This window comes from Neolamprologus brichardi, chromosome 20, assembly GCF_056152115.1.
Source record: "Neolamprologus brichardi isolate AB-2024 chromosome 20, ASM5615211v1, whole genome shotgun sequence".
Lineage (NCBI taxonomy): Eukaryota > Metazoa > Chordata > Actinopteri > Cichliformes > Cichlidae > Neolamprologus > Neolamprologus brichardi.
Window position 1 is genome coordinate 11,447,970 of NC_142123.1, and position 71,062 is coordinate 11,519,031.

The window sequence follows — 71,062 nt, forward strand, 5'->3', positions numbered from 1 at the left end:
GGTCCGCTTTACATTGTTGTTTTTTTTCCTCTTGACTCTGTCTGACGTCAGTGAGAGTAGAAACGAGGCCCCCTCGCCCGCTGCTCAAACCTATTGCCAAACCTGCTTAAAGGGAGAGTGCAGTGAGCTGAAACGTCTTGTTTTAGACAGTGGACAGTGTTTTAGACAGGTGCTAACTAAAGGTAAATAGCTTAATAGTGAAGCATGCAAAACCACTTTAGCCCAAGAATAAAAATGCACAGCTAGAATTGCACATGATAGCTCACCTTTTCATGCAGCACTTTAAAATATAGCTATCATAACAGCACAGTGATCCTTATTCACAGTGAAATGTGTTGCCGGATACAGGCAATGAGCAATAATCTGTTGCAGCAACTCGTAGCCCTACACTTGGAAAAAATGTTTTTCCTTTTGTTTCCAGATTTTTACAAGACCCAAAAGACAATTTAGTGCACGACAGCATCCACATTTGATCACTTATTTCATTGTTCGGGTTTCCTCTTTTACACGAACCCACAAAATCCATATTGGCTCTAATGAAACAATGAGGTATAAAATCTAGATTTGCTACATAAAAACACCGCTCTAGTTGGGAAGCTCTTTGTTAGGGTTTAGTTTGGTTACTTTTGCGGATACTTAGAGGTTGAGTTGAGTTTTCCTGCTGTGCCAACTGTTTCACTGTCCTGTCACTTTGTCCAGCTTTTCCCATTTGTAATGTTGACAGCAGCCCAGCCTCTCTCTCCCTCACACACACACACACACACACACACACAGTAAACAGAACCTTTGCTGATCAAAAATCTTTAGTGTCAAGCAGGATTCATAAGCTTTATTTTTTTCTTCGAGGAACACCAAGATAAATATATGCATTTTTAAAAAGGGGCAACATTTCAATTTAAACCTAATGTTTTAGTTATTGTAGTGTGACAGATGAAAAAAAAAAACAAACTTTGCTTAACATTTCCCAAAAGTGGCCTTTTTTTTGGTTGCACTCGGGACTTAAACTGGCAACAAAAAGCCACAAAGCTCCCTCCCCACTTGTCTTCCCTGCTCATACGAACTGGAATCATCTCATTAAGAAATTCCCAGTATGTCGTGTTTATAAACAGCCTCTTGTTCGTGTCTGGTGATGGATGGATGCGCCCTATCACTGACTCTTCCTGCTAACTCCCCAACATGTTTAACAATCTCTCTGCCACTGTTTCACAATCACACACTATTCACCCCCCCAACCACACACACACACACTCACTTACTGAACCCTTGATATGTTTTGTTCTGACCTTACTTCCTCTGTGGGTGGGCCCTTAGTGTTTTCAGTGGATTATATATGTTTAATAGTAAGAGAAAATGTGTGGGTACGCGTGGGTGTGCAACTCAGGGGCCAGTGTGAATCTGCTAATGAAGAAAAACAACAAAGCTGTCGAGGCCTCCCAGAAGCAGGTCAAACGCGGTCGCACTGGGGGTTCAGGTCAGCAGAGGCAAAGGCCGAAAGGTCATAATTAAAGCCAAGTGCAGACCTTGCCCTCTACTGGGTGGAAAAAAAAGAAAGAAAAAAAATGTGCGTTGTGAAGGAAGTAAACTGTTAGAGACGGAGAACCCCAGAGAGTTTTTTTTCTCCTTTCTCATCCTAAATGACTCAATAAAAAAAAAAGAGACTTTCCTCAAAGTGAAAGCAGCAGAGAAAATATGGTCTGGATGAGTTTAATCTGTACAGTACTCTATCCCAAGGTGAACATTTACCAGACCCGCAGGTACATACTTTTGTGCAAAACACTGAAGATGAAAATGTAAAACATGAAGGTACTGAAAATCTGTGCTAAGCGATGTGACTTCATCAAGAGTCCAATAAAAACTGATCCAGACAAACAAATAAGCATGGCACTTGGTGCGACCATCAATTAAAACTGACCAAATACAAATGACTTTTTTGTTCAGTTAGACACATCACTAGTCATGTGTACCCTCCCCGGAGAACACCGGATTCAAGTTACAGGAGGTATCATTTACAGAGATCAGGGTTTCATGCAGTGGTTAGCTAGCTGACAAATGGTTTGGCAACTTAAAGCACCAGAATAAAAAGAAACCTCTCAGCGATATCATCACTCCAGGCAGCAAGTTTATAATATCACATGAGCGTTGGCATCATATTGAGAGCTCAGGGGCCATGTTCACCTAACTTCTTAGTAAACGAGTGGCTCCTGCTGACAAAAGACATCTGGGCTTGTTATAATCCTTAGATTTATCACGTTTTAAAAATTAAAAGTGACTGAAGTTCTTTCCACGGTATCGTTATGAAAGCACCGGGGCACACAAAGGCTCACAAAAGGCCATTAATGAGTAAAACAAGCGTCCCTGCTGTTGTTGGGAAGCCAATTACAGGAAGTTGAATAATGTCCCCCCCTGTTATAATAATACTGGTTAAACAGTAAAATTGTCATAATGGTAATCAAAGCAAATACAGGCTGATCACCTTTTCTTTTCTTTGCTACGGGTCCACCAAGCCTGCTTGATAGGAGATGGGTTTCAGTCCCTTGCTTGCTCACATGCAGCCGAGATGTTTTTTGAGATGTTTTTATTAGAAATTTCAAGTCTGAGCTTGGAGACTTCAGTCTCAGGATGACAGCGGGATATTTTCATCCACGTCTGACACCTGAAACCTTTAACTGTCCCTTTAACGCTAAAAGTAAAGAACTTCAATTGCTGCTGTACTAATCACATACAAAACTTGATTGTAAACATTAAAGAGGCTGACAGCATAATAAATACATCTATAACACCAAGTCTCCAGTTAAGATCCTGATGGCGTCAGAAAGATGATTGTAAGGATCCGACTGACAGCGAGCATTCGGTCGATCGCCACCGATGAGCTCTGGGTGTTCTGGTTTAGCTCCCGATAAGAGGTGCTGTCTCATCGTGGTTGACTTCCACCCGTGGCTGAGCGTTACGGTACATTAGGAACTGGACAGAGATCTGGATCACAGCGTTAAAGAACATAAAAATGTTTCGGTTTTGATTGTTTGTTTTTAAATGCAAAAGCAAACAGTACCAGAGGATTTCACTCACAAGAGTACAGACTCCAGCTGCTGCCTTAATTACTCATTTCAGTAAAATATTTGACCGCAAAGTAATGAAAGACAAACACCATAATTCATAGTACAAAAAATACAGTCTACCATTCAGCAAACACTGACTCCAAACTGGGCTGAAGCGATCAACCGGCGTTCACAAAAACACGTCCACTATATCTTCCCATGTCCCAGTGCTGATTACAGGCTAGCTTTAAATAAACTGCATAAGACAGTGACAGCAGAGATGTACCCAAAGATAAATATTTACACGCACTACCCACAATTAGGGAACCACACTGATCATGGTGTATGTTTGCTAAATGTCAGTCATCATCAGGCTGCTCCCTTCTGCACTGTCACTGTTAACTAAAAACAAAACCGCTTGTGGCTTCATTTCAATGCAGTGCATAGAAAGAAGTAGCCTACAGGCTTCACTGAGGCAGCTTTAACGGACTTGTTTCTTTCCTAACCATGAACCTGTTTCCCTGCAACTATTAATATGCCATATTGTGTTCAATACACAATCAACTAATCCCCACTAAAGAGATTAGGGATTGCTGCCCTTCCGTTCAGAATTTCATAAAAATGTGCCACATACATGCAGCAGAAGCCTGAGGCCCAGCCTCCCCGTCCATGTTTTCGCTTCTCTTAAAAGGATACAATGAGGTCTAAACTGAGGGTGCCGAGGCTGCCAATGAGCCAGGGCACGTGGTGGATCATGTAGCTGCTCTCATCCTGGCCCAGGTCAGGGTTCTTCAAAAGGACGCTTAGGCCATATGTAGTGTTTCCCAGGATGACCAGCGCGAACAGGAAGTAAGAAACTCCCTGTGTCGACTTCCTCTTGAACTGTGGGGGAAAACGAGACAACAGAAAAAGGAAGTGAGGAAAATGTTGTGTTTATTTATTCATTTTTATTTACAAAGGAATGGATGACATTGCAACAGTCAATAAGTACACGGTTAGATGGATAAAGTCGAAACACTTATAGATTTTCTTTTTAGTTTTTGAGCCATCTACCAAAACATGCAAGTTACAGTTTCAGTTTAAGTGGGTGAGCAAAACTATGTGGGTTTACCAACTAAAATGCAACTGAATCAGGCTGACATCAGGTAAGAGACTAAGCAATAGTAGTATAGCACTTTTTAGTTTCGTTTTTAGCAAGGGAAACGGGCCGTTTCACTTGCATTTTCTCTTGTTCAGGTACAGCAAATTTCTTCTTTCACTTTAGTGAACATTTGCGAGCATGCTTTAGCTTACATATTGAACTTAACTGGATAATATTCTTTATTTAAAAGATAATTTAAAACTTGGAGCAGTACGTGGTCATGGAAATACTACTCTTGCTTGCCACTAGGACTTAAATAACCTTGAGACAAATTAAGGTAATTTTTCCGTCTTTATAACATTGGATTACTGACTACTGCCTACACTTTGCAGGATGTCGGGCTGAATCCTTTACACATTTATACCAGACCGTACTTTGTCATACTCACATTAGTGTATATCTGTGGACCTCTGGAACAGAGGTAGAGGACTGATGACACTGACCCAATGCAGAAACCAATAATCTCTTTAGTGGTAAAAGGCTGAAGAAACAGAGGGGGAGATGCTACTTTACACACACATACAAAAAAAGAAAGCTTTCTTCAAATCAGTTTAGCAAATAAACAGGACTCACTGTGATAGAGCTAGCGCTAGAGGTTGAGAGCAAGGAGCGACTTCTGAACCCAGAAGAAATGATTTCCTTGTGGGGGCCTACATCTGGGAGTTGGGTGAAGCTTGTGGCAAAGCATAAGAAGCAGGATACGCCAACCATGAGCAAACGCGTCCTGCCTGGTGAAAGGACAACATGTAAGTTACTCAATCAATTGACCAGACGACACCTCATCACAGCTCATCAGATAAATACAGCGTACACAGATTAACCTCTCGTCATGTCGATAGCACACAGGTCTAAAGAGGCTACAACATTCTAGGAGAGGTATAGGTTCTTCTATTGAAAACTGCCGGCAACCCCCCCCCCAAAAAAAAAGCTCACCTTGAGAAGCTTTGTTCTTCAGCTTGTAGTACGTGTACATACCCAGCATGATCAAGTCAGCTGCAACGTAATAAATAGCTGTGTATTGCTGAATGAAAAGAAGAGAGACAAACAAAACGACACAGAGATCAATGGAAAAAAATGACTTTCTTAACACAGATTTAGCTGTTGTCATGGAATTTGCTTTAAAGAAACAAAACGACAACAACAACAACCAAAAAGCAGTCTACAAATGTTGTATGGATCAGTATTTCTATGCAGTCCATTGTGAAACTAAAACAACATGACACAAATTTTACTGATCAAGAAATAGTTAGCTGATATAAACTTGAAAAGATAAGATAACCTTTATTAGTCCCACATGTGGGAAATTTGTTTTGTCACAGCAGGAAGTGGACAGTGCAAAAGTTATATAGCAAAAATTAGAATACAATAAGAATAAAATACTGTACACAACTGTACAGAATAAAATACTATATACAGTAGAATAAAATACACAATAGGATAAAAATAGAATACAAATGCTTAATACAACTGAGTAAAAATACAACTTTGTCAGATAAAGAGTATCGCACTTAGTGTTATTGCACATGTGTGGATGTGTGTGTTTGATCAGTTGGAGTCTTTGTTGTGGAGTCTGACAGCAGTGGGGAGGAAAGACCTGCGAAATCTCTCTGTCAATGACACATTTTTGGCATTACACTGCAAACCACACAATTTTATTTATTTTTTTTAGGGGGGGGGGGGGGGGGGGGGCATTAAATAAAGGAAATGTTAACAATGACACATAATTTCTGATGTTTTACAAACACCACTGAGCATCCGCCACTGCTTGTGATATTTTCTACATTAAACTCCACTTAAGGATCACATCCCTACAACTTACCTGAAGCGGAAGCTGATCTGCCAAAAATGAGCCAATCAGATTACAAGAGTCACCTCCCAACCACAACAGCAAAAACCAAATGGAGAGCGCTTGATCCATATTCCCACTTTTCCACGAGTTGTAATACTGCCTGTAATCAGAGGCAGTATTACAATCAGCATTACTGATCTGACTAATCAGAGAGAGATGAGATGGAAATATACAGGTCACTTAGTTCAGTTACGGTTTGCTCTGAGAGTCACAGACACCAACATAAAAACTTACGGAAATGAAGACACCAGGAAGCAGAGGATGGACAGGAGGCCCAGGTAGACGCTGGCCATATCTCTGGCATCCTGGGCACATTCCCCAAGGCCCTCCCAAACCCATTTGGACCCATTAGGACACAGAGAAGTGAAGTTTTCTGAAGTTGTCCATCCAAGGGTGGTGCGTGTGAGGACTCCGTCTGTGGACATTGTTCTTCAAGCTGACCGACGCCTCTGTAAAAACAACACCTTCAGCTTATAAAAGCGGCACTCCAAATCTTTGGAACCAGCTCTTCACTACACAGTCACTATAATAGCACAAGCGCGGAGGACACCACCGACAACATCGACCTCAAACTACATGCCGTTCGAAACAAAAATGAAAACAGCTAGCATCGCCCTAAAACTATTTTCAGACGTAATACAAAAACAGATAACAAGAAACAGTCTGTTAGCTTAAGCTGCTAAGCGGCAGCTACCTGATAACCGTTTCCTGGATCACGTGCGTGGCTTTTACGTGGATAACGTCACCAAACGACCCCACTCATAGTAAACAAAGTGCTAAATTTATCTTGCCTGTGAGGTGTCGGCGGAGTCCTCAGAAGAGCAAGTCAGAAATGGCAGGTAAAAACGAAGCAAGCAAGAAACAAACAGGTTCAGTGTGAGCTGATTGGTGGAGCCTCAGAGCCGTGAGTCACGAGTCACGTGATTACATACTCGTCACATGACCTGCGGTGCAAATTTAATGAGCTGGTCCTCTAAAAAAAAAATTCAGTTTGACCGAGACGCGTTAACGCATTGATTTTAAACCAATATAATTTATCTGCATTTTGGTTATTTATAATGTCGGCAAATTATTATATAATAAATAAATAATTTTCTGATTCACACAATTTAATTGTGAAAAGTGTATTTAGACGGAGGGACATGCTTACAGTAGGTTTTCCCGTTATTGTCACATACCTGCAGAAGTGAGGCTCACACATTTCACATACTCTCATCACATATTGCCAAGTCCTGTTAAAGTGGTTCATTTGCCTCCATTAGTTATTCTAGCCTTTGTAGTAGACCACGTCACCAATAAATTTACTGCATTTCAGTAAGCAGCATACATACGATAATTACATCAATACAAGTTAATCCTGCTGTATGTTAGAAAATTAAATAAAAGGACAAATGTTCCGGTGAACTTTAAACTTCGACAGGACAACTAAGGCAATTTTATTAGAGGTGGCAAAATAACCTAATATTATAATAAAAATATTTCTGATCATTTGCATATTCCGCAACTAAATCCTACCTGAAAAGCACGATGAACTCCAACGTCAGATGTTGAACGGGACAGCAGATAGAGGACTCATTTCCTTTTCTTTAAACACTCCACGATAGCGTCAGCTGACTGTCAGATTGGCGACTCAGCATCTAAAGTCTCTGTTGTCAGCTCGCGTGGCTTTTATTAACAGGCTTCCTAAGTTTCCGATGTCACGTGGTCCTCGGAGACCAGTTTACGCCGTGAGCAGACGCTCAAGTTTTATGTGTCAGAGTCATTACAACACGAAGAAACGCTGAGGTCGGTGTCGGACTTCCTCTAAAGAAACAGTGCATCAGCTCAAAGGAATCTAAGGAAATCATTCCTTTTTACTGACTAAAAATCTGTTTAATGCCTTTCAGATACTTTAATGTAGACCTGGAATGATGAAGGTTGTAGGTTAATAGAATAGTTACTCACTCCTTAGTTAATGAGCCTGCAGCTTTAGTAAGCCTGATGATGTGCCAGAGTAAATTATTGACAGCTGATGTTACAAATGTATCAGATATTGTCTGTATAGTCGCTATTGATGCCGGTAAACATCAGGCTTTTTGTGCTTTCCTTGTGACAGGTGTATAACTGGACTGGAGGCTTTCTATAAAGAAATGTAGCCGCAACTGCTGTGAGCGGCACCATTCTGGACAAAGAAATATCCTGAAATCCAACCCGTAACAGGTCTAAACTAGAATTATCCGTCATCATAATGACAATACAGCAAACTCTGATAACCTCAAACCTATTCCACACAACACATTCTCTTTGTTATATTTCAAGAACAGGTTTTATTGATGACGCACCCAAACATTAATACGGCAGGAACACCTTCAGTGGGCTAGATTCTCTTATTTACACAACGTTTCCACAAAGTCATACAAATACTTGGTAGGCTTCTTGTCAAAGTATATATTTAATACATTAAACAGAACAGGGGATTTCTTTGTTTTTATAAAGCAATTGTCACAACAAATCTACATATGAAAAACGGATGATAGAAAAGAAACAACCTTTTCCTAACTACTGCAAAACAAGTTCTACTTCAAAATCTTTCCAAGCGAATCTGAATGTCCATGAAATAATAAGGGAATGCAGCTCTTCCATCTTTCAGTCCGTAAAGAGTTCTCAGAAAAGCAGATGTCTAGTGTAGTTGAGAGTAATTCTTTCAAAAGCCAAGGATGAAATAAACCAAGCTTCTTTTACAGAATCTCTCATCTGTTTTTTGTGTTTCCTTTCTCCAAAGAGAAGTGTGGGATATGAGGAAGGCAGTTTTTCACTTCTCTCATTTCCTTCGTGATGAGGGTCTCACTTGATGTGGACCACTTTCTCATCCGTTTTCAACCGTTTGCGTCGGGGCTGTATGAAGTCGTCCTCGGAGTCATCTGTATTGTCGTCCTCCTTTTCTTTTTCTTGCGGAGATTCGGGTTCAGCTGTTTCAGGAAAGCTTTGGCCTGGGAAGATCTCCTGCAACTTCTCCTCAAAGTACAGGCTCACTGCCTTGCCGGATATCGCCATCTCTGATCCCACCTGTCAGAGGAGGAAGAGGAGGAGGTGGGAAAAGGAGTGACATGAAGGAAGATTGCGTGAGAATGCCATTGGGCAGAAAGAATGAATAGGTTGAAGCGGGAAGAGGAAGAGGAGAATGAGGAGACAAATTAGATCTGGTTAAGACTCCTGATGGCGGGGTAACCCCGGCTCAACCTTGATGTACAGAGCAGGGATTTCCTGCCTCCCTGTCCCACTGTGGCTCCCTGAAGTATTTCCACAATAAATGGAAGTTGCAAAATTTTAGTGATCTAATCAGCCAGTAGGGTCAAATATAGTATCTGAATATTTAAAGGTTGTTGAAATCCTCAGATGCTCACTATATGCACAAAGCACACACGTGCATGTCAAATAGAAACAAAAAAGCCGAAATGTAACAACCTCCACCCTTTCCAAACAAACAAACAAATAAACAAAACAAACAATTAAAAAGTAGTAGATAGGCACTGGATGCTCTATGGCTTACACGATAAAAATAAACAGACTTGAAGCCATCAACACAATCAAACAGAAACACTTTTAAACAGATTTATTTTGATTCTCCAAACACCCTCTCATCTGACATACTTTTCTTAACAGTGAGCAGTCAAAATGACACTTTAATCTTCATACATCATCTAAGGAAATTCTCTTCTCTTTAATAAAGGGGTACAACTTTTCTTGGAGCCTCAGTGGGAGGGGGCAGGAGATCTGCACTCCATTTGAAACGGCTTACCTGTGTATTAATCTGTTTCTCCTCATCATAAACCTGGATTATTCGAGACATCTAAAAAGGGGCAATAACATTACAACAAAGACAGTGAAGCAGCAGGGGGAAAGAAAAGAGTTCACAGCATAGGCAGGTAAAATAATAACAGATCAGAAATCTGTTCGGGCCTTCTGTGCTCGAATACAAAGGTGCGTATCCTCATTACTGCAGAAATTAACAGCAGGTAAAGATCGCACAGGATACAGGAAGCCACACGCAGCTAGTGATAACTTTAGTAAATACAAGTTTAGCTCTCCGGCATATTTTTTTCCTGTATCAACAACAGTCACATTTCTTGTTTTAACGCCCCAATTTCAATGCAAGTTTACATTAAAATGTAAATCGTACAGAATGCAATGAGAGTTATTTGTAAATCTCATAAACACACACAGTGAAACACAGAAAACATCAAATGTTCAAACTGAGGCATTTTACTGTTCCACAAAACAATATTAGCTCAATTTGAATTTGATGGTAGCAACACATCTTTAAAAAAAAAAATAAAAGGAAAGAAAGAAAGTTGGGACAGGACCATGTTTACCACTGTCTAGCATCCCCTCGTGTTTCAACAATAATCTGCAAACATATGGGAACTGAGGAGAGCTGCTGCTGGATGTTGGGGAGAGGAATGGGAGAGGAATAAGCAGTCCCATTCTTATCTCATGGAGGACTGTAGCCTGCTCAACAGTTCTCGAATTTCATTGTCATTTTCATTTCCACTTTGTCTCAGTCCATTTTAAATGAGCGTTGGCCCTGAGGAGACAACAGAGCTTCTGGATCACGTTCATATGATTTCCATGTGTCAATTTCAATGTCATCACCATTTTTAGTACCACTTTCTCTTCCAGACCTTTATTGGCCCCATCCAAGCTGTTTTGAGACCTGTTGCTGACACCAAATTGAAAATGAGAAAATAAGTCTCAGTTTAAACATTTTATGTTTTCTATGTTCCATTGTGAATGAAACATGGGTTTATGCGATTTACAAATAAATGCATTTGGGGTTTTTTTTGTTTTGTTTTTTTTTGTTACACAGCATCCCATACATTTTTTAAACTGGTGTTCTTTCTCTAACTGAAGCGCATCTCTGATGTCTCAACCACTGGTTTGTAATAAAATGTATCTTTGGAAGTGACCACAGCATTTAACATGGGCACATATGCCATCAAGCAGCAGTGAATTCCCAGCTGGTCACACCTTTACCATTTTCCTCTTTCCTGACTCTCCCCGTTTCCCAGCTATACTCACTTCTATCCAAACGAAGACCAAAAAAAAATGCCAAAAACTATAAACATAACTATAAATGAATTACCTAACTTTATATTTTGAGACTATCATAATCACTGGAATGACTCACTGATATTTGGCAACTCTCACTGAAAACCAGAAAGTATTTCCAAAACCCTAATAGCATAATCCAAGGCTTCAAATAAAGGCTTCGAGGATTTTGCTTCAGCGACCCAGGTGGTACCCAAGATGCTGCTAGTTTACACTTTAGTACTGCCACTCTCCAAAGTTCTCCATCATAACCTCGTAGGGCCTTTGAAAACCTCTACTCCAGACTTATAGGAAGAGTATTTTCACCAGGCTCTGTGAGCATTTTCTGCGTTGGCTGTTCTGTATTCTGTGATAACCTCGGCTCTTGATTCTTATTAAAGGAATCCAATTTATTTGAGTAAGAATGATTTCTCAGGTTTTAATTAATAAAGGGATTAAATCTATCCAGAAAATCTAGGATTCGACATTTGTTCCCCTTATTACTGCCAAGACTGTCACATCAGTCATTACTCACTAATTAACAGCTCACTAATTACTTTCACTTGAGTCCTCTTATTACATTAGAGTGATGAGGTCCAGCTGAAATTTATTTCCTGTCATAATATTACATTCCAGCTAATCACATGATGTTTTGACCAACATCCTTCACAGATGAGAACCATACTTGCTGTTAATTTCAGTCACATTATACTACAATGCATCTATATAGTGAAGTCATGCTACAAGGCTCAGTGTTCACAGTCACTATTAGCCAGAACTGTAGGCCGAGTCCAGACTTCCTGATAAACCACCAGCATTTCAGTGCCACGAAACAACAAAAATAAAGACATCCATGTGTAACAATGCATTATTTCTCCTAAGGAGAATGTAGATGAACATTATGTGAACTGTATTAAAAATAAACAGGTAATCACAGCCATCCATTAAAAAGCAAAAATGTGGGGTTTCATTATAACGCAGACGGTGTTAACAGAGTCACACGGTGTTCTTGCAGCCAGTGTAAAAAGAGCACAGTGACACTCACTCCATCCTTCAACAGCCAGTGTTAGTGTACGAAACTGAACACACACTACCTAAACACCCAATTTCCCCTCGAAATACCAGGCAGTGTTCATAATCAGGTTAGACAGATATGACGGTTTGCCTTTTATTGTTTGACCATGAAAATGGTCAAATAATTCAATTTTTTGAATCGGCAGGCAATTCAAATATCAAACCATATCAGTCTAACCTACGTCTGCATGCACACACACAAGCAGATGCCATTCCCCGAAGCAGTGTCAAGACTCATGCTGCTCACCTCGTTGTATTTCGCACAGTTTTTGAAGACCAGGCGCATATTGGACACAAACTCCTGGACAGACTGGTAGTACTGGGAATTCCGCAGCTGCAGCTTCTTCTTCACCTTCTTTAGGTCCATAGGCTGCTTGATTATCTTGTAATAGTTGGGTACCTAAAAAAGCAGGTCAGATAACATCTCAAATGATTTCACATGACTCCAAATATTTTTCTTTTGGTGAGACGTAAACAACGTTTTTAGATTGTAAAGATTTTAGAATTTAGAGATTTCCCCAATCCCCAACAGCAGATCAGACGTTTAGAAACAAAGATGCATTTAAACACTGTCATAACCCACAACTGTGGTAGCAGTAAATTGCAGCCATGCTATAGTGCAGTCCAATATAAATGGGCATACAGCAAAATGAAACCCATTATTAGCACAGCATGTTTGAGTAACTTATACAGAATACATGCCAAAGAACATGTGAAATAATACGGTACAAGTACGTTACTTTACACAAACTTGTGTGGATTTTGATATCTGTCGCAGGAGATCCTACCCTTTGGACCTAGTGTCGTAACTTCTACATTTCTAAAATTCTAAGGACAAGAAAGAGCAATGAGAGGACCACCTCAGTTTTTAGATGGCATCTGGCCATGAAAATCAAAATACCATTTCACTTTTAAAATGTTAAACTTTTTCTTTCAGCATTTCTGCCTGTATTTGCAGCTTGACAGTAAGGACAGGTACGAAATGTGAGGCGAAAGCAAAGAGGAAGATGTGCAAAAGGCAGGTGGCTGGGACATATAAATGCTGTGGTCACATTGGCATGTGCTGCAAACCACCAGAACACAGGAAGATCCCTCCCGAAGAAGCAGTTAAAAATATAAAAGGTGGTTCTATATGTGGTAATAAGAGCCTGACAAGAACAGAAATTTTTCAATACATCAGAAAAAAATTTTAAGAAAAAAAATTTTTTAAGCAAAAAAGTGGGGTAAGTGTATCCACTGAGACCACAAGCTACTGTTAGTTCTACAGTAATCGGACATTTATTAATTTAGGAAGAAAAACAGAAAATACAGGAGTTAATGTCAAACAACACACGAAATGAGGAACAATTAAATTTTGCTAACAACACAAGGAAGTAGAATCTTCACAGCAGCAATGGTGGTGCAGCACAGCTGACAGTGCTACTTACAGAGCTAGGAACAGGTTCCCTAAAGCCCACGCTGAGCTCATGACAGAAGATGTACAGCAGGAGGCGTTCACATTTCTGAGGACATAAGAAGAGAGAATTAGTTGCCTTGTATCAGTCACGTCAATGTGGATTACTGTGGTTGTTTTACTGACCCTTTGGTCCTCAGCACTCAGGCTCTGCTCTCCTTTGCCCTTCCTGCTATCATCACAGTACTCTATTTCAGGGTTGGTTATACTCCGACAAAACGTGCAGAGAAAGTCGCCCCTGTGACACACAAATAACACACAGCACATTCAGAATCGTATGGAAGTGTGTTTGGGGGTTTAAAGAGATCAACTTGTCTGCTCGTATCACAGCCTGTGACTATTATTTGGGTATTATATTACTAATGTCTTTTTTTTTTCTGTTGCATCTGTGACTTCCTGAAATCCACCCAACTACTTTTTAGTTTATTGTCCTTTTGAAGATTTATTGCATCTATGTTTCACAGAGTGACCTTGTAAAAATAGGATTTTAATCCATAGCATTTGGGAGATCTGTAATCTTTTTTTAGGGGACGTCCAATCAATAAAATAAAATAAAACTCCATTGTAATCACTTACTTTGGAAATATTTTTATGGTGGGTACATGGCATTTCATGTGAAACACTTTGGGGCACCGGTCACAGCACAGCAGATCACCGCCATTGATACAAACAGCACACCAGTCTTCATTTGGGTCATCCTCTTTCCCTTCAACATTCCCGGTTCCAGTAGAAGCCTCACTCCTTTTGGTTTCTCCCCCCTTATTTGAGTTTCCATTAGTGAGTGGAGCGACTGTCGTGGTGCTGCTGCTCTCTGTGGATGACGAGGTAGTGGAGGTCATTGTGGTTGTGGAAGAAGATGATGCGGCAGTACTGGAGTCATTGAGTCCAGAACAAGGTGTCTCAGACTGAGGTTCCGTTTTGATGCGCTCGCCTAGAGCCTTGAGAGCGTCTTGGCCTGCAGATACAGCTCCCACTACAGGATGGGGGCTGTTCTCTGGACTGCTCATCTTCAGGGGAAAAGCACACACAAAGCAGTGTTTTAACGATAACAATGTTTGACAAAATAAAGACACTACTCTAACTAAATACAGCTTTGTCAACAGTGTTATCATATCACTTTCTGTTGAATTTGCAGTGCTGTACTGCAATATGATCTTATCACATTACAACTGTATATATCATACCATGCAGGCACTCCTTCCAGCATCTTTGCCCCGCTCTGTCTTCAGAGAAGAAGCTGGACAGCTATAGCTGTCATCTGTACCAGGCTCCTGCTTCACCGTCACCTGCTCCACTGCTGCTCCACCTCCTGGCCCTCCCCTTCCTGCAGAACTACAGCTGAAACAGATAAAAACAAACCAAATTATCATGCTTCCTCATTTATGATATATAATTGACTTATTATGAATAAACCTGCATAACTGGAAAAGAACATGAATTTTGTTCTGACTCAGTCGTTTTTGTGAAGCACTATTTTTAATAGGTAGGCTTGAGAGGGTTATTTCATTTGAAATAACTTTTATTTGTTCTGCACTCTTATTTTTTCTGTCCAAACAAACCTTTCTATTAATAAATGCAGAACAAAAACGCACGATTTCTGAATCAGAAGTATGGAGATACAAGAAGGAAAATGCAAAGTTGTCTGACTCCTGTTCCAGACCACATACAGTTCTCATGTTAAGATGTAAATAACATAGCAAAGATTAAAATTACAGTTGCCAAATTTAACATCAAATTTAACAGTGAAAACGCTGTGACATAGAGCACCTTTAATACATCTTGCCTAGGAGAAGCAAAGACTTCCTGAAATCCTGGATCTACAGAGGAGACACACTACTTGTTTTCTGGTGATACTCTGATAGGAGCATCATCTTATAGCAAGTTGACTGCAGCTCAGACTTTCAACAGGTGACTAAATCAGCCAGTAAGATGTATTTGTTTTAATGTGGTTGTGTTGTCAGCATTTCAAAGATGCTAAATAGTCCTTCAATTAGTTTTAATACATTTGTCTGAATCTCAGCACACAGCAGACTCCTGTACACTCATCCTGTGCATTCATCCTGTTGCCTCCATCCGCACTAAAATCATCAGTGTGCGAGCATTTCCACTGATTGCCCAAGCTATAACAGAAACACCGCTTAGCTTGAAAGATGAGATGGTACAAAGAGTAGTTGCTATTTTTCCTCCACAGTTTTCTTTCTCCATCATTTTTACAGAGGTAGCTTTTTTATTGCATCAGCCAAAATCCACAATTCTACTTCACATCTTTGTACAAACAACAACTCATCAAGCATTGTTGACTGTTCTGTTCAGTCATTTTCTTTACAAAGCAATTTATCACTCCCATTTATCAGGACATTTTCTCCTGAGTGAATGATGTTGCCATAAAACAGAAACAATAGTCATACATGCACAGCAGATTTTTACTTAAGCTCGTCACAGCATCAGGATTCAATCTTAATCTAAACGACCCCTTTTTGTATCTAAGCTGGACCGGTTTAGTGTTGATTAGTCCAATTACTCTTGAGCTGATTATTGCACATATAAAAAGCATTTTCCCACACAGTTCTTTCAATATTAAAATAATATCACAATATATTCATATTGTAGATCTTATATCATTATATTATAGCTACAGATGTAAATGATATAAATGAAATATTTTACATTATTATGGATCCAACACTATGGTAAAGGTCATGGAAACACTTGTAAATCATTTCTCCTTGCTAATAAAATTTTGGCTTATGTTGTCTTACCTGCCCCTGCTGCCTGTGCTGGAGTTGCTGGAAGGCCGTGCTGGCGTATGGGAATTAGACACACCTGCAGACATAAATGAAACGAGGAACAAAACATCCATGATCACCTCTTTCTCTGGGTACACATTAAAGCTCTTCAACATGTACACAGTACTTAAGCAGGGAAAGAAAAGAAAGAAGAAGAAAAAAATCAGTGTCACTTAGATCAAAGGCTAAAAATCCAAAGCTATTATGCCGTCTGAATATCCCATAGACTGTATGTGATTTAAAACTGCAACAATGTTACAAATAAAACATTAAATGATATTTTAAAAAGACATGCTTTTTCAGTAATCCCAGTCTTGATATACCCGTGTGGATACCTGAAGATCCAGGAGAGTGTGTGGATAGTCCGGGTGAGGGGTTCATGTCCACTGAACCCAGCTGAAGCTTGCTGGCTGTGATCCCGCGATACATAAGGTCTCCAAGGTAGTTGGTACCTGCATCCTCCAACTACAAAAAAAAAAATAGAGTGATAGAGAAAAGTTAGTGAAGAGGCCAAAAATAAAAAATAAACAAATAATGAAATAGTGACATCCAACCAAGATAAACACCACCAGCTACAGACACATGTAATCCCAACTCACTTTACCATTCCTGGTCACATGACACATTTTATGTAACTATACAAATTTACACATTGCTTATCATGTTTTCAAATATCTAATTTATGATTTTTTTTAAATCTAAGCTTCACAGATATTAAACATCTTTCAGTGCTAGTGATTATTGTTGGGTCTGTGTTTCCACAAGCCCCGCTGGTTTAGAGACTTATTCATCATGAAGAAACAAGACAGTCAGCGATCGATCAATTTACTTGCAAGGGAGGCCTCGTTGGTGTCTACCACAAAATGACCCCAACGACGGCCTCTGCTCGCTGCCTTTTATTGGGAAAACAGTTCACACAATACACATCACAGCAAAAGCACCGCCCATGTAAAACCCCCAAATGGTTACAAAGACAAGGCACTATGCGTGTGTATGTGTAAACATCTGTATGCATGTGAGAGTGTGTGTGTGTGTGTGTGTGTGTGTGTGTGTGTGTGTGTGTAAGAATGTGTGCGTGTGTATGTGTGTGTGCGCGCGCATGTGCAAGAATGTGTGTGTGTGTGTGTGTGTGTGTGTGTGTGACCTCCTGCTGACCAAAAGGGTCATAAAAGCAGGAAGCAACATCACAAGAAACAGATCTTCCAGATAGGATGTGCCTGTGATAAAACACTACAGCCCCCACCCAGAACTAGAGATGGACCGATCCGATATTACGTATCGGTATCGGTCCGATACTGACCCAAATTACTGGATCAGATATCGGTGAGAAATAAAAAATGTAATCCGATCCATTAAATATCAAAAAAACACCTCACAAAACTTGCTACACGGCTTAACTCGGCTCATAACCGTAGTCGCAGCAGTATGCATCACGTGATAGAGCGGCTGTGTGTATTTGTAGCCTCACTAGCAAACCAGCATTTCCAGCACCAGTAAAGCAAGTGTGTAAGTTCATCTCTGAATGTTTGTAAAGCATTCCCGCGTTAAGCTTAGTAACCGATATATGGAGCGACTGCCTCTCTCTCTCTCTCTCTCTCTCCTGCTGCTACTTCAATCCTGAAACTGCTTAATGATCAGCTGATCGGCTTTTCTGTTGCGAGTCAGTCTCTCTTCTTAGTTTTTGGCCCACTTCTCACCAGAAAGAGGAAACCAGCGGCTGAACAACAGCAGCACGTTTAAGCTTGATAAGCTGTTGTTAGAATTTATTTAATATTACTTTCAACACCAGGATCTTTTTCTATGCAGCTGACGGCTGGTAACTGTGCAGGGGCGGATCTAGCAAAGTTTAGCCAGAGGGGCCGATAGGGCATGAACAGGGAAAAGGGGGCACAAAGACATACTTTTCTTTCTTATTCTCATTTAAAATGTCTAGCTTTTAATAAATAATTATCTGACTCTTACACCCAAAGTTTTAATCTGATGTAAAATATATAGAAGTCCATTACTGTATATAGTAACTGTTAAGTCTAATATACCCTAGTAAGCTATACTACTTTTTCCTTTGGGAAGATACCATCTGTGCAGTCTGCAATTCTGTTGAAGAAAGATGTTGAATCTATTTAATATTTCTTGAAAAATAATTTATTTCTGTGCATTTTCCCCCTGCATCAAATGAAATTTGATTACAACGATTAAGCATCATAAGGTGGAGGGTGGTTCCCTTTTTTTTTTGCTGGGAGTTTGCAACCCTATTAGTTAGGTTGCTTAATATTTCTGCTAAGTACTCTTTAAAATACCAGAATAGGGAGGATGGAGTAGGTTTAAGTTTATTAGATTGATCAGTGTTGCTGAACTATGAAATATTTTGGGCGCAGTGTATTTTTTACATACAGGTATAACAGAATAGCTTTAGTGTTGTTATTTATTTAAACTTGAGTATAAACTTATACAAAATGCAGCAAGATATTAAAAAACAGCTTTATTGATTAAAAAACACACTATATCGGATTCATATCGGTATCCAAATTTATGATATCGGTATCGGTATCGGACATAAAAAAGTGGTATCGTGCCATCTCTACCCAGAACCTCGAGAATCTGGGTGAATGAATTCCTTTCATCACAGAGTTAAAATAATGTAGAGATGGTAAGCATAAAAATGACAACATTTAACAATTCACTCTAACAATTATACAACCAGAAAACAACATATACAGACTTTATACATTTTAATATTTATTGTGCAACTATTTGCCTTTTTTAGTGCTGCGATACACAATTTCCTAACAAAGAGTTAACACATTTTATATAATTTATACTGATTAAAAAAAACAATGTAATGAAATGTAATGTAAAGAAATGTTGATTGTTAATCAATTTTATTTTGAAAACTGAACAACAATAAAATGTGCTTACCTGAATGGGAGGGATCTCAGGTACGCAGGGCAGGTTCTCGGGATTGGTGACGGATGGGATGAGCTCAATAGGACCCATGGCAGGGTTTACAGGGCTACGGTGTGCGTGGGCGCCGGCCATACTAGCACTGGTGGGACTCGTGGGATTGGCATTATGCAGGGATGCAACCGGAAAAGGTCCTGCATGCCCTGGATTAGAATGCTACATGGAAAAAGAGAAGGGAAAGTACAGAGGAAAAGGAGGGAGGAGAGGAGGGAAGCAGGTCACTCACTGAGGTTTAAATAAGAAAAAAAGAAATCTTTGTTGTGCAAACAACATTCCTGCATCATCATGCATTTGAATGACCACACATGCTGCACAAGACAAATTAATGACAAAGTAAGAAAAAAGTGCCAAACCCCTGATTGTAGTAAGAAACGAAACCTTTGGTGGCTCATCTCAGATTCTATAGACATCTGGACACAAAGAAAAGGGGGCTGGATATAGTGGAGCTTCTCTTACCTAGTCGTGCATGCAGGCAGCAAATGTACATTTTTATATTGTACAGTAAATGGTATTCAAGCAAATTCATGTGTACAGATACACTGGCGAGGTAGTGTTAAGCAGAGCTGAAGAAGTCCTTTGCAGCCTTCTCTGGAACAACAGTTTCAGATTTCCTTTTCAAGGAATTATTAATAATGTGTTTGGATGTTATACTTTATCAAATTTAATTTTCATTTGTGTGTAGAAAATTGAATTTAAAAATTCATTTTTCCATAATAGCACAGCTAAATTTGAAATTAAAACCTGAATAACAAACAGTTTTAAATGGACTTTATATAATAACCCTGGCTTAATTATTCTAAAAAGTCAATTTACTGCATTCATTTCAGGACAAAAAAAAAAAACGTTTCGCTGCTTTTCTGAATGAATAAGATTGTTAAATTTACGAGAAAAGGTTTTACATGTGTATCTGTTAAAAATCTAATGTGTTCCTTTCCTTGTGGCTTTTCAACCTTCTCTAAAAACCCAGTTATACCCTGCAATGCGTGCATCATATAGATTTCAATTTACAGGCTTTTTTGAGTTTTATTATTTATAATTTTATATTCAATTTTATTTTCAGTTCAAGGAAATCTACTGTTAAAGAGCAGTTCATTGCTCATTGTTCATTGCAGGGAGGCTGCAGGTAGAGAGGCAGGGTACACGCTGGACAGGTCTGTGACAAGCTAATACAGAGGGACAGGTGATCTTTCACTCACATCACACCTACTGGCAGTTTAGAATCGCCAATTAACCTAATATGCATGTGGGAGGAAGCATGAGTGCGCAGAGGAAACCCAAATTGACACAAGGAGAACATGAAAACTCAAAGTGCTAACCACAATGCTACACTAGTAGCATCTCTTAAAGCCAAAGTCAAAGAAGTAATTCAATAATTTCCTTACTTATTCGTGGTCTTAACATCGACCACAATAACCACAATTTTGGTCACAATCCAGCAGCTCTACTCACAACTAAATAAGTATTTATGTAGGGCTTTAAATCCAACATCATCCAACAGCAGATTTCTTATTTTTAGGAGACAATAATCTTTTAATTAACAAAAATTGACGAAAATAAATGTCAATTGTCTCCTGAAGGTGAATTCCTTGTGCTTCTATAAAATACGTTATGCATTTTAGCAAACAAGGAAAATAAATATTACATTTAATAGTGCACACATATACACACAACACTTGCTTTTGAATTTTGCTAAAACCTTAACACTTACAGAGTTTACATTTCTTAAATTAACGCCACTATTCACCCAGATAAGCTTTAGTTATTCTGTTAAAGTCATACATGAAAGCAGATGGCAGAAAATACACATCTAACAGCCCGTTTCCCTCACAAGAACCTTTGTTGAGACTTCAATCTTGTTTCCAGTGTTAACTGCAGAGACTGGCATCGTGACTAAAAGGTGTCATCACATCACAAATCGGCCAAGTACACAATATATCAAGTCTGGTGTCTGAAACCATTGAAGTAACAATGCAAGAACGGGATGAAGTGAATTTGGATTCAAAAAAAAGAAAAGGAAAAAGTTGTCCGCTCTCTTTGGGCTCATCTGGTTAAATGATGATTATACAAAAATAAATAAATAAAAAATCTGACATTCACAGATAGTATCCTTATCTTCTATATGGCTTGCTTATAATTTGATAGATTACAAAAACTTTTGTTTGCCCCACAATAAAAAAAAGAAGTAGCATCTGTGAAATTATGTCCATTTTTATATTAGTGGGTGACATAAAAATGAAGAGATTTCTATGTAATGTGATCAGTGGAGTTTGCAGTGTAATTAGATTATTAATATTTCATATTCTTACATGAAAATGGTAGTTACATTTTTCTAATTCAGTTTCTTCTTGCACATACTGCAAATTGAACTTCAGCTTTGATTAAATGATGTAATTTAACCATGCTACTATTAGAAGAGTGAAGATAGATGGCAGCACCATCGGCTGTTAATTTAAAATGAATATGCATCTATGAATCTATGACTTTTACGAAAATACTGGCGGTTGCCAGTGGTACCCCTCAGACTTCTATGAACTTCAAAATCTTACATCAGCTTGTTCTAAAGTTATTGCATTCATGAGATTTGGTGACTTGCTGATCTAGAGGCCCAGGTCACTGATATTCAAACTAGTCAGAGATTTTTAGTAGACACACCTTAGGCATCAATTTCAAACTCATATGTCATTTCGTTCTGGAGTTATCACATTCACTAACTTGGGAGTTCATGAGGCAGACCCGCCAGGGTGACAATAATAACCCATTAGCTTAACGAATGAGAGGTACAAAGACACCCATCAAGATCAGTCTAAACTCAGACTGATAAAGGTGGGGCTGATGTTTTCTTCGGTAAAGGTTGAATCTGGACAAACACCCATAAATGTATTGTGCAGGAAGTCCTGATAGTGTCCTATAGAAAAAACGCTGAGGTTAATGAGGTTAATAATGTTTGAGAAAATTAAAAATTATTAACCTCAAAAATGCCTTTATTTCTTTAATACTAGACTTTCTTACTTACACTCCTACACTACATACACACACTCCAATTTATTAGGTGCTCAGGCAAGCAGACCTGACCACCTGGTAGATAGGTTGCAACAGCAGAGCACACTGGATGCCACTCCTGTCATGTCCTTGCAGGGCCCCCCCCCCAAATACTTTCTTAAGTCAGCTATCAGGCTGCTTAATATCAGCCTTGCTCTGTGTATCTATACACGAACGGTATTAAGAATGGCATTTTTGGTCAAACAGCTGCTTACCAGTCACATTTAACAAATTAATCTAAATGTGCCTTACATAATAAACACCTGTTCAGCTATTTCCATGTAGTGAAACTAGAGTGTTTTGTACTGACCTGTCTCTGTAGCTGCGGCTGCATCATCGTAGGATACTGCTGTCCATTATGTCTCGGCTGACTGGTGGGCATTCGACCCGGCGATGGGCCAGGTAGACGCATATGGTGTGAGGAAGGGTACAATGGGGGGCCCGGCCCCCCATTCATACCCCCAGGCCCTCTTGGTATCTGCTGCATACTGATGAGTCTTGGGGGCTGGTGGAAAACAAAAACAGAAACCTTACAGACATATTCGACTCCTGTTCTAGCAAACATGGTTGCCAGGGTCATGTCAATGATGATGATTAATGCTCATATGACAATCACTTCAATCATTTATTCTATGGAGACACTTCAACTACTACAGCTTCTCAAACTTCTAGAATTCTACTTGTTCCCAACAGGAAACATGTTTTTGAATTAAGTCTCACTGAACTTTTTCGTTTAAGTAAATGTTTTTTGCCAGATTTGAAGCCAATAAAAGTATTTAAGAGGTATTGCAGCATCCATCCACACTGCTGACTCACAGGTTTAGTAACACATTATTTTTTGCTACACTAGATTTACAGTTTATTCCAAAATGGCACCTTAGCTGGGAATGATTTCATACCTGCTGCTGAACCATGGATGGGCCTGCCTGCCTGGATGCGATGCGCATCTGTTGCTGTATTTGCTGCTGGTGTTGCTGCTGTTGTTGGTGGTGCTGCTGCTTCTGGTGTGCATAAGCTGCCTGCTGCATGTGTTGCAGTCTGAGTTGTGCCAGGTTGATCTGTCCTGGGTGTTTGCTGGGGAGACCTTGGACTGGGGATATAGGTGGTCCGCCTACCATCACGGCGCCGGGCGGCTGTGCAGGTGGAGGTGGTTTCTCAATAACCAAATTACCTAAAACAAGAGGATGGAGGTCAGTGAGCTGAATTTAAAGAAGCACACAGAATAAACAATCCCTTTATTTACTTAGAGCAGTGTCTGTCACGTAAAAATAAACAGCTTCTAAGAACATTAGACGAAATATTCACTAGAACAAATCAATACTTAATGCATTGACATGGTAGCTGATGAGGTATAATTCAGGTATACATTTCACTCACCTAGATTAACCACATTTTTGGCCCAGAAGGTGGGGTCACAGAAGAAGCGCACAACTCCGTTGGCCTGGGGTGCTGGCTCCAGTCTAACTTTGAAGAGCTGGCGTAGCTGATACAGGATCTGCATACATTCATGCACACACAGAGAATAATGTTCTTCAGTTACAGAGCCTAACTAAGCAAGCAACAAATATTATGTTTATCAGCAGGTCCTTGGGCAGCATTACTCAACAATCCCACAAATTTATCTCAATTATCACATTTGCTGGCTATCTTGTGGTAGGCGGTTAAATTCACATGGCAGAGCCATCCATCCACATACAAGGGGATTAATTTTGCAACCCTGCAACAGCAGGGTACAACAGGGACAAAATACTCTTCTTAAATTGCTGCATTACATAGAACCACAGGCAATAAAAACACTAACATACAAGCTACCCTACTTATGTTAATTGCAATTCACACGTGATCACGATCATTAGGTCATGTGACTAAAATATTCATTAAAAGAAGATCAAACACTTTATATAGTATGATTCTTTGGATGTATGGGGCTTTGGCATCCGCTTAAAGAGAAGTCCAATGCTATTTCAAGTCTGCTTTGCTCAGGCCATACAGTTAGCTCCACCATCTCCACTGCTGATCATCCGGAGCTCTTGAGAAACATACCAGCCTCTTGCTGTAGAGCAGTGCTGTGCTGCTGCCAGTAGTGATGGCCCAGTGGCAGAAGTTGAGCACATGATGAATCTGTTGTGCCAGTTGGGTAGTGTCTTTATGCTGAGCCACAAGCCTCATACTGCGTTCTTTGGTCACACTCTAAGACAAAAAGAGAGATTATATTGGTTAAGAAATTGCTACTCAAAGAGTCTAAACACTCCAACTGAATGAATAAGTCATGATCAAGCCAAATCTCTCTCTAGGCAAAAATAAAGCACATGCATGGAAAAGGATTAGATTCTTAGATTTGATTAGATTAAAATCTAACAATCCCTGCAGGGAGCCTGGGTTACTGCGGTAGAGTTTAACAGAAAATAGCAAAGAAAAAAATAAGAAAATAGGCACAATACATGAAGTGTAGAAACACAATGTGAAAGAGGTTCCGCCAACAAAATGCTTGCATCTATGAGCCGGGGTCCAGACATAAAAACTATCAAAAAGCCTTTTGCCAACCACATGTCTTTAACTGTGCAATTTCAGTGAAATTACTATGTTTCGGCGCTGTTACAGTGAGTCGCCTGGCACAGCCTGAGCTCTCATAAATTCATTCAAGTACTGCTGCTGTAATTTCAATCCATTCCACCAAACCAATTATGAATTTGCAGCACATTATTAAGTTCTGATCCAGACTGGCTTCCACTAATATTCTCTTACCTCCAACTGCTGCAGCAGAGACTTGCCCTTTTTGTTGATTTCATTTATAAGAGTAAAAACTGCAATTTTGATCTCATGCTCCACCTTCCTGTGTGTCTCATTAAGTTCTTTTAACCTGGGTTAAGGTAAGCAAAAAGAGGACACAAATGATTTACATAGAAATACCAGACAGAAGTATATACATCCCCCAACTGTGTCAACAGGTAGCACTGGTTATGAAAAAGTCGCACCTGCTTTGCACCTGAGAGACAGAATAATGGACAAAGTTCTTCTTTTCCTGTAATTTGGCCATAGTGGTCTCAATGATGCTTTTATGGTTCTGGAAAGCCTCTTCCAGAAACTGGTACCTGGGAGTTGAAACATAACATCAGAAAAAAAAATATAAGAACAAATGACACAGTACTCAAAGAACACCAAATCGTACACGCACAAAATAAGGGTTCATGGCAGGTTGAACCACCATGAACCATGTTTACTTGTCGTTCTTCTTGGCTTACTGCACCCTTAAAGTGAATTAGCAAGACATGTGCTCAGAGCTCATCAGAAGAAGCCAGAGACGCTGACTGTTAGGTTTATATTTTGGATTGTCATTTATGCTTAGAAATATATACTCATATATGCTTAGAGTTATATAATCAATTGCATATTGATAGGATGTCTGATCCTTAGTAGTCTGCAAAGACTCTGTGTACCTTCCACAGGGTTCTGACATGCACACACATCCTAAGGTCATGAGAGAGGTCATACCTTCTCTTACTGATTTATGGTATAGGGGGACACCTACTCTGTATATGTTTAAGTATAAGAGCCCTTTGTTTAGGTGGACCGCTGGACTCCTGGCACCAGCTTTGGGGAGCATGCTACACATGCTTAGATTTCCCCTTGTGGGGAAAATTAATTTATTAATTAAGTTATTCTATTCATGTTTTCATGTCCTGTTTTATGACCACTGACATTAAAAGTATCACTCCTCATTCACCAGTGGCTGCCAGCAAAGTAGGCAATCATTCTTAAACCTTAGTGTGCTGGGTTACTGCAGTAGCCCAATGTTAGGATTATTGGGGTAAAAACAAAAACACACTGTGCAATAAGTCACACAAGATAGAGACAATTTACCACATAAGAAAGCTGAAAGACAAGCAGCTGACAGATGAAAAAGGCATGTGCATGCTGAGCTACCTGTGCTCCTTGTGCTCCAGCAGCTGGCAGTCCCTACAGGTTAAAGTGTCACATGTCTCACAGAAAAGCTTCAGTGGCTCCTGCTTGTGGATGGGGCAAAAAACAGGCCTCTGTCCTGAGGTGCTGACAGACTCTGTAAATTCACACCAGAAGAAGACATCATGAACACTCAGGAAAATAATGATACTGGCAAGGAGTGAAAATGACCACATGGAAAAAAACAAACCAAAACAACACAACTCAATTGAAGCTCAAACAAGACTGCAAAGAAAGAGAAAATAAGACAGAAGCTATAAGAAAATTAGAGATTGGATCCTGTCTCCAGCCTGAGGGGTTCCATCTAATCAATGAATCTGCAGCACTATTACCATGGCAACAACCAATCAGCTTTACCACAGACACTGCATCTCAGCTACTGTTTGTCTCGTTCAGTCTTTTGTAATGTTAGCCTCACTAAGCAGCAGCCAAAACTTCACTGTAAGAGTCGGAGTCTTACCAGACGCAGCATCAGCATCCTCCTTTGTACGAATTTTGTGGTCCTTTGTGATTTTCACCCTCTGGTGGGCCTCCACACAGGTCTTACACAGCCACTCTCCACACTCCACACAAAACCCTATGGTTCCTGCATTGTCCTCACAACTTGTGCACACCTTGGAAAGACAACACCAATTAGCACCTAAAACAAAGTATCAAAATATGGTGATATCATACTAACATCATAATCTAGTCTTTTTTTTTTTTTAAACACCGTTTTGTAACAATGTAACATTCTGTGCTACCAAAAAAATAAATAAATAATCCACCATTATAAAACATATTTTGACAAAGCATGAACTATAGCAAATACACCAAAGATATATTAATACAGAATTATTCTCACAGTCACTCTGTTTTGTAGGTAACTGGATAAAACTGGCAATAGTTTACAATTTATTTTTCTAACACTAACATTAAAAATAAGTGAAGGTTTAATCTTGAAAAAGTGTGAATTATACACAACTCTAAAATGTGTTGGGGTATTTAATTCTGAAATGTTGTGGGTCATTTTAGTGGGTCACGAGGTGCAGGAGTGTGGTTTTACTTGCAGCAGTAAAAGAAAACCAATGAATTCAAACAATATTCGGCTTCTTCACTGCAACATAAATCGGCATTTTTAAGTTTTAAGGATGATCTGGTAGTCAAATTTTAAGCTGATGCAGATGTTTTCAAATAATTTAGCCAATAGCTGATTTTTTTTTCTGTTTATGTGCTTTTTTCTTTTTTTTGTGTCATCACTGAAAGATACTCTCATTTGTTTTGACAAATAAATGAAAATTAAAATAATATGATTACAACTAAGTCTTCCACATTAGCATACTGGCAAAATTCCTGCTTGAAGAATCTAAATGACTCTTCGAGACTTGTTTTGGGAGACTGAACTAATGCCATTTTCATATGTTTTTAACGGCACAAGGATGGAAAGCTGGAGTGAAATTAGAACCTTAGGTATAATCCAAGGTATAATCCAGATAAAAATTACCTCGTTTTGATAAGCCATTTGCACTTCCGCGGATCATGTAATGTGCCTCAGTTTTGTCACTTTTGCCAGTTTAAAACAAGAACTAAATAGGATCATTCTGATTCACGTACAGACTTTTAAATATTACCAAACCCAGATTACAAGTACTTTAACTTGAACGCATCTATTTTGTCATGATATGTACAGGACATGTATCAGTTTGACATTCTTGTAACACTGTTTAAGAGTTCTAGTTTTCTTTCTTGACAACCTTTTGATTTTGTCTTTGGTTTATTTTTTCTGTTGTAATCCAGTCTGAATCAGGGATTATGGTAATCCTTGATATTCTGGATCACAATAATTATTATCCTGTTCAAACTAGAGATTTGATATGGATTAAAACAAAATTAGCTGGGTTACCTGATCCTATCTGATTACATGATCCTGTTGTTCCTTTGAACTAGATTTTAGGATTTGATCCTGTCTGATTGGATTAATACTACCAGATTACTTTTGAACAACTGGACCCTGATAGGGAAAATTTAAAATCCAGCTGATATTTACAACTTCCCTAACATATAAAGATAAAGCTTCTGAAAGGAGCCTTGGTGTTTTTACTTGGCTTTTATCATGTCACAGGTCACAGTGTGGAGTTTGCATGTTCTCCCTCTGCCTGCTTGGCTTTCCTCAAATTTCTTGCCACCGTCCAAAAACACGTGCGTTAACTGGTTAACAGTTAACTGGAAATTCTGAAATGGTTGCAAGTGTCAATGTGAGCATGGATGATTGAATGATCTCTCTCTATTAGTGATGTGATAGACTGATAACCTCTCTAGGGTAAATCCTGCCTCACACCCAGTGCCAGCTGGGACAAGTTCAAGCTCCCCCACTTACAACCCCAAATTGGATAAGTGCTAAAGCAGATGAACATTCACAAAGGATTTAAAATAAAAGCATAATAGAAGGTACCATCGCAGCCCACAGTTCTTCAGGAACAGGTTTATTGTCTCACAAAAACTGGTTTGAAAAAAACAAAAACAAAAAAGAAAAGAAAAAATAAATAAATCTCCAAAGTGGGTAACAGACGGTTGAACATTAACTAGAACCAGAAGAACAGGTGTCAATTAGGGCTGTGCAATATGACCAAAATCTCATATCCCTATATAAACATTTCTTATCCCAATAATGATGTATATCATAAAGATTTTACATTTTCTGTAAATTCAGTGAATCTTCGGCAACTTGACTTGTATTTTCAGCTGGGTGTCGCGTTCCTGGAGTTGAGTGTTTTGACCGATGCATGAAACTATATATTTTTAGACACAAGTTCTAACAACGGCTATTTTCTTTGTGAGTATTTATTACACGGCGTGTTGCGGGGAAAAGCCTGTTCTAACATTTGAGTCTAAGGTTTCTTTTTTTACCACCTGACAGCTCTTTTTTGCTTCTCATCCGTAAACTCTCTCCATGCTCTTTCAGCTGATACTTTCGTAGGTGGTTGAAGAAGTTTGCCGTGTTTGAGTCTGTGGTGGGGACCGGTTTGTGGCATCATTTGCATAGTACAGTTTTCTTGTCCGTGTCAGACTTTTCATTACCAAACCATGTCCATGCTACAGAGGTAGCCCCTCATTTCGAAATAAAGTTCTCGATTTGGTTTGACTGGTCCTTCTGTTTGAAGCTACCTGGGACTTCCTCATCATAACTGGCCATGCTGGTATTCTCGATGCCTGCATCCACGTGGTGACTGTAAGTGCCATTTATAGTTACTTCATGTTTTTATTTGAGGTAATTTGTTTGATGAAAATCTGAAATTACCTGAAATTTGATGTTTGAGAATACTGTATTTTGTCATCATTTCAGTTTATTTGGAAAAATCTCAACAGGATCATGAGCTTTATTGTGAAAACCGACACGTAAAACAGTCACTTATCTGTCCATAATGTGGTTATTTTAAATATAAGAGAAAGAGAGAACTTTAATAAATTAATATAGCCACTACAGTGACCATCAAAATGATGAAAAAATATTGCTGTAAACAGTGAATTTTGCAACACCACAAAATAAACAATAGCGTATAATATGAAACAATAGATATTTAATATCGTCATCAGATATATATCGTCATATCGAGCAGCCCTAGTGTCAATGTATATAACTTTAATGAACCTTAACTATCCTTCTAGTCACAAGAATTTTTTAAAGCCATGCCATTTACTGCACAACAGCAATCAGATGAACTCATTGGATTTTGGTAAATGACAGCAACCTTAAGTGGATATGCTAGCCTGGAGATTTACAGTCTGCAACTCTTAAACAGAGCACGTCTTGATCTGTGTGACTGTTGCTTGGCAGCCACCTCAGAACTGTTTACAGCTACTTATGTGACATTTCCAACTATTTATTGATAAACATAAATGAGCAACTGTGTTTAGAAACTGGAGCTTAGAAAAAGATCAAACATTTTCATACACGACAAACTGAATATGTGCATCCAGTATAGTGCGTGAAGGAGGACTGTACTTGGGACAGTGAGGGGCATGAAATGCGACTGTGATAACATGGGTACTAGGTCGGATAGGAGGGACCTGCAAAAGGAAGAAATCTGTAACTAGTTGGCCCAAATTATTGCTGCAGTGGCAAATGGCTGCCTATGGCTAACTTTTGAATCACGATTCATAGGCAATGGGACAGTGGAACGTGTGGTGGATGTGAAACTGTTTAAACGGACAGGTATGTGGATAGTAGTAGTTATGGTTGAACGATACTGAGATATTTCTGTTATTTTGTTTATCCAAATGGAAACAACAGGAATGAGTTGGTGTAACGAAGGCAACACTGCATAATCAGATGAAAGTTTTTAACTAGTTGTTGTCGAATATGTATTCTTACTCAGATGAACTTGTGGCACAGAATGAGCAAAATATAACATGTTGAATATGGGTCTGAGATACAATCCATTAATGAGTAATGTGTAATGAGTCTATATTATCCATGTTTACCAACTCACTTGAGTTAGTGTTACTGTATGTGCGTGATGTAATTTTCAGTTTTTATATGTTCACAACAAAAAGGACTGGATCCTTTTTGAGATTATTTTAAAGAAATTAAAAATTTCAACCTCAGCTGAGATCTTGCCAAACAGCAGAAAAAAAGTCTTCAAGCACTGGTCCAAATTACAAACAAACCAACCATGTCTACATACCTGTGCAGCTTTTTCATCTGATGTGCTGGTGGCCTCTGTAGTATCTTTGACAAAGTAGTTGTCAATAATATCACTTTGCTTGTAGTCCTGGTGGCAAACTGAGCACCGCATGACATTAACTAAAGACAGAAGAGAGAAAACAAGGAGAGACCAAGGTCAAAGAAAGTCAAACGTTCAAACACTGGACTGCAGATCAGGTCTTAAGCAAAACAAGTGATACTGGCTGATATTTAGGAAGAAAAATGGAAACAAGCCAAAGCAGCAGTCACCATCAAGGACAGGCCCATATCCAATTTATTACCTGGCTTATTAAGCTAAGAAAAGTCCTTTTTCAAATAAAAGGGAATAATAACAGTCCTTCAGCAGACTGTCTTATAATTTCTTTTAGGTGAATTCCTGTTGTTATTATGAATTCTTGGCACACTGGAACATCCATGCCTATTCATGGAAGCTAATTGATTTAGTGCTTGTCTGCAGAAGATTCAAATCTCATCATTCTTGGCATTTTATTAGCATATTAAATCACATGGCCAGAAAACAACGACTGTTCCACTTAATCATTTTATCTGGCTTTGTTGATGGAATTACTGCTATAATCAGATGCCAACAAATAATTAGTTCAGCACTTTCGCACTTAATTTCTAAATCTAATATTAGTCACAAAATGAAACTTAAAATTAATTAGTGTAACATAATACCCCTCCTCTACCTCATAAACCTATAAATCCCCCCACTTTCCCTCAAACCAGCTGAGGTAAAACCAGTGTAAACCGGTTTGAGCTGGTCTACACTGACTTGAACAGCATACGGCCGGTTTGTGTGAGCTCCAGCTGCATGAGTTGTTGTGTGATTGGTTGTGAGAACAGATGGACTAGAACTGTGTCGAGAAACCCACACAACCATACACAAAAGTACACACACAAAAACAAATGCACCACACTGATGTCACTTTGAACTGGACCTCAGCTCCACAACTCTATATATGCATAAACAAGTAGAAGCTTATTTTAAACTGGACAGGGCTCTCTGCTAAAAAAAGAAAAAAAAGCGAGGGGAAAATAAAGTTACAGCATGCTTAAACACACACAGGTTGATTCAACTAATTCAATTAATTATCCAAATCCAAAATTATCCTGCAGAAGTAACTTGCATTAGTAGACAACAACAGGTTAACCACAAGTGATCCTGGCAAAACAGATCCATACCAAGAAGATTAAGTCTGGGTATGAAGCAACGCTGAGCTTAAAAGTCCACATCTAACTTTGTACATCAGATAAAGCATTATTCAGTAACACCGTCAGCTACTTTTGGATATTTCAGTAATTACATCTGCAAGAAGCACTACAACACAGTTCACAACTGTACTGCAGCCCTGACCCTCTGCCAGACTGCAGGTGCTAGCATGTTTTGGCAATGGTGCCATTCAGAGAGCATCGTCTACATGTGCACTGTCAGCAGGGGGCAGTGTTAAAAAAATATTTTGGAAAAACTTTTAATGTTGGCTCGTCTTGTGGTTTTGCTCAGAAGAGCAACAGAGAACAGAGAAGTCATAATGCACCAAGAACTTCTTCGCAGTGAAGTGAAACTAAGCAAGAAAAAACACAGTCCACTGTAATCACTTTCTGATATGTGACTTTTGGCATTTTGGACCTCTTCAATATGAACTTTGCCATCATCATTTTTCCTGGTTGTTTATTTTGTGTTATTTATTTTGAAAACTGCACTCAAGCACATTTGCATTGGCTGCATCCATCACTCTGGAGAGCCTAACACCTACAGACACAAACATAGTTCAGGTCAATTTATCCAACAAGGGTCTGAAATGCAAATGTCTGAAATTATCGGGTCTCATTACTGGGTCTGCCAGCTAACTAGTACATAGTCTGTATCGATATGAGACTAGGGCAACACTCCAGCACAGCCACCATCCTGTGTCCTGCCTCCTTAAAGCTGTATCCAGGCAGCTCACTCACCTAAACAGAGTATTTCCAGTAATGTGTGACCACATCTGAAACAGACCAGACTTTCTTGCTTTGTGCTGGATATGAGAGAGGAAAACTGTGGATACTATCCCAATCTGATTCTCCCAAACTTGTTTCATGTTCATGTGTGAAACAAATTTATAATAAATTACAACAGCTATTACAGCCAACATTATAAATAAGAAGTATAGAGGTTCAGACACAAGAATGAATGAATGAATTCATCAGCATACTTATCTATTAACTTTCCCCACATTAGTGAATTTGACTTCAGAAATAAAATAAGAAGAAGACATGCCAAACCAATTACTCTTTTCTTTTACCCATTGCTTTGAATGAAACCAACCTCACCATTAAGCAAACTGGTGTTGACACTTATTACTAGGACTGCACGATTTTGCATAAAACAAGAATCACGATTTTTTTGCTTAGAATTGAGATCACAATTCTCTCACGATTTTCTTTTCCAGTATAAATATTTATTGCACTTATTAACTGCACATCAACTTTGTAACAGTTGAGACTGAATATAAAAACAATAAATAAACATAAAAACAACAAATGTTTCACATTTTGTCGTTGCCGCAAAATGTTGTACTGCTTGAAATTCCATCTCCACCGTTGCTCGACACTGTGTGTATAGAGCAGGTAGTGCAACAATAGAAAAATAATTGCGGGACGGCACTGTGTAGTGTTTGTCTAGGGTGTTGATCATTTTCCTAAATCCCTCATTCTGCACAGTGTTGATGGGAGCCATATCTTTGGTCAGGTGATAAGTAATAGCCTCCGTAATTTCTTTGTGCCTGCGGGAGTTTGACGGGTATAGGGAAGCGCTGTATAAGGTTCCTGTTATTGATGTTTGGGTGGTTGACCGGGACGGATTTTCTCCAGTCACTTTCTTGTCATCCCTGACGTGCTCTCCGTTGTTTTTTCCCTGCCAATTTTAGCAGCCAGCTTCTGTATCACTTGGTATAAGGCTCCGCCCTTGTCATTTGTTGAGCAGGAAGAGTGAGCGCTTGTTTTCATGCAGATTACGTCCCGGATCAAATTGCGGTACAATCGTCTTCGTCTTTTTTTTTTTTTTTTTTTTTTAAATCGTTGTCATTTGGAAATGAGATCGCACATAAGTATGAATTGAGATCGTGATTTTCTAACGATTAATCGTGCAGCCCTACTTATTACTATTGTTATTATAATAACAAATTCATAATAGATTTTGAAACTTTATGTTTAGGTTAACTGTATCAGACTGGAAGCATCTGTTTTCTTCCTGTATGTGTAATTTACTACAGCTACAGTTAAACAAGGTGATCAAAAACAAGGTGATCTGTTTTAAGCAAGTTTTGTCGTTTAACAATATCTTGTACCACCGATTCTGAACTTTTAAAATCTCTACCCCCTGCATATACTGTAACCTCTACATACATACAAGAGCGTTTGGACAGCATAACTACCCCTAAAAGGCAATGCCTAAATTAAAACTTTGATCTTTTATGACGTTTTTATAAAAGCACGCTTTTATTACAATATACTGATGTCAGCCTGCTAAATGTAAAAATAGTCATATTCATGAATCAGGCCCTATGGGTAACCCTGCGCACAAAAAGTGCAGATCTTAACAAATCACTGTGATAACAATAGACAACAACTGATTCATACAGATTCTGCATGACCTTTCATATGAGATAGTTTGCTGATTACTTAATATGGTTTCTTGAAATTTTCTTTCAAGTTCAACTTTGACCTTCTGCGCAGACAATTAAGGTCAAATCCTTAGCTAACCTAGATACTCATGTCCCCCAAGGCTTAGTATATTGTTGTGAAGTTTGAAGGCGATCCATCAAGAACACTGGGTAAGACATTTAACCAATTTTCACATTTGGTGTGATCTTGACCCACTTTAAATAACCTCACGTTGGTATCTGCCATCAGACAAAATTTGAAAGTGAGTGAAAAAAAGAGAAAAACTATATTCTTGACGGACTCACAGATGAACAAATAGAACCAATCACATAATTATTTTCTTTGTGGGATAATAAACAAAAATAAAAAAACAAATACTAGCTTATAGTAGACAATTTTAAACATTAAGAGCAAAACTGAAATCATCTGGATATTAACTGAACCAAATGGAACAAAAAAAAAAAACCTGAAACTAAAAATCAATAAAAAAAATTTTTTAAAAAAACACTACAACAACAAAAAACCCTCTTCAGCTTTGATCTCTTTAAAAAACTGTTTTGATGCAATGTAATAACCTCAAAATTTATAAAATATTTGGTAGTTAGTAAGAATTTTCCCTGCAACCACTGAGAGCAGAGAGTTCATTATCCATCACTGAACCTGGCTCAGTGCTGTAACTGGGGCTGGGGGGACATTTGTAATGTTTTATATATTAATATCACATGAATCAATGATTAAAATCTGGTTACTAAGAAACTTTTTACAGGATGCCCCTCTTAAAGTGACAGTCGTCACTCTGAGACATGCCTATACTGCACCACTGAACATGCACTTAAATCTCTCAATAGTTCCTCCTGTTCCGGACAGCAGAAAGACAGTAGAAGGAGCTAAAATAGGGCCTCCCCCTAACAAAAAGGGTTCTAAGAACTGTAACCATTCCTAGTTCCTCCAATGCACAGACACAGAAATTTGTGTGGGGGTGGGGGGGTGGGGGGACGACACTTCCTCCACATGCTATAAAACCTTTTCTTAACACAAGGTCTAAAAGGCACCATATGTTAACAAGGGGAAGCAACCCTGCTTTGTTTTCCTAAACACCAGCCCAGGTATGACTGAGTGTGGCAGCTAGAGTCACAAAAGGAACATTCAGGACTGAAAATATAGAAGTCCCACTGAACAACAGTATATTCCCTGATGAGTGAAAAGCCATGTGATACAGAAGGCAATATTAGGGTCACTCCTAAAAACAGAACTTAAACAATGTGATATTAAAAATGACTCAAGAAAAAAAAGACTTTGGTGACAGGTATTATAAGAGATAAAACTGTGCTCACATAGCTAAAGATAAATAAAGAATTATATGAGTATAACTTGTAAAGTCTTTTGGATGAAGCAAGAAATACAACAGTTGTCTAGCATAGACTGACAGGAAAGTGATTGGTTTAGTTATACACTCTATGGACAAAAGTATTGGACAACACTGTCGCCTTAGGTTTGAATTTAGGTGTTTCAATCCCATTACCATGTATGTGTAAACTCAAGGACCTAGCCAAGCAGTCTGGCTTTACAAGCATTTGTAAAAGAATGGGTCATTAAAAACATCACAGTGAGTTAAAGTGTGGTACTGTGTGTTGATACTACGACTGCAACAGGTCAGTTTGTGACATTTATTCCCTCCTAGACATTCCACAATCAGCTGTAAATGATATTATTGCAGAGTGGCAGGTTTTAGGAACAACGTTAACTTAACCACAAAGGGGAAGGGGAAGACTGTAAAGTTACAGAGCAGGGTCATACAGTGCTGCGGTGCAAAGAAATCGCTACTCCTAAAGATTTGAAATGGCAGACTTTTAAACCTTGTCAGGCATTAACATCAGTACAAAAACTCTGCACTGGAGCTTCACAGCAAGGGATTCCATGGCTGAGCAGCACTGTGGGTGGCTCAATAGTTTTTTTCCCACACAGTGTATTTTGTTGCACAGTAAACCCCGGTAATTAGAGTAACTCATGGATGACCTTCAAATTAATATAAAAATCAGTCCAATCCAATAGGTTACCAGTTAATCCATCCCACAAAATGTTATACAATGACAGAAAAGACACAGTTGTTAAATTCCTGACAGCCTGTATACAGTTTGCTGTAGTAGCATGTTTACAGCTGTATACCAGCATATGGTGAGTTGTTACAGTGTTAGTCTGGGAAGACCAGCCAACCCAGAGCCCTTGACAAGCTATAACATTTTTGCACCAAGGAAACTGTGTCTGAAGATTATTTCACTGCCATCCTCACATGATGATTCGCGATTTTGGATAAAAACCAGCGGATGAAAAGCGAGTCTTGTCCATCAAGGTATCATTAGCCAGAGTCTACCAACACAAAGCATGGTCTGCTTTCCTGTTTTCACTAAGCAGACATGGCACAGCTGCAGTTTTGATCAAAAGTCTAACTCTGCTCTCAGGATAAAGCTTTTGGTACACCAGCTGAAACGATCAGCCCTGGGGTGCTCTTGCCAAGCATCTGACAATCAGGCTTACCAAAAATTTATCAGAACCCAGGAGCCTACATTAGTCAGACTTTAGGATGTGTCCACTCTTACAGCTACAAAGGTAGCAAGAAACACCTTCACTGCATCATTATGTTGCACCGCATTTACAAGACCTTATCTTGGAATTATGATTTTTACATCACATTCTAAATGAGCTAATTAGGGAAGATAAGGGAAAATATCATTATCAAGAGAGCTAAATACATGAAAAGATAAATTCCACACTCTATAGCAGTCCCTGCAGTTGCATTTCAATGACAACTTAGCACTCACATGTCTATGAAGTGCTGTACACACGACAAACATTTGGGTTTCTAGAAATCAGAATACATGTGTATAAACATTTTCAACTCCATCTCTCTGCAGATGAATGCTTCTTTGTTACAAGTTGTAACCGAAGCCTCGATTATACTCGGATGCGGACACAGACACGGACACGGACATATGAAGACACCACGGTAGAGTAGTCATTCCTGTTATGCTTCTTATGCACAGAGTATGCAGTGGTGCATGAGAAGCAGCAGCCCACAGTATTGTGATCAGCATCCATCCTATGTTTTAGCTGCTGTCTACTGATAAGTATAGAAAGGATATATAATTATAATTATAATTCAAGCGGTTTTAATTCGTGTTGCTTACTGCTGTTTTCCATGTTTGTTAAGGTGGACGCTATTAATTCGTGGCACTTAAGATTCTCGCCACGGACAGACTGGCTACCTACCCAACAACAAGCTCGTCGTTTTGAAAGGTCAAGAGTCAAAATAAGCAAACAGGTGCCACATGGTCCACCTCAATCGCGATCGTTTACCCTTCTAGGTGCTGAATCCCAAACTTCCGATGAACAGCGTTAACTGAGAACAGATGAGCGACCCAAAGAGCGGCCAGGCCTGCTTACTTGGGGATAAACTCACCTATGTGCGTGTCCGTTTGTCCGTGCGGTCCAGGAACCTGTACGCTTATCTGTCTGTCTGGTTGCGGGATACATTTCAGGCAAAAGGAATGCAGACAAGGCAGAAGTTTTGGTTCACAGTCTCGGCTTTGAAGACTTTGTTTACACACTGCGCACGTATCCAGTAAATTAATAGGAGTGGATACCGGCGTGGCCGCAGAAGCCGCGGGAGGGGGGGACATTTTAGCGGCGAGTCCACCGACTGGAGCATCCCCGACAGCTTCAGCCGCAGTCGGCTCTGCATTAGTGCTACTGGTCCCAGCCGGGCTAGCGCTACCGTTGGTTTCTCCTCCCGCACCAGCAGCCCCGCTGCTGCCGCTGCTACTGCTGCTGCTAACGTCTCCACCTTCACTGCTGGGTGTAGGAGCCTCGTTTGCATTCTCACGGGGCTCGCCTTCTTCATCCCCCTTTGTATTTGTTTCTATGACTATTACTGCATTATCGGTTTTCGTCTCTGGCGGCTCGGTATCTTGAAGTGAAGGCACGGAGTCCGACTTAGCAGACGTTTCCATATCCTCTTCGCCTTTGTTATCCGCCATCTTCCTTCCTCTTAGAACCGCTGCACATCCTGCGTAACTTCTCGAATCAGGAGTACGTGTGGACGTCATGACGTCGACGCCCCTTTGATTTTCTGCACACGTGACGCAATCTGGGCTCTGTGCATGAGCTGAAACACTTTCCGAAAGAAATAAAAAGGCGTTAGTAGAGAAATACTATAAAGTAAATTAACAAACAAATGTAAGTTTGTTGACAGCCGATTAAACTTTGAGCCACAAACTTTGCTAACAGTTTCTGCGTAAATATCACAATATATTACTTGTGTCCCATATCTTAGGGACAGAGAAGGAAAGAGAAGGAGAATGGGCTGTTGTTTGTAATTTGCACATCTGGTTTACATCTGGGCTTAACTGTTGTCAGGAGTTTTTATGTGGTATTAAATTAAAGCCTTTGACATATTTAAATTTCACTTAAAATATATGTATATATATATGTATGTATGTATATATATATATATATATATATGTATGTATGTATGTATGTATGTATATATATATATATATATATATATATATATATATATATATATATATATATATATATATATATATATATATATATATATATATATATATATATATATATCGGCACAGTTTGAGGATACCTCTTACTCCTACAGCTGCTAATCATCAGCACAACGTGAGTCAGCACGGGGATAAACGGTGCCTTGCCGGCGTTTGCAATAGTGACGTCAACAGTGGTGTGGCGTGGTGCACGAGTCCACAAGAATGTATGGATTTGAGCCTTGTGGGTAACTCCACCTCCTTTACCAACACTTTGCATCTTCTTGTTTCTCTAACTTCAGTGCAGCCCAGTTAGATTGAATTCAAATACATTTTATTAGCATCAAATTTTAAATGATCGATATTATCTATAATAATTATCTGAATAGTACTAATGTTGAAATTAACAGTGTAATGATGTATAGTATTTAAAGTGTCTGTGTGCATGCTTATGTGTGTGGATTTAGACACTGAATGCATGTGCTCCTCCTTGTGTAAACCGGGTTGGTTTGTTTTTTTCCAGATTTTTAGAGTTTGTTTCTTTTTAACTAAATCAAAACCAACTGAGTCCAGTGCCCAGAGTGAAATGTTTCTTGTGTTACTGAATGTTTTATATTATAGGAGGGAGAAAATCTCTTTCTCAGCATTTTATTCCAACATTTTATCCATTGGTTGCCAGGATCTTCTATTTCTAGTTCAATCTGTACTTGGCCAGAATCTGTCTTTTTCATTTTTTATCCATAGTAGTAAAACAATATTCAGCCAAATCATATTCTTTCTTTCTTTTTTTTTCAGGGCCAAACTATTTTTTTTAATTATGTCCAGCTTTTATAGCAGTGCTTGCTCTGTAGAATTTACTAAAGACTACCTGTAAGAGAAAACATTATGAGTTTTAACATCCAGTGTGAATAGTTCCCTAAAAGTTTATTTTATTCATCTGGATGTGGCATCTTAGTGATAGAAAGAGTGAATTTGCATAAATAAATATATATGTATAATATGTATACATTTTATTTGACTGTTGGAATACAGCTGAATGATTCAGCAATCACTGACACTGATGCTCAGGCTGTAGGGGTCTGATTTGTCTCCTCTCCTATGAATGTGTGAAATGAGACCTTTACACCAGATGTTAGGACAATATCCTGACTGGAGGATCTTACTGATCAACTTGAGCATCAACTAGATGAATATCTGCAAACAAGACAGGAACATGACATCCTGCCATGTTCTGGGTTTCTGTGTTTCTGGATGTTTGCCTTTTCCATGTGCTTCCCTGCCTGTGCCTTCCTGTTTGTCAGTGTGAGTGAGTTCTGTCTCTCTTTTCAGTTACGTCCTGTCTTATTGTGGAAGTCATTGCATTTGTATCTCATCTTGTGTTTCTCTTCCTGTCTTTGTTCTTAACCCACCTTTGTTATTATTTGTCAGGGCCTAATTGTGTCTACCTATTCCTTGTTATCTTCCTTGCATGTCTGTGTGTTTTTCTGTCTTTTTAAAATTTGTTTTATTTGTTGTTAGTTTTGAACTTCCTCTTAACACTTGACACCATGACGTAACATTTAACTTAGCAGTGTGTTGTAATATTCTTCTTATTAAAATTTGATTAACATAGCTTTGTTTTGAAAACCAAGTAATTTGGTTCATTTGTTGTCTTATTGTCTTATCTTTCTGTGACCTGACTTTAATATTGACCACAAAGTTCATCTCCAAAATCATAAATAATCTGCCTTTATCTTGCAGAGTCATTAATGTCAGTAAAAGCACATTTGACGTGGAGCTGGAGTATCTGCATTAGCAGGCTAATAGCACACCACAGATTTATACCTATCTTCATTAAATGACCTTCTGTCTCCACCATCTTCTCCACCACTCATCCAGTTCCCTCACTGTGTCCAGTTTATGAGTCTGTATGACTGTTGTAGCTTAAAGAACAATACACATTTAAACAATCCACGTGTACCACTGAGAAATTCTGCAGTACTATTATTTATGATGTGAATCCCAAATGAAGACACCATCCGCACTGGAGGACTAATGGGGCTCGCTTAGATTCCATCTCGAGATTTAATAAAAAAAATCATGATTTCATAAATCCTCAGTCAGATGAAATTGCCTAAAAGAACAGAGTTATTTAGCTCCTTACTTTTGTCACCTAAGCTTCAAAGTAAATTATTTACTTCAAAGGCTTTATATTACCCATAACAAGGTGGGGTCTGCTCATGTGAGAAGGAGGAAACAGGCGTTTTAAGAAAGTATGGTTTTATGAAGGGTTTTAAAGGGCTTAGGGGCAATAAATGCGTCATTTTTTATGATAATAGAAACATTTATAGTTAAACTCTGGCCAATAGTGTGATACAGAAAGAATGATAACCAACCATTAATAATTAAGCCCTGTTAGGTATCAAAGACTGGATGGCTTTTTTTTAAGCAGAAGACTTAAGCAAGTCTGAATAAGCAAAAAGTATGGAAGAAATTGTTTTTTGAAAATTAAACATCGCAAGGAATCTCTATTATTTGTCTCAATAATTTAAAAGGGAATGGGATGCAGTTTCTGCTTTGGTGGATGATAGGGTCCTTTGGATCAAACAAATACATTTTAAATTCAGTGTTAAGAAACCGCACTGGGGTAGAAGAACAGTTTACCAAATTTAAGGGAACATGAGTGATATAAGGAAAGCTATGATTAAAAATACATCCATCCATCCATCCATTCGCTTCCGCTTATCCTTTTCAGGGTCGCGGGGGGCGCTGGAGCCTATCCCAGCTGTCATAGGGCGAGAGGCGGGGTACACCCTGGACAGGTCGCCAGTCTGTCGCAGGGCCAACACACAGGGACAGACAACCATTCGCACTCACATTCATTCACACCTAATGGCAATTTGGATTTTCCAATTAACCTATCCCCACAAGCTGCATGTCTTTGGACGGTGGGAGGAAGCCGGAGTACCCGGAGAGAACCCACGCAAACACGGGGAGAACATGCAAACTCCACACAGAAAGACCCCGGCCTGATGTTGGAATTGAACTCAGGACCTTCTTGCTGTGCGGCAACAGTGCTAACAACCGTGCCACCGTGCTGCCTGATTAAAAATACAGAAGAAATAATAGACTAATTTACAGATTTGGACATACTGAACTAAATAGTATAATATTCAAAATGTGTTAAACTTTACAAATAGATGTGACCCACATGGACAAGAAACAGTAGAGAATGTTGCCTCACTTTCAGAAATATGAGGCATCTGATAGATATTTTACACTCAAGTACCAAAGAAATCAGTAATAGTAAGTCAGAATCTTAGACAAGCTAATTTGGCTAATAGAACATTGGGACTATTTCATAGAGCACCAGGAGGGTCACACACACAGCATTATAGCATTTCATGAATTAATAATTAACTGCCCAATAAAATATTCATCAGTAAATGAATTTTCAAATTCATTTTTAATTTATTCTATTTATTAAGACATCAATAAAACAATTAATTATTTGATAATTCAATGCTCAATAAAAAGAGGAGTTAAATCTTTCTAAATGAAAAGCAATTTACAGAAAAAACAGGAAACACTCAATAAAAAACTAATTTAAGAGAGTATTTCCAAATTAAAATGTTAAAAACAGATTTTCAAAATCTCTTACGAAATAAAATTAGACATAAATAAATGGATTCCTAAATTAAATTAGGAATCCAAACTTTTCTGAAATCTAAAATAATGCTTGTTTCCCTTTTCGATTCATTCTCGTTTCCCATTAGCTATTGGACTACCCTCTCCGACGAGGCATCAAAGGTTTGGTAAAATAATATGAGCACTAACAAGTTGTGTAGGGTCATGTTAGGATTGCACAACTGGGATGTGACATTGTACCATGACTAATTTGCTTTGTTTTATTCACAAAGACCAAAAGAGTCATGGAAAGGTCACACGGAGAAGCTAATCAAATAGATAATCCTGTAATAATAAGATCATTGATTTATTGTTTAGACTCAACATACTGCTGAGGAGGTCAGGGTTTCCAAAACGGAGAATCCAATAGCTAAGGAAAGGAAATGGAATTAAAAAGGAGGGATGGTATCATCATTTTAAATGTCAGAAAAGTTTGCCTTTCAGTTTTTAACTCCATTTACCCATTTCTCTTATTAAATCGTATTTTTTTCAACTATTTTGAAAATCTGTTGTTAAATTTTTAATTTCAGGCTACTTTTTAAATTATGTTTTAACAAGCATTTCATATATTTTTCTGTAAACCGCTTTTCAGGTTGAGATATTTCCTAATAGATTAATAGTTTGTAGAAATATGTATTTTTAATCCCTATTGATTGATCAAATAATGAATTACTTTGCTAATGACTAAATAAAAAGAGGACATTGAAAACGTAATTTAGTAATTAATGTTTTACTGCACATTTAACTATGAATTCATGGCATGCTTTATTTCGATGTGAGCTATGCTCCATACGTTTTGTCCACGCTTCAAAGAAGAAACATTAAGATAAACACTCCATACCATGCGGTGGCGCTAAAGCACCAATTCGAAGAAGACGCGAAATTAAAGAAGAAGAAAGGGGACACTTGGGTTTTGAGTTTATTTAGCAGAAAGCGAGACAGTTCAACAAAGTGAACGATATATAGACTGATTAAAAATGGCCGGGACGGCTTCAGTAGCTGGAGAAGTGTTTGTAGATGCTCTGCCATATTTCGACCAAGGTTACGATGCGGCAGGTGTGAGAGAAGCGGTGAGTAAGCGGGCAGTTTGAACACAGCGTGTTAGCTAACCATGCTACATGGCACACTGCAATGTTTCAGCGGACACTGTAAGTTTGATATCTGAAGCTGGTTAATTTGCTCTGTTAACCAGACTCATGTCAGTACAGTGTCTTTATTATATAGCAGGGCTCGCAAAATTTCAAAATCCCTGGTAGCCCTTCGGGCAGGGACTCTTCTGTTTTTGGTAGCCCAAAATAAATTTAAGTAGCCCGAATAAAAAAGAGAGCAGTTTTTTGATTGATGTTTTGTTTTGTTTTCATTAATCAAAAAATCGTTGAAACACAAATTACAACATTGTATAAAAATTACAATCATCAACTCAAATACTTGGTTCTAATTGAACAGAAATTTCTATGAACTTGTAAGAACTGTGTAGAACATGAATCAGTCTGTGTCAGATCCTGAATTTGAAATGTCCACTGAAGTCACTGGTAAGAGGAAAGTGGAACCAAGATCTAGGCCATTTGCTTTTTTTTTAAGTTTGCAAAGACTGCTAAATTGTGCCAGTGGTAGTTCACTCTTTGCAACATAGTACGCTGTTCTAAACAGATTTTTTTCAGGTTTATTTTTAGTATGTTATTTACAATTGGTGTTTGTTCTGGGAAAGATATTGCAGACTGAGCAATAATGCATTCTTGCGTTTCTCATGGGTTCTAATGGGGGCCTTTCTTAAAATTACTGGTCCCAGTAACAAAGGCGCTTGTCGACTCAGAAATCGAGGGAAAACCAACAACACACCCGGCAGAACATTATGTTATTTACACGGGTGCACTTAAGTGGTCCGCGTTCGCGCATTCGCTGTCAAAATAAAAGACGCGCACCAGATAAGAAGTTGCAACGCGCACACCAAAGTAATTGCTTAAAGGAGCTTGCTTCTTCGACATCTTTAAGAGTTCTAAACAAATGTCTGTCCTCCTCCAGAAAATCTTATGTATGCAAACACGCGTTGCAACTTCTTATCTTGTGCGCGTTTTTTATTTTGACAGTGAATGCGCACCTGTGGACCACTTCTGTGCAGCCCTGGTTATTTATCTGTCATATTGCAGCCACAGAAATTCTTTTGTCCATGAAACCATAAAGCTGCACTTTCTTTTTGCCTTATAGTCTGATTTGTCATAACTTTTCCGTTTTGTAGTAAGCTTTTCTTTGGCTGTCACTTCTTCACCCTGACCTGTCTTATTTGGCTCAGCAGAACAAAAATATATATCCTGCTGCTTTTACACACGCACTCACATAACGCTCAGCGATTCTCTGCGCGATCAACCTCTCACATGTTTAAGCTTGCTGCGGGAGATTTCACTTGTCATGTTTGCATAGTAAGCTAACGATTGATAAGCAAATTATCATCACTCACCAAACAGTGCTGTCGCTCTCTATACACAGTTCGCGCGATTGCAAAGTGAAAGCAAAAAACAAGCCCACAAATTCTGGCTCACCGATGCCAATGACATAATTACCCAGCTACATTTCCGAAAGAATGCAAAAGAATTGACATTTTTCCTTCCTATGACAGCCCGACGGGCAGGGCAGAGATAGATTTTGGTAGCCCGACTGGAAAAAGCGCTAGCCCCGGGACATCGGCTAGCGATTTTGCGAGCCCTGTATAGATTAAATGAAGTCTTGAAAAAACCCACTTTTTATATATTTTATTAGGGATTTTATTAGGGATTAGATGTTATTGTAAGAGGTTGCATTGCAAGAGGTACAAACAATTTAAGTTGGGTTTTCTCACTGAAAACAAGTGAGAAAGCAGCCGGTGTCCAAAGAAAACATTTGAAGGATCTTCACAAAGCCTAATATATATTGGTGTCAGTGTTTTCAATAATTTCTTCGTGGTCACTACTAAACACTTCCCCGATCAAGACATTTTCCCTGGATCCTCCATTTGCTCTCATGACATCTAAGGTACACAGATTACTGCTGTTTGTGTCATGCAGCTCTACAGTCTGTAGTAAGAGCAGTGGCATAACAGGAGAGCTGACAACAGAAAAGCACTCTGACACGCCCACGGCATTTTGTGCAACATCATTTGGCAAAAAACAGTTACTCATTCAGCACTAGGGCTGTTCGATATAACGATATATATTGGATGACGATATAAAAACGTCTATCGTTTCATTTTAAGCTATGTTTGTTTCGTGGTGTGGCAAAATAAACTGTTTAAGGCAATATTTTTTCATCGTTTTGATGGTTACTGTGGTGGCTATATTAATTTCTTAAAGTTCTCTCTTTCTCTTATTTTATATAACCACACTACTGACAGACAAGCACCTGTTTTTATGCACCACAACAACGGTAACAGCATCGCGTGTCCGCTTGTTTATGTTCCACACAAACATTTCACAATAAAGCTCAAGATCCTGTTGAGACATTTCAAAATAAACTGAATCACGTGAAAGAGCAGATTATTTACGGATGAGAATTAAAAAAGAGCCGCCAGGTGCTAAAAAAATAAAGTCTCAAACGTTAGAACAGGCTTTTCCCTGCAGCACGCCGTGTAATAAATACTCACAAAGAAAACGGCAGCCTTTACAACTTATGTCTAAAAATGTAGCCTATAGTTTCATGCATCGGTTAAAACACTCGACTCCAGCAACATGACGCGCAGCTGGAAACACTTCCCGCAGGACGAGCTGCCCGAGATTTACAGAATTTACAGAAAATGTTACATTTTTGTGATTTATATCGTTATCAGGACGATAGAATTCTTATATCGGGATATGAGATTTTGGTCATATGGCACAGCCCTATTTAGCACTTAAAGATTTTTCTTAAATCTGACAAAAATATGAAGGTGTCTATTGCATATGTTTGGATTTTATTATCTTAGTATGTGAGCAGTATTTAATGTTTTCTTGATTTGCTGTAAGTCGGAGTCCATTAGACTAGTACAGTTTTACAGCAACATTTATCTTTCTTCTCATATTTTTCTCTCAACTTGCAGCTCAATGACTCAATGACTGTACTTGTGCAGTCATTGATCTCCTTCATGCTCAAGAATAAGATTGCATCTGTCTTTAGATCAACAAGACAAACATTTGGATAAAACACTCAAAAGGGACATCAAATCCTGTACATATTGTTGCAGTAGAATATTTGAATATGGTAGCAATGGGAATGTTTGATTTTTCACTAGTCTATTATCAGAAGTTATGTTCCCTAAGGGTCTGATTCATTTTTCCATGTGTATGGAAAAAAGAGAAGTGTACCTTTTAACCAATAGGTATTACCCCACAGTTTCAAAACTTATGAATTCCTAATTAAAAGGCTACACCTCAAAGAGTTTCAGTTGTCGAATAACAAGAAGTGAATTGTGCAACTCTAATGCAATTCATTTCAAGTGAATTTCCCAGTGGCTGCAAAATATTCCCCGTGCCAAACACGAATCCTGTTTCTTCCTTCAGGCAGCAGCGTTGGTCGAAGAAGAGACCAGAAGATACCGACCTACAAAAAACTACCTGAGTTACCTGCCTACTCCTGATTTCTCTGCTTTTGAGGTGATGAACTCATCAGAAGTTTAAAACCTTCTTAGTGGTTTCAGCTGCTGACAAGGAAATAATGGTGCTCCTTCTTTGTTCTCACCCCCTTCAGACAGAAATAATGAGGAATGAATTTGAGCGGTTGGCAGCTCGGCAGCCGATGGAACTCCTGAGTATGAAGAGGTAAATCCTGCCAGCTGTAAGAGCCTGATGGTAGCTTAGCTGCAAGTTGAGCTTTTTGTTTATTTGCCACAGAGGAAGTGAGATGCATTCATATAGTCAACCTACTACAATGCTTCTAAGTTCTTTCTAGGCTGTTCACCCATTCACTGATTTACACTGTAAAGTTGTGTTTTTAATGCAGTGTAGTCTCGGGGCCCAAAGATCACAACCATTCATTTAAAGTTTGTCAAGGATGATGCAAAATATGGTTCTTAAATTGTTGATCTGCTGTTGTGCAGTCCTGTGAGTTTTTGTCCAAAGCTTCAGCTGTTGGTCACATTTGACTTAAGAATATTTTCGTATACAGAAGGTTCATGGTCAACTCAGTGACTGCAAGCTGCCCAGGCCCTGTGGCTGCAAAACAAGCACAAATCCACCGTGCTTGATAGTTGATGTGAGGCGCTTGTGCTGATGTGCTGTGTTTGGGTTTTCCTTTGTTACAGAAGTGTTTTGGTTTGTTCAAATGCAACTTTTTCTAATTTTACTGTCATAAACTTTAACATTTAACATGCTAATCTAGGACTGTAGCATCGTTTTAACAAACGGTCAAAACTTCAGCTCTTATAGAGGTGCTCACAGGTGCTGATGATTAGTTACTAAATTACATTTGAGTGGCATGATACAGTCATAATTCATATGGAAGCATGATGGATGTACTTAGTTTTTCACAGGATTTTATAGATTCTTGTGAAAAAACTGTTTTTATACAACTTGACTTGCTTTTCCAGTAGTAGCTGTATCCCTCCCCTTCATTAATTACACAACTGTTCAAGTCACATGCCATATCATACATGATTCTGGCACCACATTAAAAAAAGAAAAAAAAAATAGAAATTCAACATTTTATGTAGCACTTAAATGATTTCCACATTTTCGGAGGTCGGTTAACTCAGCTTTTGTTGTTGTTGTTTTTTTTTTAAATGTACGTTGTTGATAGTATTCCAACATCTTTGGAAAACGGGGTAGTAACTGAGATGTGAGTGAAGTTGGCCCCACCCTTTCTTCAAATCCAACAAAAGTGGTATCACATGTTTGTGCTGCAAAAATGTTTGTTTGTGCCACTATCATTTCAAAGATATTAATAAAAGTTTCTAGAGGTCACCTAAGGTCAGGAGGTAGATGACTTCTTCGGTACAGTAATGATGGTGGAGGCTTCAATGCATGTGGGAACGCCAGCCTGACCCTAATGATGTGTTGAAGATGTCTGTGAAGACATGTGTGAGTTCCACAGCATAGTCCGTCAGTGCTCGTCCAAGGATGTTATCAGGACCTGGAGCTTTACTTGTATTGATTTTGGCAAGGGATCTCCACACACTGTCTGGGGATTGTGTCACCACGGTCTGCAGAGTGGGCTTGTAGTCTGTGATGGTTTGTATTCCTTGTCACTGCCTCTGAGTATCTCTGCTATCGCTGAAGCTTTGCAAAATCCTCCTGGATTACTGCCTTTTCATCTCTGATGCCACGTGACAGGTTTGCCCTTGCTGTTCTTAGGCTCACCTAATCCTCGGCTCTGAAGGCTGCATTTCTCAACCTTAGGAGCCTTTAGACCTCACCTGTGAGCCATGGTTTCTGATTGGCCCGGACAGTGATAGCCCTGGTCTCTGTGACATCATCGATGCATTTTGGGATGTAGGCAATGACAGTTTCGGTATATTCCTGAAAGTCTGTGGTGTTGTCGTGTGTGGCAGCCTTTTTAAAGATCTTCCAGTCTGGTGGAAAAGCAGTCTTGCAGTGCCATCAATTTTGTCTGATTTGGGTAATGTGGGGGGGCTGGTTGACCTTTTGACCTTTAAATTTTCTTTAATATCTTTAAAATGATAGCGGCATAAACAAAAATTTTAGCAGCACAAACGTTTGATACCACTTTTGTTGGTTTTGAAGAAGGTGGGGGGGCCAACTTCACTCACATGTAACTTAGTATTTTTCTGCTATTTTTTTTTTTTTTGCCTTCATTTCTGTTTATTGGCTCACATGTTAAAGTTTAACCCTCTGCTGTAAAAGGCTGTTGGGGTATTATATCACCCGGGCAGGTGCATTAACACCTAAGTTTGTTAATGCAATAACTAAAGAAAGAAAGCAACATAGCACAGACGCTATCATAGGTGCATCTACTAAAAATCTCAGATGAGTTCTCGGTGACCGCAACCTCAAGTTCAGAGGTCAAGTTTTCTGAAAACCTTGTGAGAGCGATAACCCAGCGATGTAGGATTTTCAAGTTGATACCATCGGCGTGTCTACTAGGCAGAGGGGTAGCACTGGTGATCACAAGTATTTTAATAAATGTTTTCCTCATTGAGGTATGAGTTGCCGGCGCCCTCATCAGGACAGAAGAATGACATTACAGCGTGGCAGGAGTGCGTGAACAACTCAATGGCCCAGCTGGAGCACCAGGCGGTCCGTATCGAGAACCTGGAGCTCATGTCGCATTATGGAACCAACGCATGGAAGGCCTACAACGAGTGCGTATAGTCTCCAGATCCAGTCTGCACAGTGTTGATGTCTGTGGGGAAATACTGCTAACACGTGTCGTGTTTGATTTTTTTCTTCAGCAACTTGGCCTTCATGATCGAGATGGCACAAAAGGAACTTCACAAATTCAGGTGAGTTCATTGCCTCAAACCTTTTGCTCCAAAACACGGTGTTTAATATGTTTTAATATTTACCTGTTGGTGTGTTTGTTCTGCCACACAGGAAGCAAATTCAGGATTTGAACTGGCAGCGTAAGAATGATCAGTTGGCAGCAGGAGCCAAACTCAGAGAGCTGGAGTCTAAGTATGTTGTTGGAAGAGTTTACGTTTGTATCATTGACGCACAGAAGTTTTCCCTCTGTTTTAACATCTGTATTTGTGCCCTCAACAGCTGGGTGTCACTGGTCAGTAAGAACTATGAGATCGAGCGGGCAATCGTTCAGCTGGAAAACGAAGTCACTCAACTCCGGCAACAGCAGGGAGACGAAAACAAGGAGAACATCCGACAGGACTTTTAGGAGCTACTGATCCCTCGGTCGGATTCCATCTTGGCTTGTGAGGCTAACAGGACTAAGAAGCAACCTTAGGACTGAAGTTTTTTTGCCGCGTTCCAAATGCGCCCATGAATCTCAATTTGCAGCACAGTTTACCACTGTACACCTTTTTCCAGTGTAAAAACACGACACAATACATCATCTTTTCACAAATGGAAAGTTGAACACAATAAAACAGCTTTTGTTGCCTCACGTGGTTTGGTAGGACAGGCAGATTAAATATCACATGTGACATTATTTAGTCTGTTGGCTGTAAGTGCTAATGATATTATAGCATTAGCGTTTAGTATTTTGTCACATGAGCTCATTTTGGAAGTTTACATCGATCTGATTCTTCAAGCTCTCTTCCAGCTCAACAGTGTGTTTGGAAAAATGTACATAGTTTGTTGTTTGAAGCCAGACTCATCTTTATGAGCTCCAGCATGACTTCAATTAATGTAATTTTTTAAAGCGGTTTTAATAAATTGAACTTTTCTTATATTGTAGTGTGAATTTGATTGAATGCTTATTAATATTTCCCTGTCTTTTTTAAACTTGGTCTGATATCCACTCACTTATTTTGCTGATTATATTTTACTCTAATTCAAAATCATAAAACACACCAGTTTCTTCTTTCCTGTAAGGCACAGCAGCCTTAGTTAGCTATATCCTCCTACAAGGGGGCCTTGGTGTCCTCGTTTACACAATACTCTTACAGTTCAGTCCCTCAGTTCATGTACTGTTCAGCTGAAGCTAGTAGCTTTAGCACTTCTCCCGTTAAACCAGCTTCCATCTGATTGGCTGCCGCTCACAAACAGAAGAACACCAGGTGAGTTGAGCTGTCTGCCTCAGATGACAATTTTAAGGGGATTTCCTCTCACCAATGTCACACAGGTAATAGAAAAAAAGCTGAAACAGAGAAACAAATGCAGTCTAAATCTGACCTTTAGGCTCTCAGGAAATACTTGAGTTCGTGACAGGAAGTAATTTAATAGCTTCCCTTTTTAAACATTCAGTGTACACAATGTTGAAGGAATATTAAACATAATGAGATTAGGCTAGTTAGTATCCATAATAACATATCAACACGTGCATGTCCCTGTATACTAGACTCGTTTATTGGCAGCAGCTTTACTGAGTGCAAGATCATTTATTACACCTAAGTGCACAAATATCCGGTGACAGACTACTGTTGTTAGCTAACTAAATTACAGCACTATGCTAGTGGGATCCTTGACAGTGACACGGGGTGGGAAAATGTCAAGAAACCAAATTAAATACAGGATTTCTGCATTTGCTTTATAATATCGAGAAGCTTCTGTAAAGGCTTCACAGTGTAGCGGTTTACACATTTTGTTAAGAAGCAAACAATCTTCAGTATGCTTCCTGGAGGAGAGACAAATGTTGAGGTATCCGTCAGCAAGATATTGGACCCCCTGTGTCCTCTGATGCACCCGTGTGAGGGTTACACAAAGTAAAGAGAAAAACTACGCTTGTAGTAAAAAGCTCAGAGTAGAAAGGTGATGTATAAGTGTCAGCACATTTTCTACCCGCTGTGGTGAATAAGGGAGCAGCTGTCAGCATCCTTCCTTTGTGTCTGTTAAAATGATGTGATCATTTCTCTTAATGCCATATTAATTAAAAAAAAAAAAAAAAAAAAAGACAAATTCAATACTACTTTTAAACACATTACTTAATGAAAATGTCAGGAACTTACTTTGACTCATAAACCTTTAATTTAAACAGCTCGTCACCCTGGATAGTACATAGCGTACTACTGGGTTCACACAGGAATAAAAAAAGGTAAATCTGATTTATTATTATTTATTGCCACGTTCCTTACACACACACTGTGTATGACAATCCTTTCGTCTGCCCCCCCTCCCAATACTGAATTCATTCTTCGATCACAGACAGAACGAACATCAGAATAAACTCAAGTCTGTGGCAAATCAAAAAGCCTGGCTGTGCAAGATTGTCTGTGTGGTAGTCATGAAAAGCCCGATGTCCAGCATAGAAAGGAGCTAGATAACATAGTGCTTAAACCACATATGAGCAGCTTCTACATACACCAACACCTGGAATGGATGGAACTAAATAAAAATCCCAACAGAAATTCTGATACTCATGCGCTTTCGCTTGTCTCTTACAACATTCGCCCATCTCTCTCACACACACACACACACCAGTTTGCAGGCACCGTTAAACTCTTTGCAAAGATGCTAGAGGGTTCTCCTTAGGAAAAGTTATCCAATGTGACTGAAATTTTGACCATGTGCAAAACTTTGTGGACAGCCACCGGTAGCAAGAGTAGCAGAAGGTATTTTTGGCCATGCTCCAGTCTATATGCTGAGAGTGTTCAGAGCTGGTACTAAAGTAACAGCGTCTGGCAGGTTTTGGTTCTGGTCCTGGCTTCCTTTACTCTGGAGGAACTTCTGTCGATGCCGCTCCTCCTGACGCTTCTTTTTCTCGAGCCGCTGCTGCTCTTTCCTCTGCTTGTTGGAGACCTAGGGGTGACCGAAAAAAAAAAGAAAAAGTCAGTTATTCTCATTGAGTAAAGTTTAAAACTGCTAAAGCATGACCAATGCTGCAAAATGATATTTCACAAGTTAGGAACACCAATGTGAATCAATTTCATGTATAATGTGAAGTATAAAATATTGATTTAGCTAGACAGGCTCCTTTATAATGCAAATAATTAACAGGAAACTTGCATCCACAACCTTGGATTTTTGAACGTTGCTGCCCTCTGCTGTCTGGGTGGGATCACTGCAGTGAGCGGCTGCCGCTCTGCAGGTTGAACAGGATCCAGAAGCACACTGGCCCTGGCAGGACTGGCCCACCGCAGAGCCAACAAGCCACTCGGCGTTGATTGTCGCTGCACTCAGTTGGAGTAAGTTTTCCTCATCACCTGAGGCAAAAAAGATATAAACATGCAAATACAATCAGATCTGTTTCTGTTAGTGCCATGCTAAGAGTCTCAGTTCAATGCTGGGATGTTTATGTGATCAACGCAACAACTAGCTGTGAAAAAAATCCAAAGCATTCATGATTCTGACGATTATGTTGCTTTCCCTCACAGAAGTCTACTTGTTCCAACAGCTAATAATTTAAATGTAACTTCTAACCCTGGATCGCTCGATTCTTGATGGAGCTCAGGATCACGTTGTCCTCCTCTGACGCTGTAGGAGAAGACTTTTTGTGCCTGTCTCTCTGACCGTCCCCAAACTCACGCTGCTGTCCATGTGAATTCTGCATATTCTGGGAACAACAATGATAAGAAAAACATCAGAAAAAAATCTAGTAGAAGACGGCTCATTGGGTGCAGTGTTGACATATAAAGACGCATGCTAGATGAGAGCTAACTGTTCTTTAAGTACTGGTCTGGTAGGACACCACACCTCTATGCGGAGCTGAGCAGGACTCTCAGAGTTGTCTCCTATCCGTCTCACGCTGTCATAATGGTCTCCATAGCGGTAGGCAATGTGCAGCTCTCGGCACACCTGCTTCTCTGAACCATTGATCTGCAACAGAAACACAACATATAAACAGCGTGGTGTGCCACAGAGACATCATATAACAAATTATATTAGCGCACAAGATCAGGAGACATAATTTGAAAGTGTCTGGTCCTACCTCCCACAGTGGAGTGTTGAGCTGATGGATAACCACTTTCACCTGTTGACTGCGAGCAAATGCCACAATGGCATCGTTGCCAGCAAAAGTACCAGGCTGAGAAAGATTGGCCACTGCAAGGAAAAGAAGCAGAGAGTTGTTACTGCCACAACTGCTCTCTTGAACTTTCAACACATGACACTTAAAGTCTGTCTGTTAAAATGACTAAAGCTGTCCTATTGTATATATTAGTATTTCCACATTTTTACACTAAAAAAAAAAGTAAACTAAGAGATCGTATATTTATTTTGTGACACCCCGTCCCTTCCACAGGCCACTTACATACATCTGTCACTCAGAAGCAATAACCACCAGAGGTCACTGCAAAGTTTCTGGTCAAAACTGCATCCCACTGAACTCAGCTGTCTGTCCATGTGCAACTATATTGCCAAAAATATTCCCTCACCTACTGAAATCATGGAATTCAGTTGTTTCAATCACTTCCATGGCCACAGGGTATAAAATCAAGCATGAAGACATGCAGACTGCTTTTACAAAGATTTGTGAAAGGATGGGTTGCTCTCAGGTACTCAGTAAATTTCAGTGTGGTACCGTGATAGGACCTGTGTAACAAGTTCAATCGTGAAATTTCCTCGCTACTAAATATTCCACAGTCGGTGGATGCTGAGGTGCATAGTGCACAGAGGTTGCCAATTTCCTGCAGAGTCAAGCACTGCAGACCTCCAAACTTCATGTGGCCTTCAGATTAGTTCAAGAACCATGTGTAGAGCGCTTCATGGAATGGGCCTTCATGAGCAGCTGGATTCAAGCACAATACACAGTGTTGGATTAAGTGGTGTAAATTGAGCCATCACTGGACTGTGAAGCATTGGAGACATGTTCTCTGGAGTGACGAATCACACTTCTCCATCTGGAAATTTGGAGGATGAGTCTGGGTTTGGCAGTTGACTCAGCATACCAAGATATTTTGCACAAACCTTGTGGGAACAATTTGGGGATGGCCCTTTCGTGTTCCATCATGACTATATAACAATGCATAAAGCAAAGTGCACACAGACGTGGACCTTGCCATGTGCTTTCTTCCAAGTTTCTCTTCCAAGTTTGGTGTGAAAGAACTTGACTGGCCTGTACAGAGTCCTGACCTCAACTCAACAGAAAACCTTTGGGATGAATTAGAGTAGAGACTGTGAGCCAGGCCTTCTCGTCCAACATCAGTGTCTGACCTGACAAATGTACTTCTGGAAGAATGGTCAAAAACTGCCGTAAACACTTCTAAACTCTTCCCAGAAGAGTTGAAGCTGTTACAGCTGTAAAGGATGTGCCGACACCATTTTAAACACTATGGATTAAGAGTGGGATGTCAGTCAAGTTTGTATAGGTGTGAAGGCAAATACTTTTGGCAATATAGCGTAGGTACCATTATAGATTGTGGATTGTGAATTAGAGTAAGTCTAGCTAATCACATTGTTTTCTTGGCGTATGTAGCCAATGTTACCCGCTTGCTTGTTTTTTTTCTTACAGTGCTGTGCAAAGGGAACCTCATCCTCAACAAAGGGCTCAAAGTCTTGTCGATGGGATGTCATATAATCAACAGTTTCCTGGCGGAGACGCAGGTGGCCCCGGGAGTGACCCTCTAACTGGTCGCCTAGAGCTCTGAACAGACAATTCCTAAAGAACAAAAGGAAATGACAAATGACTGCCTGTGGTTGAAGGGTTTAATATACAATCTTTACCAAAATGAAGTTAAAAGTTTTTCGAATTTTTAAATCAAAGAGAGCTACTCAGCCTTATTTTTTTCCAAGCATTTTTGACCCCTCAAAACTGATTTTGTAAAGGATAAAGACAGGGCATTTTTAGAACAGATTAAATACATTTAAGCTCTTTTAAAAACCACATCCAAATAAATTAAAAACAAGTCCAGGTGCTCCAATCTAAAGCCAGAATCGTTTTTCTAGATATCACCACATGGGATGTGGTGGGCCAAGTTATAGGATATGAACAATCTCCTATTTACCTACGTTGTGATACTAAGCCTCATTAACTAGACATGATTCCCTCTGAGTCAAAACTATTTTTAATACAGCAATAAGCTAATGCAACCTACAGACTCAACACTGGTGTTCACATGTTCACATAATATTTTGATCACTTTGAAATAAATGAAAAATCAGTTTATGCAGGACCAAACAGAGAGAGCAGGTCTGATATTCTGGCTCTTACCCATCTCCAGGGACTTCTCTCAGCTTGAGCCCCAGTGCTTGCAGCTGATTGGAGAAACTGACAAACTCTGCACCTTCATCGCCATCCTGAGGGCGGTTCTTGCGGTCTTTTGCGATGGCCCGGCGGACTGCCCTTTCATCCCTCTTGCGCTCCAATTCACTCTTTTTATTGCTCCGCAAAGATTTGTGCGTCTGTTTCCTCGACATGTTGACTGCACTCGTGTCTGCAGGCCTACAACACCACAGTGCGTCTCCCTGTGGCAGTGAGCAGGCGCTTCATGAAAGACCACCACACGTCTGTAACTTTCTTTTTTTAATGACAGAGAAATAGTAGATTTTTTTTAATATTTCAACCAGACGGCATATTAGATCATTCTAGATTATATATATATATACATATAGTTTCTTGAAGGACATTCAAAGCTCTTCTTTGGCGTTTGTGATCCCACACTGCTTCAATAATGTTCAGGTCTGGGCTCTGGGGAGGCCAGTCCATGACTAATTGTGTTCCCTATTGACGTATGCTTTTACAGTGCGGGAGTTTGTTTGGGACCAAAATCTATCGGTTCTGTTATGTGACTGACAAACTTTCAGACAGTCTGACTGTATGAAAGCAAAATAGAAAGAAATGAGGGGTGGCTCAAGACATTTTCACAGTAGTGTACCTTTACTTCAAAAAAGCAGCATAAACTTCATTTCTTTAATATATATAAATCTGTCAGTATTATCTTATATAATTTATGACGTTTTGTGACTTTAATTTGCCAAATAATATTTTGTTTTTTCTTGAAAATTAACAATTTCAATTTCGAAACTTTCTGGATTTTTCATTGAAGGATATCCCCTAACCCGGCTTTGTATTTTTTTTTAATTTTATGTAATTGTTTATTTTTCTTGGCCTGTAAACATAAGCCGTGATACACTTTAGAGAAAACGCACCACGTCTAAAACGTGGTACGTTTTAGATATAAACGTCCAATAGTTTTTTTTACTTCCTTTGTTTGTACTGAAGCTAAATAATTTTACTTTGCTTTCTTAAATGTAGCCAATTAGTCAGCAGTATGGAAGATAACTAATAAACACTTAGAAACTTAAGTGGGTACGAAGTTACTCGCTATCTACTTAGCTCAAACGAAGCGTTTTCAGCTACAGCTTAGCTGTTAGCTAGCATTAGCGGCTAGGTGCAGAGTACTCAACAGCTGGAGAGATTACATAACAAATCATCTCTGGTCTTTATCACTACATCATGACTCACCGAGTAACTTAACATAGTGGTCGTGCTGACACTTACCTTTAAAAAACTCTGATTGACGAGATAAACCAGTTTTTGTTTTTATTATGTTCTAGCTCAGAAAAGGAAAGTTGTGATTGTCCGTTTTTGTTTACAACTGAGGTTCCGCGTACGTATATCCGTGTACGTCAAAACGTACGGAAGGAGAAATGGGCCAAACCGTAAATGCGATTAAAAAGGCTTGCAGTAGCAGCAAATTTGCTTCATTTAAACAAAGTAAACAAACAACAAGGGGGAAAAAAGACTCCAGTATCTATCTCTCTTTCTTTCTATCTATCTCGTGGTCTTTAAATTCACCACCTTCCGCCTTCTTAACGTCTTCTAAGGCTACTCACAACCTACTCATTTTAATGACTCCATGCAGTTAATGAATATAAGGCGGAGGAGTGGGCTGAATAGTAATAAACAGGATGTTTGTAACGTTAAGAAAAACAACATCAACAAAAACAGACACAGATAAAGAAAATAGCTTCGAGAGATAAAACTTTTTTTATTTCCAAAAAACGAGACAAGAAAAAACATAAAGGAGCCATACGTCTGCTGTGATATGTGGCTCTGTGTGTGTGGGGGTTATCATGGGTAAGTGCTGGCATTGTGTGAACAGATGTAATGGCCTACAGGCTATCCGCGTGCTTGTGCGTGTGCAGCAATCAGCGCCCGTTACCTGAGTGAAACATAGGAGCCATCAGCCATGTTTGACTCAAAGGACAACAACTCTGTACTGTATGTGCACGAGCAGTGTGTGTGTGTCAGCAAGGCACATCGTGTTTTATGATAAGAGTTTCTATTTTTGAGTTGATATCAGAACATCATGTGAAAGAAAGGCCATTTTCAGCTGACTTCACAATTTTACATTTATGACTAAGATAAGATAAGATAATCTTTATTAGTCCCACGCGTGGGAAATTTGTTGGGTTAAGGCTGCTGACCTTTGCCAGCGCCATCTTACCCTGTGACCATACATACATTACTACATCACATGGGGAAGTCAGGTCAGAGAGGTATAACAATGGAAAATGCACAACATGAGGAAAGACGAGGAGAAAAAATAACTCCCCCCAGACTGAGCTCCAACAGGGAGATCAGTTTGAGAACAGAAAGAAAAACACCTCAGCACATAGCACATGAATCAGCATATCTCACAACATAGAAGACATAAGCTTCGAAGGCGTTTGGAGGGGGTGGGGGGGTGAGTGTGGGTCTGTGTCAGTGTAAATGCGTATGTGTGCGTGTATGTGTTCCGTGTTCAACCGAGAGAAAGTGTCCCTTCACCCGGTTAAGCAAAAGTCAACAGTCTTCGGTTGACGCGGGTGGCCTTGAATGAGGAGGGAGAGAGTCACAACACAGTCTTGTTATCTAAGGGAGAATTTTGTTATTCCCGTCAGCTTTTGCCTTGAGCATCCAGCTGGCGCCAGGGGGGCCGCATGAGATGAAGATGGTAGCCGTTTTGGCTAGTGCGAACAAACTGAATCCAATTTTACATTTGGTCTAATGTCCATCACTGGTCACCAGGTCTCTCAATTTCTGTTGTTGTTCTTCAAGATCTTATCCATATAGCAGAGCCATGAGCTTCTCCAAGATCTTGTCCATATTGCGTTCAAAAACACAGTCTGGGTACTCACAGCCCTGCCCATCGTCTATCATGTTAGCCAGACTTGTGGGATTTTGAACAGCGGTAGCCCCTTCTTGTTCTTTAAGCCAGGTCCGAGCCAGCTCCAATCAGCCAGAACTCTGTTATTGTGGTTCCGAATTGGTTGATGTCATTCAATGTCCTCCATCGAGAGTGTCGCCAGACACACGACGCAACCGACCATCAAGTATCCAGCAGCAAACGTCTCAACAGGACAATCAGGCTCTCCCAAGCCTAGGAGTTGTCAGTTTCGTTAAGGGACCAGTTGATCAAATCCATAATTCTTCGTCTGGGAGACTCAGGAAACATAAGGGAGAGGGAGAAGGAGAAAGTGCGACCGCCACCGCCAAGAGCCAAGAGAAGAAGTCTATAGTCTTCTTTTAGAGAGCATACCATCTCTGTCAGCTTCACTGCCTTGCTCAAAGGCTTTTTGACATGACATAAGGTTGTTTGTATGGATAACATCTGCAAACCATGGCTATGACCCACAAGCCACCACTTCTTCTTCTTCTTCTTTGTAGTTTGTTGAATTTAAACTTGATCACCACAGCATCCACTGCTACAAAGAGGGAGCTTTATTATATTATCATTATAGTTGTGTCTTTTTATTTTAATCCAGTTGAAGGTTGATTTACTTGTCTGACAATGGATGGATGGCCACTTAAATATTTTTCAGTTGTAGTAAATTTGCATTCAGCTTCATGTTTGCAGCTGCACTCATAATCGTGACCATTCAGGCTTCAAGTCCTTTTTTTACAGTTAAATGTTTACATTACCCCCATTCCACCCCCTGTAGATTTTAATTAGAGCCTACTACACTGGTGCCCAGCTTGGCTTCACGAGGGGCGAGGTTGAAATGAAGTAACACTAGCAGGAGTGTGCCTGTGGGTGACAACAGCAGATGTTTTTAAAATCTGCTCCACCAGAGACAAAGGGTATGAGTACAGTGGTTAGTGATTATTTTCTTACAGTATTTGTATTTTAGATTTTATTTGGGCATGCATAGAAAATTGGAATACTGTACAACCGTTCAGTCTGTTTCACTACTTTACTTGGGATGATTGCTGTCCATGGTGCTGAAACAGCCACCCTTCCCTGGAGTGATTACTTGGTTTTTATGACACATTTTTCTGTCAGTTTGTTTTTTCTCTGGTACCTAGGTTGGCAATACAGACGACAGTACTTAAGGGATACAGGAAATCTGGATACACATATTTGAGCTGCAGGCTGGGATATGACAGTTATATATTTTCTTTGATTTGATGGTTTGCATACTTGCAAGTTCCACCTCTCATTTCTGTATTCTATATAGCAACTTTAAACTTTTACCATGGAGACAATAAGAGCAGATGCTTTCAAATAATACATCAAACAGGATGTTAACTCAGTGAGCTCAGTGAGCCATGGTACAGATGTCATGCCACACCAGAACTAGTCTTTGAAACCACTGGCCTTTATTATTTCCACCAGTAGAATATTATCACTATTTTGCAGAAGTTTTGACATTTTCTGAATTTCCACACTTTCCACTGTAGCCTAAAGAAGTAATCCAAATGACACCCCAAAACAAGTTTTAACCTTAGGCTCATTTTGGAAATGTAACAAGCGGCATGTTGTGAGCAGAAATGGTGCAGAGTCAGAAACAGAGGAGCAGCAGTGTCTGGGGGAGAAGTAGAACACAAGGCAGGCGTGTGTGTGTTGGGGTTGGGGGGGGGGGGGGGGGGGTACTGTGGGGATAAAGCAGGTTAAATCATGATGACGAGTGCCATCGGTGCCTCTGCCGGTGTCCTGTAAATAACGAGCCTACAGGCCTTTGCCTTAAAGCGGGCTTGCAGTTCTTTCTTCTCACACCGCCCACTATACACACATTCTCTCGCGCGCATAGAAGCGCGAACGCGAACGCGTGCGTGCGCGCATGCACTAGAGGTGGGAGTGGATGCTCGTGTAGCTGCTGGAAGCCAGGATGGGATAATCCTGGCTCCGGGCGTTGATGCAGCTGCCGTTGCTGGATACGGAGTGGACTCGGGGCGCAGGGTGGGTCTAGTTCCCGACTGGAGCTGTGTGGACCCCGTGTCGATGTTGTCAAGCGTTCCGAGAAAGACGAGGGCGATGGCCGTGAGAGGAGTTGGTGCAGCTCTTTGAAACGTCCAGGCAAAAGAAATCGACCGTCTTCTCCCATGGAGGACACCGGCATTAATCTGAAGCGCAGAACCGGTGTGGAATAACTTAGGAAAGGAGGGAGAGAGGATACCGGGGCACTCCGTAGAGGATATCAGGGGAATCCTTCATTCATTTTCTTTATGGTTTCTTTAAACTGGGATACAGCTAGAGACGCGAGTGAAGGAACGGATCACTTTTGCATCGGTGATTAGGAGAAGACTGCCTCCTTGGATCGAGCGGCAGCCGCATCCGACCTACCGTGGGGGGGTGGGGGGAGATCAGGATACTTGGATGGAGAGGGCGCAGTGAAGGCTAGCGGCTTGCCGTGTGTAGGAGGGGACGGAGGGAGACCGGGTAGTTTGAAGGGACGGGGAGCCAGGAGCGGCGGCGGCGGCTCCATGAGCGGCTCCTGCCGGGACAGAGCGCCCAGAGCCCAGCCGGAGCGTCTCCACCGCCGCGGGTAGAACCCCGGGCAACAGGACGGCGGCCAGTTTGGAAGTTTTGATGCATATGATCACAACCACCATGATTTTTATGATTCTTGGTGCTTCAGTTGTAATGGTAAGACACCTTCACCTCCCTCGGCCACGATCTTATTTCCTCACTGGGCTGAGAGCCTCCCGATTTGACAGAAATGCCTCAAAAATGTAGGCCTATCACATTTTCAAGAAACTACAGCAGGCCTATCACTGACACGAGGAAGTAGGTTAGCCTACCTATAATTACCTGCCGTCATAAATAAATAATCTAAGTCCGTTTGAGGCAAGAGTCCCCCCTCTTAGAATCGGGAGGATCTGCCAAGACTATTTTCACTCATGTCTCTGTGGTCTTTATAGCCTGCTGTTATTTATCCTAATAGCACCTAATGAAAAGAATTATTCGCTGTCTGTGGTAATAGCCTAGCCTATTGCTTGACATGTCCCAGCTGACTGGAATGGTTCTTTGCAGGCGATAGCCTGTTTAATGGACATGAACGCACTACTGGATCGCTTTCACAACTACATCTTACCGCATCTACGAGGGGAGGACCGCGTCTGTCATTGCAACTGTGGAAGGTAAATGCCATCATCCAGCACCATATTCGGGTTAAACATGGTGTGCTTCATGGTGTGTATGCGCGCGTGTGTGTTCTCTTCTTTAGTCGTCCATTCTTAATTGCTGAAGAGGCCTCGAAGATTTCCGGCGGTGAAGCCAAACCTGTCGGCGCTCTCACAGGCTACATAGCGACTGTCAGACCCTTTATTATTCGCTCGATCTCACGTTTGATCGCCGTGTGCTGCTTTTTTCTTTTTCTTTTTTTATACCACCGGTGGCGGTGAGGATTTCTGATTTTGTTCCATACACGAAGGTGTATGTCGGAGCCATAAATAGGTAATGAAGTACGAGCGATGTGAGGCCGTTTCAAAAACAATCTGAGCATCAAGTGCGCCGTGCTATTCACACGCAGGCCTACACGGCAAGAATATAACCTGCTGGGGCCAATTATGATCCTAAGTGCCGAAGTGAGGTGGTTATGGCTTAGAAAGTGCTACAGGGCTGAGGGAGCTGGCTGCTCACCAGCCTACCTGTTTGCTGTCACGGTGAGAGCAGGGATTGAAGTGTGGAAAAACAACAGCATGACACTCATTAATGTATTAATTTGGATTTAATGAGCATTATTACGTGTTCTCCATCATCATTAAGCACTTAATATGACACAGGCTAGATATATGGGTGAGCCATGGCACAAGTGGGCCTCTGTGTTGTGTTTTTTTCTTCTTCCTCCTAACTCTCCTCAGTGCCTGAGGGTATGGCAACAATATTAGAGCAGGATTTAAAGTAAGACTCCTATTTTACAAACGGGTGCACACCTATAGTGTCCTTATGTTGGATCCTGATTGGTCTGTGCTCTGCAGACAAGCAGCTAGAAGAACACACAGAGGCTTAAGAGGGAAGAATTTTCACTATTCATATTGGTGCAAGCTGAACAGATGCACACTCAAAGAAAACAGCAGCCCATAGTGTTCATGCTGCAGTGAGGGGGATGATGTGTTAGCAGTTCATTAGCAGCATTAAGAGGGCAGTTCCACAGTGTGTGTGTGTGTGTGTGTGTGTGTGTTTTCTTAGCCTCTAAATCCAGAAATGGGTCACCATCAATCATAGGCAATTATATTATGCTTGTCCAAGTCAAATTTTTGAAAGGCGTCTAATACATGTGATGTGATATAGTTTACTCAAGGCCAAAAATAAAAAAAAATAAATTGCATGTTTGGGTACAGCTCTGAGATGAGATGATGCATCACTGATGAGCTTTTTTTCCTGGAATATTTAGACAGGCATGTCATGTTTGCTACTGCGGAGAGAGGCCAAAGGGATTTCTTTTAGTAAGTAATGCAAAAAGAATAATGATTAAAAAAAACCCTTCTCATATAAGTGATCAAATAAACCTCCATGCTAATGAACAGTATGCACAGTAAAACCTCTGCTCCTCCTGCTAGTGCTTAGGTAACCACAGTGTCTTTCACTGACCTGGAAATACTCCTGAATGAGAGCCAGTCATCTGTTTTCACACAAACAGCAGAAACGTGGGATACGTGGATGAATAGAGCAGAGCGTTGACTTCGCCTGCCTGCCCTTCCATCCATGAGGCGTGGAGGTGTCGGGACGCCCACAGTGCTCACCTTATCAGGCTTGAGGACACAGCCAGTGTCATTTTATTTGGCAGTGCTCATGCTCTGTTTTGGATGTGGTTGTAGGATGTATGATGGGCTCAAGCCTGGCCTTAGAACAGCTGCATCCGTGACGGGGAAGATACAGGAGTGGACTGCGCATGTTTAGACAAAAAATTCTTGACCTGATTTTTTTTTTTATATTGGGGGAGGGAAAAAGGTGCACAAGAAAATTTATGTGCTACAAGAGACTTATAAGTATTTCAGCAAGGTCCTTCTTCAGGGGAAAGAAATGAATCTGGATAGACATTTTGGGTTATCATTATACATTGCTTAGCATTTTTTTTAGATGTTTCCCTGTTAATGGACTTCAGAGGCTGCTTTGATCCCCCATGTAGTCATACTTCTTTAGCAAGATGCTTCAGGTGCTCATCTGCAAGATCTATTTGTGTTTTAAAGTGCTGTAGAGTTCCTGCAGCGCAGTGTCCAGAGATTATCTGTCAGTCACGCAGCGTGGGTGAAATTTACATTAATGAAGTTCAAATTTGTGCTTGTCTGTAGCTGCTCATGATACAGAGAACAGAGTCATACCTTAACTTTTAACGCGCTTTTAACAGTCTTAACTATAGTAATGTCAGAAACAGAGAAATCTAATCAAACAGTTGCAAGCCATTCAGATTTACAGAAGTTAGAAGCTATTTTAAATTGCTGCAGCATGTCTTTAGTCTAGTAGGTCTTCACAAACCTCCTTCGGTCCAATCCTGCTATCAAAGTAATGTCCCAAAGAGTGTGAGTGCATCTGGACTCACTTCCAACAGGTAAATCTCTCAGCTCCCACTGCGTTCCCTCACCGTGTTTGTCAGACAGCTGCCTGTGTTGTTATATTGAAAACGCCTTCATCCCCTCCCAGGAGGCCAGGCAATACCTGTATAGTGAGGCTTTCACATCAAGTGAATCTATTTTACAGTGGCGGGGAGGGCAGTTCTGGACAATGAGGCAATGTGATAGCCATAGGTAGTTACTTGCTACAGTAGTGGATGTACAGAGCTTTATGGATGTTCTTTTATTCTTTATTCAGATCCCACTGTGTGTATCTGTGTGTATATATATATATATATATATATATATATATTGATATATATATATATATATATATATATATATATATATATATATATATATATATATATATATATATATATATATATATATATATATTGATATATATATATATATATATATATATATATATATATATATATATATATATATATATATATATATATATATATATTGATATATATATATATATATATATATATATATATATATATATATATATATATATATATATATATATATATATATTGATATATATATTGATATATATATATATTGATATATATGTACACACTCTCTCTCTCTGTCTATACACATGTATATATACACATATATACTGGTATCTGTCTATCTATCTCTCTATTTCTCCATCTACCTCTCTCTATATATATATATTTACTTGTAATGCAGCATAAGCTGTCATCTTCCTCTCTGTGCATTATGGGTGGAACATTTCCATGCGTTCCCCTGTGAGATGTGAACACCTGTTTAGTAGCAATCAGGCACCCTGTGAATTTGTGGTAAAGGAATAAAATTGCCTTCTTTCTTGCTTCTCTTATTTGGAGCAAATTAAAGAGACTTTCCAACAGGAGCTGGTTTGGCTTTAAATTACACTTTTAATTCTAAATTAAAGTGAAAAAACAAACAAACTGATGTTTACAAGATCACACCAGAACCCCCAGTACAGTTTGCATTATATACATGTCCTATTTGCTCAGGAAGGCATTTATTGAGCTGGTAGAATATGGGAGTAAATGCCTTGCTTAGAGGCACTTCAACTATCGTCACTGAGAGAGGCAGAAACCCTTCTGTGTTCAGTCCTTGAGCTGCTTCTCCAAATTTAAAAATCACAACTCAGCCGTGAATTTTTCTGCCTAAAGTGCAGCCCGGAGATACCCATGGGTTCCCTGAGAAGGCTTCTGGGGTTAACAGCAAAGTGCGGATTTGTGCAATCTTATCATAATTTAGAAATCTCCAGACACCCCCCTAGTTAGAAGGGTTATATAAGATGCAAACATAGAGCATAATTAACTCTTCCATCACTTTGCCCTGTCTGCCCTCGCCCCCAGGCATCATGTCCACTATGTAATCCCATACGATGGGGACCATTCCTTGGTGGACTCTTCAGAGAACTACTTTGTGAGTGACAGTGTGACCAAGCAGGAGATGGACTTAATGCTGGGACTGCTACTGGGCTTCTGCATCAGCTGGTTGCTGCTGTGGTTGGATGGAGTCCTACACTGTGCCGTCAGGGCCTGGAGGGCGAGCCGATACTACGGTAAGATGGACGCTGCCTGCTGTTTATCTGCTGCTTATACGCAAGCTCAGCAATACTTTAACATCATATAAGTTTTTATTCATTTTAGTTGAACATCCTGAGGCACAAATGCTTGAAAGACTGGAAAAAATTTAATATGTAATGAAATAACGTGTATTTTATTGCAGGGTATTAGCAAAAACACAGAAAGATCTTTTCGTGTAACTATCCGCAATGTATCTGGATCTCTAAGTGCTTGCCAGGTTAACACAGCAGTTGGTAGAGCTCTGGAAAATGACCTTACCCCCCATTGCTTGGCCCACTTTTGGCTCTTCTTGGTGATTTTTTTCTCAGTTTACTGCGACCTCTTGGAAAAAAATCACAGCGAAACCTTCCAACTGCGATGATTCAGACGTAGGCACATCAGACAAACCAGCTGAGCTGAAGCTAAATTTAAACGGCTGTCCTCTTCTTCTTCTTTTTTTTGGACAGTCTACATATCTCACACCTTATTTCACTAATAATACTTAATTTGTTTGCAGGAAACAGCAGTCATATGCTCATGTAATGGCACTGTCATTAAGTGTAATTTCTATGCTCGGGATGTATTCAGCTCATTACTTGATAGGACAACATAAAATCACTCTTTAATGTTGTCTTTCCCAAACTGCTGACTCACATTAAACTCCCTGCAGGTATGTCATTTTTAAATACATTAGTGCAATCACTTGTGTCTATTGCTGCACGCTGGTATGTTATTCAGCATCGGCCTCTGAGCCCGACTGTTGTGTTAGCATTAAGCCAAATTGAACAGCTGACATCTTCGCTTAGATTAAAGTTCACATATTTAGGCTCAGTTTACCTGAGAAGGATTAAGCCTAGCTCTAGACTTAAACTTACTTATTTTTGCATTGGAAGATGTGTGTCCTTTTAGTCTAGGGCTAGGTTTACATCAAGCGTTTGGATAAATGGCTCACCCAGAAAAGTTCTGTTTAGGGTCTGTGATAAGTTAGAGCTTTAATGATCTCATTGGGGATGCTATAAGAGCAAAATAGCAATGCAAGTAAAACAGAATATTAATGGGATTTTATATATGTAATATAGATGACACAACCTACAATTAAAACCTCTATTCGGTTGAACTTAATTGGGACGACTAGACAAAGTGGCTTTGCAGGGTCCGACTTAGCAAATTAATAATTATGATTGTGACATTCGTGCCTAGATAACTTCCTTGTTTGAAAGTTCAGCCAAGCATAAGTGTAGACTAATAACAAATAATGAACATGCGTAACACTTTCCCAAAACAAGTAAACAGCGCAAGAGGAAATGAAAAACAAAACTTTGGGGAAAATGTATGGCAGTGCTAAAGATAAAGCTGAGTGTTCAGAGTGGATCTATAGGAAAACCCTCACTTTGCAAGCCTGAGATGCATTGACTTTGTCCTTTAAAAGGTTCTGATCTCAACAGGGATTTTCCAAGCAGCAGTCATGGGGTTAACCAGTCACACCATATCAGTTGTTCAATTACCAGGTAGGCTCTAAATGGAGACGAGGATTTAGGTAATATGGTAGATTTGATTGATTGGCCTGAGAGCAGTGCTCTGAAACAACTGTAATATGTTGATGTCTCTTCTACAATGACTGCAGATCTAGAGCAACGTGACATTTATGGAGGCTCCAAAAGAGAGAAAAAGAAATCTCAGCTTAATAAACCCCCTCTTCTTAAATAAAACTTCATTCCTTCAATAAAACTTTTACTGACAGGCCTGCATTTTTGGTTGTGTTACATGACATCGTTAATAATGCTATGTGGAGATTTGTATATTGTGAGAATTTTTTCTGTGCTGACATTTTCATTTGGCTTTACAGTTTGGTTGAGTTACATAAAAATGGAATCTCACAGTCATACATCCCAAGACTAGCTTCTTATTACAGAACAATCAGGGACCGAGGATAGACTCGTGAGGAACTCCAGAAAAAGTAAAGACCGTTTTATCTTTTTGTGCATTTTGCACCACATCTATGGTGCTAAAAATATTCAGATAACTGGTTTAAATACTTACAAAGGTGTAAAAGGCAAAGGTGTACTAAAATAACTTTAGTTGTACTGACTCTCCAGAGTTTCTGCTAGTGGAGTAGTATCCACTGACAGCTTTAAAGCGGCTCCAGCATCTAACTCATTAAAGAATGACAATTAGACACTAAAATTCAAAAGATTTTGATGACAGCTCCATAGCATATCTATAAAGGTGCACGATGCATCAACACTTCTTGTTTATGTACAAAAGTGAAGCCAACTTATCTCAGAAATAAGAGCTGCCATCTTGCACTTGTGAGTGTCTGCGCTGTAGTAACTGGGGACATTGTGCCGATGCCCCACTTAACACAGGATTTAATGGAAGTTGATGTCAGCAGCACAGAAATATTTTGGCTTCACTTTTGGGAAGCTGTCGTGACCTCCACAGTGGTATTTATTTTCTCATATAACTTTCATTTATTCCAACATGTAATATGTTTACCAATAACAATGAAAAACCAGTTCATAAAATCTACATCCTAGATCTGCTATTGGAACATCTTTGTGATCAAGTAGTTGTGTTTTCCCAGCTGCACTGACGGAAAACATGAATCTGGGCTCTTAATTATGAGTCTTTCATAGTAGACATATCAGCCAACGCCATCAAAAAGATCCTCTGTTCTGTTCATGTCTCCCACTTAGCCATGTGAGTGTGATATTAAACCAGCACGTTCAAGATCAGAGCCCAGAAACCAAAGCAGCTGAAGCAAATTCAGCCATCATTATACTTCCATGTTATTTTGGTTGTGACATATTAAAAAATGTCAAACCCCCCCCCCCCCCAAAAAAAAATAAATAAATAAATAAAAACAAAACTTCACTGAAGGTATTTCCAGTAATATGCTGATTAGACCTCCTCTTCAGCTGAAGGTGGGTGGAGCTGTCCTAGGATTTACGTGAGGTCACCAGACTAAATGAACTACAAAGAATGGCTGCGCTCCATTTGGCTGTGACGCTTATTAAGCAGTTGCAAGGTTGGAAAACCTTTTTAAATGGAGTCCAGGCGTGATATGAGGTGGCCAGTTCAATTTAAATCAATATCAGTCAGTTAAAGCAATCTTTTCAGAGGCAGTACCTTTTTCCACATGGATTCAGACATTCACACACACACACACACACACACACACACACACACACACACACACACACACAAAACACAGCAACATGAAATATGTGTTTACTGAGATGCTTTTAACACGGACACACAGACTAATCAGTTCACGTTAGCTTGTGTCATTCTGTATCTGTAATAGAGCTGCAGTTTACACCACACACTATACAACACTGTGCATTTGAGAAAGCTAACAAGAGAAGCATTTCAGTGGAGGGTGTAACTGGAGGTTGTAACTTTGTGAGTTGGATTACATGGATACTCTAATAGTCTTTCTAGCAGCAAGTTTTGCCACTTGGAAGCAACATTGAAATGGGCTGTTATTTGGAAAGTTACTTTGAAGCATTGCCTAAATAAGCTTTAATCACAATGGTCACTAAGACATAAAAACTGCATGTATAGAGTCACTAATCCAATCTGATAAAAATGCTTATAAAGTTTCTGACTGCTCATCAAGTGCCATATCTCTGGCTCTCCAAGATCTTTGCTTAAAAGTATAATAATGAAGTGCGTGGGAGCATCAGCGCAGTGGATGACAAAAAGGAAAACTGTCACCGCTGATATTACACTGAATGAATGCGGTGGAAGTCCTGGAAGTTAACTGATTAATGAGGGAAATCTGACCAAACTATTTTTTTTTATTTTAAAGCAAACATTGCTGTGGTGTGATCATCAGTGTGATACACAGTGATGAGTGACAAATCAAAGAAAAAGCCGGAATCTGTGAGCCCTACAGTGAAGGGATCCGGTGCCTCTGTGATGCTCTGTTGTATCCACTTAGCATGACGGGTCACTGCAAATCAATTCAGAGATATCCCAAATTTTCAACCTTCAAGAAAGCAATCCACAGGGCAGAAGATGTTGCTAAATGGCTTCACAGGTATTAAAGCGGGTCTTTATTGTCAGTTATTCTTTTAATTTGTCACCCATATGTGTAAGAATACAAACACAGCAATCACCAAGACTGGTTTAAACCAGGCTTGAAAAACAGAGAGTGAGATGACTTCACTCCCACCATCTGCTGCGCTGTAGTGAATGCTACATTCCCACATACCGTGTGTTTAAATCCAACTGAGTGTGATAGTTGCCTCTTTATTTCCCTCTGTCGGCACACTCCCTCCCTGAAATATCTGTCTCATTTCTCTCCCCATCTCCTCCTGACAGATGAAGGATGCATGTTACTTTTGCAAAA

The 71,062-nt window shown here is 39.7% G+C and overlaps 5 protein-coding genes across 9 annotated transcripts in view; 2 read left to right on the plus strand and 3 right to left on the minus strand.

Annotated features, from left to right (window-relative positions):
- Positions 1 to 812: 812 nt before the first annotated feature.
- On the minus strand, positions 813 to 7,677 carry slc66a1 (solute carrier family 66 member 1). Of its 3 annotated transcripts, none has more exons than XM_087834134.1 (8): positions 7,541 to 7,677; positions 6,260 to 6,474; positions 5,996 to 6,125; positions 5,110 to 5,197; positions 4,750 to 4,904; positions 4,565 to 4,657; positions 3,732 to 3,917; positions 813 to 2,973 (listed from the first exon to the last, which is right to left on the minus strand). In XM_087834134.1, exons 2-8 carry the CDS (start codon positions 6,448 to 6,450, stop codon positions 2,887 to 2,889), a joined length of 930 nt encoding a protein of 309 aa, XP_087690260.1. In that variant the 5' UTR covers positions 6,451 to 6,474; positions 7,541 to 7,677; the 3' UTR covers positions 813 to 2,886. The 3 variants fall into 3 exon arrangements, with proteins under 3 accessions (XP_087690260.1, XP_087690259.1, XP_087690261.1); XM_087834133.1 differs by lacking the exon at positions 7,541 to 7,677 and adding an exon at positions 6,817 to 6,925; XM_087834135.1 differs by lacking the exon at positions 7,541 to 7,677 and adding an exon at positions 6,720 to 6,914.
- Positions 7,678 to 8,322: 645 nt separating this feature from the next.
- Positions 8,323 to 38,797, minus strand: trim33 (tripartite motif containing 33). Of its 3 annotated transcripts, XM_087833387.1 has the most exons (21): positions 38,152 to 38,797; positions 31,030 to 31,148; positions 26,826 to 26,979; positions 26,330 to 26,462; positions 25,381 to 25,497; positions 25,151 to 25,265; positions 24,449 to 24,595; positions 23,783 to 23,900; positions 23,305 to 23,576; positions 22,716 to 22,910; positions 19,720 to 19,776; positions 19,322 to 19,522; positions 16,741 to 16,870; positions 16,379 to 16,442; positions 14,804 to 14,957; positions 14,196 to 14,626; positions 13,746 to 13,857; positions 13,594 to 13,668; positions 12,414 to 12,566; positions 9,804 to 9,854; positions 8,323 to 9,070 (listed from the first exon to the last, which is right to left on the minus strand). In XM_087833387.1, exons 1-21 carry the CDS (start codon positions 38,795 to 38,797, stop codon positions 8,849 to 8,851), a joined length of 3,666 nt encoding a protein of 1,221 aa, XP_087689513.1. In that variant the 3' UTR covers positions 8,323 to 8,848. The 3 variants fall into 3 exon arrangements, with proteins under 3 accessions (XP_087689513.1, XP_087689515.1, XP_087689514.1); XM_087833389.1 differs by lacking the exon at positions 19,720 to 19,776 and having other exon boundaries at positions 38,152 to 38,764; XM_087833388.1 differs by lacking the exon at positions 9,804 to 9,854 and having other exon boundaries at positions 38,152 to 38,764.
- Positions 38,798 to 43,798: 5,001 nt separating this feature from the next.
- Positions 43,799 to 51,218, plus strand: bcas2 (BCAS2 pre-mRNA processing factor). The gene is made up of 7 exons (XM_006785293.3): positions 43,799 to 43,986; positions 47,422 to 47,514; positions 47,609 to 47,679; positions 50,016 to 50,177; positions 50,268 to 50,318; positions 50,410 to 50,490; positions 50,578 to 51,218. The coding sequence occupies exons 1-7, from the start codon at positions 43,894 to 43,896 to the stop codon at positions 50,702 to 50,704; spliced, it is 678 nt and encodes a 225-aa protein (XP_006785356.1). The 5' UTR covers positions 43,799 to 43,893; the 3' UTR covers positions 50,705 to 51,218.
- A 1,218-nt stretch (positions 51,219 to 52,436) lies between these two features.
- On the minus strand, positions 52,437 to 57,968 carry otud3 (OTU deubiquitinase 3). Its single transcript, XM_087833654.1, has 8 exons — positions 57,866 to 57,968; positions 56,576 to 56,881; positions 55,875 to 56,023; positions 54,356 to 54,468; positions 54,121 to 54,243; positions 53,848 to 53,980; positions 53,443 to 53,630; positions 52,437 to 53,226 (listed from the first exon to the last, which is right to left on the minus strand). The coding sequence occupies exons 2-8, from the start codon at positions 56,779 to 56,781 to the stop codon at positions 53,062 to 53,064; spliced, it is 1,077 nt and encodes a 358-aa protein (XP_087689780.1). The 5' UTR covers positions 56,782 to 56,881; positions 57,866 to 57,968; the 3' UTR covers positions 52,437 to 53,061.
- Positions 57,969 to 61,379: 3,411 nt separating this feature from the next.
- The window catches only part of tmem240a (transmembrane protein 240a), a 16,057-nt gene continuing 6,374 nt past the window's right edge, over positions 61,380 to 71,062 (plus strand). The window contains exons 1-3 of the mRNA XM_006785292.3: positions 61,380 to 62,216; positions 62,604 to 62,710; positions 66,493 to 66,701. Coding sequence (XP_006785355.1) covers positions 62,160 to 62,216; positions 62,604 to 62,710; positions 66,493 to 66,701 — 373 coding nt within the window. The 5' untranslated portion in view covers positions 61,380 to 62,159. The remainder of the gene's footprint in view (positions 62,217 to 62,603; positions 62,711 to 66,492; positions 66,702 to 71,062) is intronic.

Excerpts from the sequence above, each read along its gene's own strand:
- slc66a1 (XM_087834134.1), bottom strand. The coding sequence starts at position 6,450 with ATGTCCACAGACGGAGTCCTCACACGCACCACCCTTGGATGGACAACT. Across the intron at positions 6,126-6,259 it reads TTCCTGGTGTCTTCATTTCC|GCAGTATTACAACTCGTGGA; the intron begins GTAAGTTTTTAT and ends CTCTGATTACAG. Across the intron at positions 2,974-3,731 it reads CCCTCAGTTTAGACCTCATT|ATCTCTGTCCAGTTCCTAAT; the intron begins GTATCCTTTTAA and ends GCTGTGATCCAG.
- bcas2 (XM_006785293.3), top strand. The coding sequence starts at position 43,894 with ATGGCCGGGACGGCTTCAGTAGCTGGAGAAGTGTTTGTAGATGCTCTG. Across the intron at positions 47,515-47,608 it reads CTGATTTCTCTGCTTTTGAG|ACAGAAATAATGAGGAATGA; the intron begins GTGATGAACTCA and ends CACCCCCTTCAG. Across the intron at positions 50,491-50,577 it reads CTCAGAGAGCTGGAGTCTAA|CTGGGTGTCACTGGTCAGTA; the intron begins GTATGTTGTTGG and ends TGCCCTCAACAG.
- otud3 (XM_087833654.1), bottom strand. The coding sequence starts at position 56,781 with ATGTCGAGGAAACAGACGCACAAATCTTTGCGGAGCAATAAAAAGAGT. Across the intron at positions 56,024-56,575 it reads AGAGAAGTCCCTGGAGATGG|GAATTGTCTGTTCAGAGCTC; the intron begins GTAAGAGCCAGA and ends TTTGTTCTTTAG. Across the intron at positions 54,244-54,355 it reads TCAACACTCCACTGTGGGAG|ATCAATGGTTCAGAGAAGCA; the intron begins GTAGGACCAGAC and ends TTTCTGTTGCAG.
- trim33 (XM_087833387.1), bottom strand. The coding sequence starts at position 38,797 with ATGACGTCCACACGTACTCCTGATTCGAGAAGTTACGCAGGATGTGCA. Across the intron at positions 23,577-23,782 it reads CAAAAATGTGGTTAATCTAG|GTAATTTGGTTATTGAGAAA; the intron begins GTGAGTGAAATG and ends CTCTTGTTTTAG. Across the intron at positions 13,858-14,195 it reads ACCATAAAAATATTTCCAAA|GGGCGACTTTCTCTGCACGT; the intron begins GTAAGTGATTAC and ends TGTGTGTCACAG.